This window comes from Juglans regia, chromosome 7, assembly GCF_001411555.2.
Source record: "Juglans regia cultivar Chandler chromosome 7, Walnut 2.0, whole genome shotgun sequence".
NCBI classification, from domain to species: Eukaryota; Viridiplantae; Streptophyta; class Magnoliopsida; order Fagales; family Juglandaceae; genus Juglans; species Juglans regia.
The window spans coordinates 18,316,321-18,388,409 of record NC_049907.1 but is presented as its reverse complement, the minus strand read 5'-3'; the positions used below and the strand labels follow the sequence as shown (position 1 = coordinate 18,388,409).

The following is a 72,089-nucleotide window of genomic DNA, read 5'->3' as shown; positions in this document are numbered from 1 at the left end:
ATCAAATGGCCACCCACTGATAATAATTTCATTTTCCAACCACTGATTTTGTTCCAGACTTTGTTAATCATCTCCTCTAGGTGCTCATGCTTAAGACGTCCCAATACAATCGGAACCCCAAGATATTTAAAAGGAAACAAGCCTTCGGAGAATCCTGTCAGCCTTTTAAGAGCTTTCTTTCTTACTAACGAAATTTTTGGAGAATAAAATATGGCCGTCTTTTCTTTACTAAGTTGCTGACCTGACCAATTTTCATACTTTTCAAACACCAACAACAGTTCCCTCACCGATTTCTTTCCTCCATTCAGAAAAATTACAATATCATCAGCGTACATAAGGTGAGAAATATGAGGAGTACCTCTTGCTTGGGAAAATTTTCCAATCTTTTTTTCAATAAAGCTTTGTTTCAAAAGTCTAGAAAGCACTTCTTGAAGGATAATAAAGAGGTAAGGCGAAAGGGGATCCCCTTGGCGCAAACCTCGCCTCCCTTGAAAGAAACCTTTCGTCGTTCCATTTAACATCACAGAATACCACACATTCGAAATACAAGCACGAATAAGTTCACAAAAAGAATAAGGAAAACCAAAACACCTCAATACCTCAATCAAAAAGTTCCACTCCACCCGATCATATGATTTAGCCATGTCAACTTTAATCATAATATTACCACCGTGTGTCTTTCTCTTCAGTGAATGAACCATTTCCTGAGTAAGACTAATATTCTCAAAAATACTTCGCCCAGGTATAAACGCTCCTTGCTCTAGAGAAATCATTTTGGGAAGAAGACCTGTCATATGATTCACAATAATTTTCGAACAAATTTTATAGAAGACTGAACAAAGGCTTATTGAACTAAATTTATCAAACCCCGAAGGCACATCTACCTTCGGGATAAGCACAATGAAAGAAGCCAAATAAAATCTCGAAAGACTTTTGGATAGAAAAAATTCTGAAATAGCTTCCAAGACCTCCAATTTAACCACCTCCCAGCAACTCATAAAAAAACCCGCGCCAAAACCATCTGGGCCCGGAGAACTATTAATAGGAATAGATGATAGGGCCTCTTTCACTTCAACCAACAAAGGGATCCCACAAAGCCGGACACAATCATCTTCATCAATAACCGAAGATATCAAGCTTGTTAAATCTAGCACCTCCCTTGCCGGGTTAGATCTATGAAGAAACTCAGAAAAATAATCAACGGCACCAAGATGAATTTCTTCCGGAGAATTAAACTCCATCCCATTAGAAGTTATCAGCTTATGAATTTTCCTACACCTTTTATTAGATAACCAAACATGAAAGAATTTTGAGTTCCTATCACCATCCATTCTCCACTTGATTTTAGCCATCTGAGCCAGTCTTATATCCTCCCTTCGCCTCCAAGAAGACAACTCATTAGAACACCGCACTAGCTCCCTTTCAATATCATTATCCCAATCTCTCTGCAACAAATGTTCAAGACTCTCAACCTTTTCTTCAAGAATAGCAATCTAATTATTAGTTCTCCCAAACACCCTCTTGTTCCATTCACGTAACGCCACCTTAAGCTTTTTAAGTTTGCTAGCTAATTTAAAAAGCCCCGAACCTGTAACAGATTCAGACCACACATTTTGAACAAAATTCATAAAATCAGGGTGCTCAACCCACATTGGCTGAAATCGAAATGGAGGGGGGCCATAAGTAAAAGGATCAATTAAAAATTCTATAAACATAGGACATTGACCCGACGTTATCCTTGGAAGATACAAACAATGAGCACTCGGGAATAAAGTCAGGAAATCTGCATCAACTAACACTCGGTCCAAATGGTATGCTGAAGATATAAAGAACATAATAAAAAACAAGGAGAATGTTCAACTTTAGTTATAAAGGATGAAACATATAGTTTCATTAATATTCTTGAAAAGATAAATTTTCAAAAATGGTATGCTGAAGTAACAATTTCAATTAATTAAGAATTTTCTTTTACCAAAATTGCCCTATTAGATACAGAAGCAGATTTAAATTGTATACAAGAGGGATTAATACCCTCTAAATATTTTGAAAAGACAAAAGAAACATTATCCCAACCTAATGGAACAAAATTAAATATAAATTACAAATTATCCAATGCACATATCTGTAATAATGGTATTTATTTTAAAACAACATTTATTTTAGTAAAAAATAGTAATACTAAAGTAATATTAGGAAATCTTTTTCTTACTCTACTTTATCCTTTCTTTAAAATGGAAGAATGAATTTTTACTAAAATACTTGGACAAGAAATTCAATTTAAATTCTTATTTTCTCCAGTATTAAAAGAAATTAACTCTTTAAAAGAAGTCTTATTAACCAAAGAAATTAATTTTTTAACAAAAAATAGAATTAGAACAAAAGAAAATCAGATAAGTTTTTTAAAACAAGAATTAAAATATAAAAGAATTCAAGAACAATTAAAAGACCCGTTATTAACCCAAAAAATTGAAAATTTTAAAACTATAATTGAAAATGAAGTATGCTCTAACATACCTAATGCTTTCTGGAACAAAAAATAGCATATAGTTGAATTATCCTATGGAAAAAAAAATTCTGAGAAAAATATTCCAACCAAAGTTAGACCTATCCAAATGAATAATTAATTATTAGAATACTGTAAAAAAGAAATTAATGATTTAAGAACAAAAGGATTAATAAGAAAAAGTAAATCACCATGCAGTTGTGCTGCCATTTATGTTAAAAAACAAGCAGAATTAGAAATAGGAGTTCATCGCCTAGTCATCAATTATAAACCTCTATATAAAGTATTACAATGGATTAGATACCCAATTCCTAATAAAAAATACTTATTATCTCGACTTTATAATGCTACAGTATTTTCAAAATTTGATATGGAAAGTAGATTTTGGCAAATTCAAATTGCTGAAAAAGACCATTATAAAACAGCATTTACAGTTCCTTTTAGACATTTTGAATGGAACGTTATGCCATTTGGATTAAAAAATGCTCCTAGTGAATTTCAAGATATTATGAATAAGATATTTATCCCTTTTACCTATTTTTCGATAATTTATATAGGTAATGTATTAATATTTTCTTCATCTATTAAACAACATTGGAAACATTTAAATACTTTCATTCAAATCATCAAACAAAATGGATTAGTAATTTCATCACCTAAAATAAAATTATTTCAAGATAAAATTAGATTCCTTGGACATGAGATTTATTAAGGAACTATTACACCAATTAGCAGAGCAATAGAATTTGCTAATAAATTTTCAGATGAAATAAAAAATAAGAATCAATTACAGAGATTTTTAGGAAGTCTCAATTATATTGCAGACTTTTATCAATCTCTCAGGCCATTATGTAAACCATTATTCAAAAGATTAAAAAAAGATCCACCTCCTTGGACAGACAAACATACTAATATTATAAAACAAATTAAGGCTCATGTTAAGAAATTACCATACTTAGGAATCTCATCTCCACATACTTTTAAAATCGTTACAACAGATGCCTCTGATCTTGGATATGGAGGAATAATGAAATAAAAATTATCAACTGATTTGGAACAGATTGTTCGATTCCATTCAGGATGTTGGAATCCTACCCAAAAGAATTATAGTACTATTAAAAAAGAAATTCTAGCTATCGTATTATGTATTTCTAAATTTCAAGATGATTTGTTGAATCAAAAGTTTTTACTTAGAATAGATTGTAAATCAGCCAAGGAAGTTTTGATTAAAGATGTTAAAAACCTGGCTGCTAAGCAAATATTTGCCAGATGGCAAGCTATATTAAGTATTTTTTATTTTGATGTTGAACATATTAAAGGAGAATCTAATTTTCTTCCTGATTTTCTATCCCGAGAATTCTTACAGGGAAAATCATGTCATCTTCAAACTCTAAAGTAAAGTCCAAATCCTCATACGCGCGGCCACCATCTCCTCCTTATCCTTCACCTTGTCACTCTGCAACTCCAAGACCATATACGGTATTGGGGTTATTACCGCAAAACATTAGACCCTTTTATAATTCATTTTCACCTTTTCACCATTAGCTTCTCCAAAATTACCAGCCTATTCCGAAGCTGTTTCTCCCTCTTCCTCTTCTCCTTCCCAAATTATTAATCCTCCATTATTATCTCAGTCTTCTTCATCTCCTATTATCATCAAATCTCATTGGCACCCAGTCTTTCCTATTGAATCTGAAATTCAACACATGTCTGACCCCAAGAAATTACTTGATGCCTTTCTTTTACCAGACTGGTATTATATTCCGCAAAATATTAAGAAAACTCAGAACTTTTATGAATTCATATTAGTAGATACTAACACAATTATTCTCTCTGAAATTCCTTGTTCTCTACAAACTCAACCTTCTCCACCTGCATCCTTATTGCTTTTCATGAAGTCACCATTAAACAGGTTCTCACTTTGGAACAATGGGCAAAAAATCCCTATTTCGCAAGAAAGTTCTCTCACCCTTATGATCCCTCTTATTATGATTACTATGATTACCAGCAAGCATGGACAAAGATGTTTTTAAAACAAAATAAAACTTTGCATCATTCATGGTTCCTTCATTTTGAAAAATTACAAGAAATCAACACACCCCCGAAATGGTTCTCACTATGGTTGGAATATTACGGACCCAAACCTCTTCTCCATCCTCTTCCCCTTAGGGAAAGTCTCCGAAATTTTATTTCACAAAATGACAATCCACCTGCATTAAACTATTGTTCACCACTTCTGCTCTTATTTCTCAAAACAAAATTAAATTGGATTATAAAATGGGAATACGTCATCAAACCTCATCCCTCTCTCAAAACCATTATGTTTCTAGCCCGCCAAGTTTCCGTCAAATGGTGGGAAAAATACAAATATGACCATGTATTAAAGATGTTTTCAAAAGTTACCAAAACTTCAGAAGTCCTAGTCCAACGAAGCAGATTTCAAGCACAATTAGCATCCATTACCAACAAGAAGGATTTGAAAAAATTAGCCTAAGCAATGTCACAAGTATCAGACAGTGACGATGAAGAAGAAGCACAACATCTAGCCAGATTATCTCCACTACAGCAACCCACATTATCACCAGCTCATCAGGCCTCTCCTTCTCAACAGGCCTCCCAGGGTAACCAAGCTGCCTCTCCCTCTCAAGATTACTCACCTTATCATTCAGTACATCTGATGGATTCTCAAGACCCGTTTGAACTTGAATTAGCAAATTATGATCCTCAGAATATGTGACTCCAAAAGATTATTACTTTCTCTATTAGTCAGTATGACAGACGGAAGTTGTCAGGAATATTATCTCCCCTGAAGATTATTATTCATGACAGATTATTGTCCAGAAAACAACAAATGTTTTTGTACATACAAGTTTACGTGTCCTGTAATGTGTTTGTTTTTAGCATCGGCTGATACTGTTCTTGTTTTTAGTGTCAGCTGGTACTGTTCATGTATTATTAGACTTATTGTTTGAGTGTCTATATAAAGGGGTTCACGAGGAAAGAAGGACATTCAGAATTCCTGATCTGAAATCCCTTCCTCTCTCGCTCAAACCTCTATGTTCCAGTCCTGTTCATCCTCCTCACTTTGTAAATCTCTCAATCTTCTTTTCCTAATGTCTTCAACCTTCAACCCCTTTGAAAATTAGTCTCCTTGTAAGTATTATGTTTTTAATGAAGAAGTTTATTTCATATCTCTTTCCTATATTATTTATTTCTTCATGCATATGGTCGGTTATACCGCCTGCTCTATCTGTTATCATGCATATGGTCAGTTTTACCGCCTATTATCATTTCTATTAACTATCACTATCTATTTATCTATTTATTACCTGGGATATACGCCTTTGGAACGTTATGCCCTTTGGATTAAAAAATACTCCTAGTGAATTTCAAAATATTATGAATGACATATTTATCCCTTTTACTCATTTTTCGATAGTTTATATTGATGATGTATTAATATTTTCTTCATCTGTTGAACAACATTGGAAACATTTAAATACTTTCATTCAAATCATCAAACCAAATGCATTAGTAGTTTCATCACCTAAAATAAAATTATTTCAAGATAAAATTAGATTCCTTGGACATGAGATTTATCAAGGAACTATTACACCAATTAGCAGAGCAATAGAATTTACTGATAAATTTCCAGATGAAATAAAAAATAATTATGATTACCAGCAAGCATGGACAAAGATGTTTCTAAAACAAAATAAAAATTTGTGTCATTCATGGTTCCTTCATTTTGACAAATTACAAGAAATCAACACACTCCCGAAATGGTTCTCACTATGGTGGGAATATTACGGACCCGAACCTCTTCTCCTTCCTCTTCCCCTTCAGGATAGTCTATTGAATTTTATTTCACAAAATGACAATCCACTAGCATTAAACCATTGTTCACCACTTCTGCTCTTCTTTCTCAAAACAAAATTAAATTGGATTATGAAATGGGAAAACGTCATCAAACCTCATCCCCCTCTCAAAACCATTATTCTCTCTGAAATTCTTTGTTCTCTGCAAACTTAACATTCTCCACTTGCATCCTCAATTATTGTTTTTCATAAAGTCACCATTAAACAGGTTCTCACTTTGGAACAATGGGGAAAAATTATATTATAATATTATATATATATATATACACTATGATAGTATAATAATATTTTAAATGAAAATTACTATAATATATATCTACTATTATAGTATAATAGAAATATATTATAATACTTTACTATTAAAGTATTATATATATTTTATATATATATATATGATAGTATATAATACTATATATATGAGTTTATACTTAACTAATATATATCATACTATATATTCCATTATACTTTACTATGCTATATATGATACTATATATATGATAGTATAGATTACTATATATATAAGAGTATAGATTACTAAAATATAGGATCTTACAAATTTCTCTATACTTTACCATACTATAATATATATGGTACTATATATATGAGAGTATAGATTACTAATATATATGATCTTACATTCTCCTTTATATTTTACTTTACTATGATAGTATATATTATTATATATATGATAGTATATATTACTAATATATATGATCTTACATTTTCCTTAATACTTTAGTATAATATAATATATATGATACTTTATAGTATACTATTATTTAATATGTATAATGTAAAAAATAAATATATATAAACGTTCAAACTATATGAAAGCTATATTTGTGTTTGAACGCATGAAAAAACCATTCTAACGGTTTATTGCAGTTATGGGAAAGTATTCCGCCAATTAATGACTTGTGGTTTATTGCAGTAAAAAGTTGAAAGTTTATGCATTGTTAAAAATGGAAGCTGACATTGCAGTATTATTGTGCAAATTGGAGAGTTTATACTCGCCTTCATTCTTTGATGTAATGGTTCATTTGGCTATGCACCTACGTCGTGAGGCTTTAGTTGCTGGCCCAATTCAGTATAGATAGATGTATCCTATTGATCGATTTTTAAAAAACTTAAGCGATCTGTGGGGAATAAAACTCAAATGGAAGATTTGATTGTAGAGTCATACATTGATAATGAGTGGTATACCTTTTGTTCAATGTATTTCCATGGAGTTGATACTAAACTTGTAAGATCCGATCGAAATTATGAAGGCAGACAAATGGGAGTCTCATCGATATTTTCCGTATGTTTCTGGACTGTACATCCCATAGGCGCACAAGGGGCTATGACCTATGTGGGCGAGAGTTTGAAAGAGCTCAATGGTATGTCTTGAATAATTGCACAGAGATTGACCATTACTTAATGTTAGTGATGATCCTTTAAATAAATAGTATCTAATTTAAGTTCATGTATAATAATATAGTATTACTTGTTACAAATTAATAGTTCACATGAACATGCACAGCGAACATATATAACTACTTCGCATGAATGGTGTAACTGACGTAGAAAAGACGCAAGAACATGAATTTGCCTCGTGGTTTGAACATACGGTATTACTGTAAAGCTCCATCTTTTAATATGAACTACATACCATTAAACTCTACAGATTTCTATCTAACATTGATATAACTATAATAATATTTATTGATGTAGGTTGTATTGAAATATGGTGAAAATTCAGAACAAATCTTGCCAGAACTGTATGCTTTGGCATGTGGTCCGTCTAGACGGGCCATCCAATACTCAGGATGTTTGGTGCGTAGATATAGATTTCACACAGCTGATAGAGAACGATGTAGGAAAACTCAAAATTGTGAGATCATAGTTGAAGGAAGCCATGGAGATGATAGCATTGACTTCTATGGAATTGTTGAAGATATCATAGCGTTAAAGTACTTGGGGGATATATGGTCTAATTGTTTAAATGTAATTGGTGAGATGTCTCAAATCATAGGTTGGGAGTGGATAACAATGAATATTTTGTTACTGTTAATACATCTCGCACATGGTATGAGAACAATCATTTCATTCTTGCTTGTCAAGCGAATCAAGTTTTTATTTAGTTTATCCGAAGTACAGGAACTCATGGCAGGTAGTGGAGAAGTTTGCACCAATAAATATATATGATTACATTCTAGAGGAAGACAAACCACATGAAGAAGTTAATAGTCCAGCAAATGAAAAAGCATATCAAGAAAATGAATCAGACATCAATTTATTTCTTGATCTAAGCCAATATGACATGGTCCCATTGCATAGAGAAGATGTTCAACCTAAAGTAATTGAGGTACAAAGGTTGATGTCATGCATACTATAACAAGTTCAGTACTACAACAAAGGCGCGCCAAAATCCATTCCAAGCAATGCCACCAAAAGAATGGGAAAATGTTTGTGATATGTTTGAAGATCATACTTATCAAGTAATTTCACTGCTATTTTTTTTAATAGTATATGATAGATGTATTAAACATATAAATATAATTTTTTTAGTAACGGAGTACTATGAACCAAACAAATAGATCAAAATTAACGATACACCATCATGCAAGTTCTTGATCTTTTCATCATTTATCTAAAACAATGATAAGTTATTCTCATCCCCGTTAAATATTAATATATAATACACTTTTCTAATTTAAGTTCTAATATAGATTTTCCTTTTACAAGAAGAAGAATGTCCTACTAATTATGATCTGACCCAATTGTATGCTAAAGCACATAATCGAGATAGTGTTTGAATCAATCCTGAAGCAGAGACAAATTATGTAAGTTAATTTTTTTAATTCCATTGTCTAATAATATTTTTGTTATTTATACTAACTTTAATGTTTTTGTTTTTGTAGGACAAGACAAAATCTCTTAATGAAACTGCTGCGGGTCCTTCTGATGAATCATCTGTCAACAATACTCAGATCATTTCTCAAGTTCTTGGATTACGTTCTGTATATTTGAGGGGCCTAGGACGTTGTGTGAAACCATCATCAACATCATCATCCTCTTCTCAAGCCAGATCGAATGACGACAAGACTAAGGAATTGGAGGAAGTAACACTTGAGATAAAACGATTGAGGTCTAGGGAAAAATAGTTGCTGACCCGGTTAGATCAAGCAGTGGATTTAGAGGCAAGATTAGAATAGAACATGCAGAAGAGACTAGGGATGGAGGTACAAAAAGCTGTGTTTCAACAGTTGCAGTCAATGATGTCCTAAAACTTTATGCCACTACCACAATCTTAAAATTTATTTTTTCTTTAGTTGCCTTTATATTATGATGTTCCAAAACATTTGAATAATTGATGTTTGAATTACAATTTATGTAATATTGGTATGGTATTATTAATTAAATTATGTACTGTATGATTAATATCGTTTGAACAGTAAATAACTAGTTTGAATGGTAAATTACCATTTATAAATCTATTCGAACAAAAACAGACTCATTCGAACAAAAACTAAACCGTTCGAACCACAACCGAGAAATACAGTCCGTAGGGCCATTCGAATAATAAAATATTGGTTTGAACAATATTAATATGAAAAACCCCGCTCAATGGGAAAGAATTTCAAAAATAAACAGTCTGTTCAAACGGACATAATTTATGTTCGAACACAAGTCATTTAAGGAATGTATTGGTTTAAATGCTTAAAATTCGTTCAAGTAGGATCAAATATGATCATTCGTTCAAATGAAGATTTCTTATAGTTTGAACAGTAAGTGTCGATTCGAACTTATATTATGCCATTCGAACATATTTTTGAGATGAAAAGTTTTCGTCTCAATAGAACTTACCCTTTCGTACAGTTTCGACTGGTTCCACCCAATTTTGTCACTAAAAGTAATTTTTTGAGAAAAAAATCTAAAAACCTTTTGAGACGGTCTTTCAGAGACAAAATAGAGACTTTTTGTCTCCAAAAATATTTTGGGATGAAATTTGGGTTTTTGGAGACAATTTTTTTTGTCTTAAAAAACCCAATCTCTTGTATTGCTAGTAGCTCCAGTTATGCTAAAACTTCCATGGATGTGAACAAGCATTGCAGTAGAAACTGCAATATATGGAAGACAAAATGAAGGCATGATTATTTCAACAATCATTGGGCATTGGTTTCATTTTTAACAGTTATCTCACTACCTACACTTGCAATTACATAGACTATACTTTCCATTATTCATGTTTAGATTTTCATGCAGTGCCTTAATCTTGTTATTGTCATAGTTAATGTAATTTTATGTCGAATAATAAGATTTTAGAATTAAATGACTTATATGGCTCCTTACCAGATCTTTTTAAACCCGGCCCGGGTCAAAACCGAGATGAAACTAGTTTTAAAAATCCAGAACTCAGGTTTTTGGGTTGTACCCTGTTTTTTTTTTTTAAACATTATAATTCACAATTTAGCTAAAAATAATTCAAAATCCTGATAAATTGATGTCATGTAAAATGATTAAAAAAAGTCAAATTGGGCTATGTGATAGGAGCCGAAAGAAAGTACTTCAAATGGCCCTAAATTATTAGTTCCTAAATCATTCAGTTCAAAACAAAGACCATCATCACTCATAATGGTTCAGGCACCACTCACCTTTCCAACACCATGCTAACTTTTCACACCAGATGGAGCTTTTTGATTGCTTAAAACACAGACGGTGAGGTTTTTGGTGTTGCTAGTATGTAAATAATTAATTTATATGATGAGAAGAACCTAATGAATATGTGGAAAATTGAACCTAAACTTGCATGTCCTTTTGGTCAAGTACTCCATGGCATTGTCATTATCAATTTGGTGCTTGTAGTACTGGACCTTCTCATGCAACTTTCCAAATAAAGTTGGCCATAGATAATATCATCGGTTTTGAAGAGTTGTAATGCTAAACCCACTGGAATTGTAATGACCCGAACTTGCCTAGGCATGGCCCATAGATTTTACTCTTAGTTGCCATGACATTTTGGGAGCTCTAGCTATTTTAGAAAGCCTTAGAGTCTTAGAATTAGCATCTTAAGCCCAAGAGAGGAGTAACCCTAGAATGCTTTGTAATTTTTGGCCCTATTTAGAAACCCTAGCCCAATGGCATTAGGCCTATGACCCAAATCTTAGTCATTAGTGCCATGTGTCATGAAAGTGTTACACTATGAATCTAAACTTGATAGTGGGTTAAGGAGTTGATAGAAGTGTAGGAAAGTACCAAAAGTGGCTTGCACGCCTACCCTAAAGGAATTGCCACTTGTCAGAATACTAGAAACCTCCTAGATGAATCAAGAGACAAAAGGAACCTAGGAAGACTCAGGGATTTTTAGCTAGCATATCTTCCCACATGCCTAGACCCTTGTCTTGGCCCAATTTCGAGTTCCAAGGTAGATATCTTGGGAAGGGAAGCCTAGGGAAGAGAATTAGAGCTTTTCTAAAAATCAGCATGGGAAACCGAACAGGGGCACAAAGGATTTCGAATTTTGGTCAGACTTTGCCAAGTGTCAATCATGCGCTAAGCTTCTAGAAGATTAGATGAAGGGACTCTTATATCAAAGGACAAGTATGCCTTAGGTTTTCGGCTAACACACTCCCAAGCACCCCATTCACTTGCCACTTGTCACTTAGACCATCCATAGACCAATGGCACAAGAAAAGTCACATAGGGAAGAAGCACTAGGAAGATGAAGCATCAACTAGGGAAATGGAGGAAGAAGTGGACGGCTAGGGCAATGGCTCACGCCCAATGCCACTTGTCACCCATGCCAAAAGTTGCTTGTTGGGAAAAGGAATATGCATGAGATATTTTACAATGGTACCCTTGAAGAGATATTCACTTGCTTAAGAAAAGAGAGGGCATAAAAGGAAAGAAGGAGGTTTCGGCGAAGGGAAGAGAAACCCTACATGCCACCTCAAGCTTCTTGTCTTCCCACTGAAATCCAATGATGGGAATTCTAAGAGTCATTCTCGGCCAAGGAGAAAGGGGAAGAAGAAACCTATGCCACTTGTCTTGCATGCAATGGACTTCAAACAACTAATGAGGAATTGAGGAATATTCTATAAAAGGGGAGAGGAGCCACACGCCCAAAGGCTTTCTTCTTTTGTCATTTTCGTATTTTACATGCTCTCACTCTCTCCACACAACTCTCTCGTGTTCACTTGAAGATTCTCACTCTTTCTTGTATTTTCTTTCCAACCAAACAAGAGGATTTCTTTTTCAAGGAAGCATTTAGGCACCGTCGAGACTAAGAAAGGTAAGAATCAGTTTTTCTCCTAGTGTCACTCACAAGTCACTTTCTCAACCAAAAAGTGAGATTCAAATCGCATAAGATTTCGAGAATGATAGAACACACACTTTTACCTGTTTTCTTGGAAAATGATTTAGGGTTTTTAAGAAAACCCTTGAAGCTGAATGGTGGGAGGAAGTTCATCCACTATATTTTCGGCCCCCCTCATGTAATTTCACTCTTGTTTGAGTTTAGTTAAAGACACAAGGAAGTTGAAGGGTTTCTTGGTTTAAAACCCTAGAAGCCGACTAGCTTCGCATTTCTTAAACATTAGTGATAACTCTAGAAACCCTCACACACTCAAGAATATGGCACACACTCAAGAATATGCATTAGGGTTTTGGAACCCTATTTCTAACAAGTTATATCTCGATTTACAGCTTGATATTTGTTTCATTTCGAGGATTTTGTAAGTATACACTCAACTTGCTCTTGGTTAATACTTGTATATATTTGTGTAAATCCTTTCATTGTCGTGTTTGGTTTATTTTTTATTTCTTAATTGTTTGTTTGAATATGCTTATATAATCTTAGATTATAAATATTACATGAATGGTATGATTCAGTTTAAGATGAAAATGATAAGAATGTTCTTAGCATGTTTCGGTTTTAAGGAGAATAATGTTGTCAATTTGTGATGCTTAGTGTTTCAGCTATATTATGTCATGGAAGTTTCAGACCTTAGCCAAAACCTATGATTTCATGCTTTGATTTCTATATTATATGCTTGAAGTTTGTAACATGTTTAAGTGATGATTCTTCATATTTTTGTGCCTATGTGTTTCTGCCTAAGCAAGTTCTCATGATTCTATGTATGTGTTTTGATGTTTCATGTGTTTCATGTTATCATGCCATGAATTGAACATATTATGCTTGATTATTTCATGCACGGCATTCCATATGTCACATGTCAAGCATAAGTAAGTAAGAATATCTCAAGTCTCATGTCACATGCATTTAGGGAAACATATTTTCAAGGAAAAGAAGTTTAAGAGTTTTATCACTACCCCAAGTGCTAGGACGGGGGATTGTCCTCGTGGAACTCATCTGTCCACTCTGGACTGCTTAAGAATGGAGTGATATCCCCTTGGTCGATGAATAATAGTCGACGAGCCTCAAATGGATTCTTTTTAAAGAATGTTAGAGCGAGGAAGCACCTAATGCTAGTGGGTGCCTAAGGCATGCAACCTGACGAAGTAAGGTCGAGTTAATATGGATCTTTGTTTATGATGTATTCATCACAGTGTATGAACCGTTGATGGTACGGTAACTAGCAAGAACACGTGGTGCAAAGGGGAATCGTGTTGTGTCTACCTTATGAACAAGAACAAGAGCTCATAAGATAAGGATCACTTGATGAAAATCTCGTGATATGATAAGGATCACTCGATGCAAATCTTGTGATATATTTTGATAAGAGAAGTTCTGATTAAGATCAACATGAAAGAAAAGAAAGTCAAAGAATTTTTTCAAAAAAAGTGTAAAAGTCTCTGTTACTACAAGTCTTTTGAAAATGGTCAAACACATAAGTCAAGTTTCTGGTCAAGTCATATGTCAAGTACATGTCCATGCACGCATTGCATGATATACCTCTCATTCTTTGGGACTTTTGCATAGCTATAAAACTGTTTCGGTTAAATCTCAGGTTCAGGTTCAACATCATTTCAGATGGAAGCCTCCTTCTATTGGGGTCCTAAAGCTCAATACTGATGGTGCTATATTTTTAGATTTTCAGAAAGCAGGGATTGGTGCCATTTTAAGAGATTCAGCTTGGCAAGTGGTTATGGCTTCTTAAAAGCTTGAAGAAGAAGTGGAGGCGCCAAAAACCGTGGAGTTACTTGCTGTTTTTAGAGGGATGCAACAGTGTGCTTCTATGGGGATCTCGCACATTGAGGTGGAGAGTGACTGCTTGTTGCTGGTCCAATCTTTGCAACAAAATAATATCTCGAATTCCATGCTTGGTAATTTATTTTCTGAAGTGCAAAGGTTGTGTAGGTGTTTTACAAGTTGCTCTTTTACTCATGTGTATAGAGAGGGTAATATGGTAGCTCATCAGCTTGCTAGAAATGCTTGGAGAGTTGAGAATATTGAGATATGGTGGGATTGTATTCTAGAATTTTTTTTCTCAAGCCTTATGGCTTGATAAATGTCTATAATTGTTTATCTCGAATGAAGATGATTGTTTCTATATAAAAAAAAGAAAAAAAAAACTATTGTATGTTGTGTGATTACTTACTTAGATTTCTCAAAATCTCATTGTGGTAGTTTCTACTACCATTCCCCAACTGGAATGGTAGAAATTGTTATAAGGGTAGAAGGTGACACCCATAACCAAGAGAAAGAGAATGACACCTCCTCCTCCAGAGAGGATTGTGCCTAAGAAGGTGACTAGTCGGCCTGAGCCCTCCATCCTAGAGCGACTCAAGGCCATCGGCCAGGAAATCTCTGAAATACTGGAATTTATAGTAGAATTCAGACGGCGTATCAATCGGGACAAAGATAGGTCTCTAGAAAAGCGCGTGAAGCCTGAGTCCTCATGAAGAGAATGGGAACCTAGTTATTTTGTGAAAGAACTTATGGTTTAGATCTCAGTTTTTGAGAAACAATATTTTGAGGAAGTCCCGTGTTTTGGGAGACTAAACTTTACTCTATAATGTTTTGGGATACTATATCTTATGTTACGGTTTTATGGTTATGGACAATGTGGGAAATGTTTCTTGGTACGATACTATGTACTTTGCAATTGCTTGTCGCGTTGCTTAGAATATCCGACTTTTATTATTTTTCTGCTGCTACGATATTGCATACTGCTAGTATACTTAGGTGCATAGCATATTACCTGTCATGTACGAGGGGTGTGTAGCCTTGTGTTACATGTCCCGGTGTCTCAGTCACTGTCCAATCCCAAGCGGGGGCTAGGGGCGCCACAAGAATATTGTTTTTGAGTTTCTATCGATTTAGTACTAGAAAGGGAAAAAAACCTGATACCCGAATCGGGTGTACCCGAATTTTTCTATGTGAGTACCGACATGGGTTTGTTCCAGGCTAGAATCCAGTAATCCGGATTCTAGACCGGGCCGAAAAAACATCCAGCCTGGATAAACATGCCTAAATAGATCCATGTAGTCCACTACATCTCTCACCATAACAAAAAGCATAAAAGCAAGAGTTAGGCAAAGCATTTAAAGCCAGAACAAAAACATCAGTGCTTGTAGTGGGCATGACATCCAGGGTCACACCAGTGCTTGTGGTTCTGTAGTTTAGTTGTTAGTTAGTAGTTGTTTAGTTGATAATGAGTTTTATTTGTAGTTTTTTGTTTATTTTAGGATTAAATAAAATAGAAATAGGCTATTGGATTTAGTATCCATAGTAGTGCCCCATGCTTTTCCTCCCTAGGAGGACAGAGGAGGTCTTCAAGTTCTGTTTTACAGAACGTTTTCTTTGTTAGTTGAGAAGTTAAGACAATGTCCGCCACAAAGAAATTTGTGTGTGGGGAAGTCCGCCACAAAGGTTGCTCCAGTGTTCGATGTAACAATACCTTCAAACACATCATGAATAATATTTTATGTATGTTGTTTATGTTATTATCTAATTGAGAAGGTTTTTTTTTATTATTTGTACAAATTTAGCTCCTTGTAAACCGATGCTCCTAAGAAAAAGAGTGAAAGAAAGAGTACAAAATCATTGATGTAGTTTTCGACCCCCTAGCAAAGTGTTCATGAAGTTCTTGCGTGCACTACCTGAAACACACAGCTTCAAACACTAGGAAAATCAAGTTAGTTCTCTTAAAAGCCTTTGAGAAAAGGCTGATAGTTTGCAGAAAGAATAATTAATCGACCCTTTTTGCATGGGGCATGGTGGTATTTATAGTAGATCCAAAGGATGTAGAGATCTAGGGAAATTATTCCTTGTATCAATTGACATTAAGTGGCCGCGTTATATCCTCATTTTCTTTGAAGGGGGCAACAACAATTTGCTCACCCTTAATTCAGAAAAGGGCGGTGCACAACTCATTTAATACTCATAATGCTTTATGTCATAGCTCATCATTTTTTTTTAAAGGAAACCACTTTTATTGATCAACTTCTTTGAATCAAGAAACAAATGCATGAAGGATATCCCTTCATGTTAACAATAAAGTCAGAAACAGGTAAGGCATTTTTTGCCAAAAAATGATCTACTACATTAGCATCTCTCCTCACATGTTGAGCTGTCCAATTACTATATATAGCCCAAAAGCTTCTCCATAATATCACCAATTATCATGCCAAAGCTGGTCCAAGATTCATTTGCTTTATTAATATCTTGGATGACACGTATGGAATCTCACTTTAGATTGATGATCCTCAGCCCCAATTCAAGCCCAAATAGTGTAGCTTGATATGCACCAACAGCTTTTGCAGGTAGAGCATCTAGAAACAGCGATCTATTCATCCTCATAGTTGCTATAATTCTACCTTCCCAATCTCTTGCTATGATTCCAATACCTATCTTCACTGTATTTTATCCACAGCCACATACCAATTAATTGCTCCTCATTAAATGAGCTATCAAGTGACTTCCATATTAATTGCTCCCATTTTAGCAGGTTCAATCTGTTAATCTCTATTTGTTAGAACTGTAAGAACACTCCACTCTATTCAACACACATAGCCATATGATAAAGTCTAAGGAAGACGATGAACGGAAATATTATAAATCTACTGGGTTATTCGAGGTAACCCAAACCTCCTTACAGACCACAATAACTTGCAGAATATTCTCGATACTTTTTCTTTCCTTTCCGCATTCCTCATATACGCACGTCCCTCTGCATTTCCTAACAAACTCTAGGAATTAACTAACGTGCCCTATAGCAACAAAATGTAAAGATGACAGTAATTAAAACGCCCCGTCTAATACAAGCCTCAACAACAGTAAACTCTATATAAAAATGACATGACAAATAAAGTATTGCAAAGCTACAATCAAAGAGTTAAACGACAAGATGCTCCTTCATAAAACGGTGCATTCCTCCCTGGTTAAACGCTGCGCTTCTTCCAGAGCCTCCACGACGTCGTCTCGAGTTCCCAGCTTCTAAGACCCCTTCACTTCAGTTCACATCTCAGTTCCTTCGATCTTCATCAGTTCCCTCTTCATTCCCAATTCTTCTTCCCTAGGGTTCCTGACACAATCGCAATTGAAACATTTGTAGGGCCCATTGTTAGGGTAAATACAAAATATACAGCAGAATATCTTCTAGCCTTCCTTTGAGAAAATTAAATTGACAATCTAGTAAACATAAACTCACAAACAAGCCACCAAGAATTTTTATTTAGAAAACTCTTCAATATGAAGGAAAAAACCACAAGATATAGTCCAGGTAAAACTTCCACTATCTCTATAATATTTTCAAATAATTTTGATGGTTCAACTTGAAATCAAGAGTAGGAAGCATGAGCAAGATTAGATGATCCTAAATGAATAAGTGTCAAATGGTACAAATATTTATTGGAGAGTTCTATTCAGTAGCTTTATTATTTTATGTTGATTTGAGTATTTTCAGACGTGGATGTTTTTTAGTCTTTATGGAGATTTTAGTTTGTTATGTTGAGATTTGAGTATTTTATGAAGAATGTGAATTGTATATGGGGGTTTTTTTTTTTTTTTTCTGTTCTTCGGTTTTTATATTTGTTGGGTTGGGTTGGTTTATTGTGTACGGGTGTATTGGTTGTTTATTTGAAGGTTTTTATCTGCCATAAGTGAGGGTCAATAAAATTTTGGAGTTGTTGCCCTTCATTTTATAAAATAGAATTAAAAAAATAGTTATTTTTGGTATTACCATTTCAATAGTTATTTTTAGTGAAATTTGTATGCAAATAATTGCAACAGATCTTGTACTATTTCGCTTTAATATATATGAGGTCGCCTGCAGCACTGATCTCCATTCGTTAAATAAAAAAATTAAAAAAAGGAGAGCGTTCCTAATAGGTTATACAAAATCCATGTTTTTATAAAATTTGTAGGAAATAGCTCAATATAGCCCATCCAATAGATTATGTATTTTATAACTAATATCCAGTTTGCTACAATACCATCTCTACATCTATGAAATACTATTCAAACATGTATAAATATTTAATTTATTTATCTCTCTACTTTTTACTCTTTATTCATTTATGTATCTATTTTCTACTTTTTACTTAATTTAAAATGAATAAAATATATTAAAAAGTATAATATTTAAATGATATAAAGAAAAAATAGATATAAGGATGTATAGTATATTGTAAAAATCAGTATGTAAAATAGAAAAAATAAATTTTGATGATGTATTTTAAAGAATAGACCAAAGAATCTATTGGGAGTGCTCTGCATTTTTATCATAAACTTGTTAGTATTAGTGGGATTTTGAATACTTTGGATTAGGAAGAGAGACTTGCAATTCTCTACAAAAATAAAATAATAGGTAGAGATGTATTCATCAACTCATCTATTATTTTCCTATATTCTGAAATATTCGTTTTTATTAATTGTTTTCATTCATTTTAAGTATTTCCTTTAACTTCTATTAAATTTATAATTTTTTTATTATCTTTCAATATTTCAATGACATACTTCTGTCATGGTATTAATGTGATTGCAATTTTTCTTCACTATCAAACTGAAAACAAAAATACCCCAAATACCAAAGAAAAGGAAAAAGAAAAATACTGTTCATCCTACTTCTTTGTGTACAATCTTCCTGTTTTACTAGGTTTTTATCACGAGTAATTTTTTATTTATTTCATATTGTAATAATAATAAAGCTTCTTAATGTTGTATAAATAAAATTGTAAATGTGGTAAAAATGAAGAAAGAGATGGAAAGAAAAAAAATAATAAAAAGTATTTATACAGAGAGTATTAGCGTTGGCTTAGCCGAATACTAGTATTAGCTAAAACTTAGCTATTATGATTGGAGGCATGATCATTTTCATATGAACAATTACTTTGTCAAATATCGACTTTGCATGCATCTAGGACTGTTCATCTGGATCAAATTCTTTTTCAGTCTGAATTTCGATTTCGAGTTCTGGCTCGGATTTGTTCTAGGCCAGAATCCGAATATACTCGGTTCTAATATCGGGTTCCTGGAATCTTTTTTTATTTAAATTTAAATATCTTTGAATACCAATATTGATGATTTTAAAATAAAATTCACTTACTCACAAAATTTGCTCAACTTTTATATTTATATCTGATCTAGACAGATGAAGGATCGAGTTTTTTGTCAACATGGCTGGAGGCATTGCGTACTTAGTTACCTGTAACACCCCGCTTCCCAAAAAGACATTTTAGAATTTTTGAAGAGTCAGTGTGCTACTACTAAACTTGAACTTAAAAACTTTTTCTTTTTAACAACGCGCCAGATGCAAAAGTTTCCATAAATAAAACAACTTTAATAAATACTAAAAATCTAAAATAGAGTCTACGAAATCACTTATTTTAAAAAAAAAATACGGAAGTCTCATGTGCTTATCAAAATAATTTATTTAAATTTTAAACCATAGAAATAATCATAGCATAATCTGTTTAGGCCTCTACCTCGCCTCCCGGGGTCAAGTCCTGTCCTGCAGTCTCATCCTGATAAATGTCATCACCTGGGGTAGTTTAAAAACATAAAAATAAACTAAAATGAGTCGAATACTCAATAAGTAACACATCATACAGTAAACATAATAAACATAAGGTTTCTTGAAAAACGTGCATACTCACAAATACATATGTAATTAAGATGAACATGAACATAGACTTATATTTCACTTATCATAGGCCGTTATCCACTGTTGACCCCCATGAGTTAGGGTTAGTAAATTAAGTAGATTCCAATTCAACCCGTGGCCGCGGGTTGTGGAATCCATACATAAGGAAGACATACTGGGTGCACTACCAGCATGCATGACCTGGCAATGCAATATGCACATAACATAGGTACCATCTTCATATCATAACATAGGCCGTTACATATTTTATCATAATCATACTTGCAAACTTGTCATTTCATAGAGTTCAAAAGAAATCACATACATCCTTGTCATATCGTATCATAGATTTTAAATGAAATCGCATTCTTTTATAAATATCGTGATACATGTTTCCTCACATAAATTCATGACTTTTCATAAATAATTTTATACATAACTTTCACATAAAATAATTTTATGCATAACTCTCACATAAAATCATGACTTTTCATGAATAGTTTTTATGCATAACTCTCACATAAAATCATGACTTTTCATAAATAATTTTATGAAATAATTTCTCACATAAAATCATGTATTTCATAAATAATTTTATGAAATAACTCTCACATAAAATCATGCATTTCGGTACGTAAAAATTGGCTTCCAATGAAAGGCATACATGCATAATATTTTTTTTTATAAAAAGACAAACAGTTTACCGTACATACGTGTAAGGGTATGATCATGCTACTTACCTTGCAACGCTAATCCACTATTTTCAATGCGTAGTCAATCGCCTAAAAATAAACACGAAATTTTTCATAAATTTCTAATTAAACCTATGACTTTATTAAAAACCTAAACTACTAAAATAGTCTATATTTCCTAAACCTAGATTCTTCCTAACACTAAAATATTCTCATCTTTTAATCCTAAATAGATATGGGTATTTTTGGAAAAACAACATATTGGGCATGGGCATTTTGGAAAAACAATATAAATGGGCATTTTTGTAATTGTATCAATAACCTACGTGTAACGCCCCGATCCCGAAGGTTCGGAGAGTTAGCTCTTAATACTTAATATCAACTTCAATAACACAACTATAAAATTCAGAAAACTCCATAAAATGTTAATCCATTTAATCCACCCAAATATCTATGTTCCTTCATGAGAACAACAAAGAAATTCTCAATAACATAAATTAAAAACTCTCCAAAATTCGAAATTATCCTTAGTTCATCCAATCAAAATACCCGAAAAATTAAATCAGTTTACTAACTACGACAATCAAATAAGCCCTTGTACCCTCAGGCACTTATTCCACTATGATCATTACACCTTGTTAAAACTTCCTACTCCTGTTCTCCAGCTGGACGATCAAAATTATCTGAAAAATATTTGGAGATAAGGGGTGAGTTATCAACAACTCAGTAAGCAGAGGACATATACTTGTAACACCCTGTATTTTAGTATATTTTTAATTGAAAGATTATTTGTTATTAATTTAAAATTTTATTCTCTTGTTTTAAAATCGGTTGAATTTTTTTAGTGGGTTTATTTTTATGATTTTAATTTTTGTGAAAATTATTCTGAAGTGCTTTCTTATAAATGATTATTGTAATACATTTAAATTGTTTTTCATATTAAATTAACTTATTGTTGGGTTTAATTATTTATTTTTATTTTAATCATTACGTTTGAATTATTTTATTTTACTTGCTATTTTAAAATCGTTTCCGTTGGATCATTTTTGTAACCCAAGATATGAGGATTGGACCTCATTTCTTTCCCTACATTTTCTCTTTCCTCTTTTCTTTTTCTTCTTTTTTTTCTTTTCCTTCTTTTTCTTTTCTTTTTCTCCTCTCCTCTCCCGCGCGCCGCACGACTCTCCCCCTCCCTCTCTCCGTCCGTTCCTTCATCCACCCAACCCCGCCGCCTCGTGACGTCGTGCGAGACACCGCCCGGCCCACCATCCTCCCCAGCCACCGGCGACCACCCCCCTGTAATCTCAGCCCCAACCGCGTCGCCGTTAGCTCCCACGTGCATCACCAAGCCGCGGCACTCCTTGCGCCGCTGTCGCGCCATCATCTTCGACCTCCTAGCAACCCAATGGACCCAACCCCACCTCCGATCTGTCACCTGTGAAGCCCCACCGTTAACATTTCCGTTTTGGGTATTTTAGCCTTCGACCGCCCTCTACGCCGCCACCCACGGCCAACCATCACCACCATTCGCTTCACCAACTTTCTTAAGCCCTACCCTATCAATCTCGGGTCTTCGTTTGTACCCGTTCAAAAGTGAATTTTTGAGACCCACGGCCACAGTGCATTTGGCACTATTTTGTTGCTGCGTTGCCGCTTCTAGCACCTCCGTGATCTTTCAAAAATTATATTATAGCATTATAAGTATTTTTCCCAAAAAATTTTTGAGATTTAAATGTATTTATGCGCTAATTCATATTTACTGTAAATTTGTTAGTTGTGCCAGACTGAGTCCGAGGAGTAAGGGGATCGGTTGGATTGGATGATGAAGTTGTTTGTGTAAGATTGGTTTATGCTATGAAATTTGTTGGCTGTTTCGGGTTTAAATATTGGTGTTTTGAGTTTGACGTTGGTCATGGTGAATATTGGTGATTTTTTTAGGAAGTGATGATATATTTTGGGATTACGAGGGTTTTAAGTTTTGAGATATTAAAATAGGTTAGTTTAGAAGTTTAGGATTAAATATCGAAATCCGTGATTGATTGAAAACTTACGAAAATTATGTTTTTTTTTTATAGGTGACGATTTATATTCGACTTGATATTTTTTAGGAAAATTCTGAAAAAGCTAAGTTGTTCAGGTAAGCGGGGTTCTTATACTAGGTTTTATACAAGTTAATAAGACTAAGTTGATTTTATGAAAACTTGCATATTTTGTGATATGATGGAAACTTGTGAAAACAAAGATCAGCCTCGGTCGCTTATCTGCATTATTCATCAAATCTGTGTGAAAAAGAAAAATATGTTCTGACATGCATTGTGTAGATATGAGCTAAATTCTATCATGTGTCTTTCTGAAATCTGAAAAGGAAGCGATATTGAGAATATGGAAAATTGTGCATTTATTTAGAAAGATGTTCTGGCTTTTGTTCTCAGTGTGTGTAAACTGTCTGATTCTGTTTTGGTACTCTGTATTATTTTGATATAACATCTGAAAACCTTTGGCATGGTGTACTGGTATTTGTATCTGACTCTGTCTCTGCTCTACTCTACTCTGCTCTGTTATGCTCTGCTCTGTTTGGGTTGATACCAACTTCTCTGACTCTGAGTGCACCCACTTTGGAAACAAAGTGGTTTTATTGTGGTTTTTCCTGTGTGCACACTCGGGGTTCCGAGAAGAATAAAGGAAAGATTTCACCTCTGTCTCTGCCTGGTTTGGCCACCGGGGTTAGCACAACCCTACCACGGGGGTGAAACATAGTCTCTGCTCTGTGTGATGCTCTCTTTTGATCTGATGACGATACTCAGTTTATGTTATGCCAAAGTATTATGGGTTTTACGTGTCTTAAAATCATCGCTCTGTTACTTTTAAAAATATGTTCTGCTCTGCATGATAACTCTGGAAAATGTTTTGTTCTGCATGCTATACTTGTAAATGCTCATGTTTGCACGCTAGCATATGTCCTCTGCTTACCGAGTTGTTGATAACTCACCCCTTATCTTCATAATATTTTTCAGATGATGTGGAGAGTCCAACTGAGGACCTAGCTTAGATTGGTCAGCATGATTAAGCTGGGAGAGGATGTTAGAAGAAGGAATTCTGATATCCTTTAGTTTTAATGTCTTTTAGATTTAATTATATCTTGGACTTGGGTTTAGTAAGACCTTTGAAGTTATTAGTTTGGTTTGTTATGACTACCGGGAGATTTTGGATTCCATAGTTTATTTTGCTGCAGTAATGACTTCGTAGAGTTTCATTGTGGTTATTTAGAGTACTTGAGATTGAGTTTTGCTAATAAAGTTTTGGAGTTTTATTTTAGTTGTGTTAGGAAACATGTTCTGAAGTGACAGGTAATAATTCTCCAGGCCAACCGGGTTTGGGGCGTTACAATACTAGTGTGTAAATATGAGCATTTACAAAGTTCAGAATGCAGAACAAAAATATTTTCTTTTAGAATGCAGAATCAGAATAATGTTTTCAAAATGCAGCGTCAGAACATGTTATCAAAAATATTAAAGCAAAAGTTCAAAAATATTCATAATCAAAATCCCTTTGGCATAGCATAAATTGAAACATCACATCTTATCTTATCATATCAGAACAAATACCATGTTTAACCCCCGTGGTAGGGTTGTGCAAACCCCGGTAGCTAACCGAGCATAAACAAAATGTGAATCTTCCAAAGTACTTTGACATAACATATCTGATTCATCATCATCATCATAGCAGAGCATCATATCAGAACAGAGGTCATGTTTAACTCCCGTGGTAGGGTTGTGCATTTGCGGATAACCAAGCAGATGCATATCAGAACTGAAACAAAATACCACTATTCTTTCTTGTGGCAGTGCCATATCATATCGGAACAGAAGCCATGTAAAACCCCCGTGGTAGGGTCTCTAACTAAACAGAGCAGAAATAGAATCAGATGCAGAACCAGATAGTCATGCCAAAGGTTTTTCAAAAGCCACATCTTATCAAAACAGAGTACTGAACAAAATCAGAACAAAACAAAATCAGATCCCAAAAACATAATTTATGCACAAAATTTCATATTCGCTCTCTTTTGCACAGTTCAGAAATAAAATGTCAAAAATAGGCTCATGTCTACACCAGTCATGATAGAAAATACTTTCTTCTTAAACAGAATCTCATGAGTAATGCAGAACAAATAATTGAGGTAGTTTAAATTTCTTTTCATAACCAAATATGTATATTTTTCAAAAATCAACCTCAGCTCATTTTATTTTAATGCAAAATCTAATATACGAACCCCGCTTACATGAACTTCTTAGCTTTTTCAGAATTTTCCTAAAAAATGTCGAACAATAATTAATCGCCACCTACAACATAATAACGTAATTTTTCATAAATTTTCAATCAATCACGTATTTCGATATTTAAGCCTAAGATGCTAAAATGACCTATTTTATTATTCCTCAAAACCTAAAATTTTCATAATTTCCAAAATACCATCATTTCCCAAACCATCAATATTCACTTAATCGAATTCGTATCGAATAAGAATTTAATCGAGCAAGTATTAAGATAATTATAGAACTCAATAAAAATTAATATTCAAAATATCTAAAATACTAACAACATTTATAAATAAGTAGAATACTTTGGCTACTAAAATTTCCATAAAATAAGTCATGAAAAACTCATCTCTTAAGAAAAATAAGTTTACTTCCTTTAATTTACAATATTATCAAAATACAATATAATATTTAATGAGACTTAAAGCAAAACCCATTTAAATATAAACCCAAAAATAAAAAAATACTTCTCACCCAAAAAACATTAGGTTAAAACTGAGAACCTTCCATATATATATATATATATATATATATTAGATTAAAACTAGTAAGTACACAACCTAGGTTAAAACTTTACATATATATATATATATATATATATACGTACATATATATATGTATATAAAAATACACCTTATGAAGCAAAACTAGCGATGAACATACACATGAATAATAGAAAAGCAACGGCGGCAGGGACTCGCCTAGAAGGTAACATGCGACGGCGTAGTGTGCGATGGGAGGTGGTGAAGTTGGCGGAGCACTAAGAGAGAGAGAGAGAGAGAGGTTACGGGATGAGCAAGCCGAGCGTGAGAGAGAAAACAGAGAGGGAGATTACCGTGCGGCGGAGGTGGCGTGAGGCAGACCTGGGGTGACGAAAAACTTCACCGACAGTTTCTGGGGCCGCAACATGAAGGAACTCTCAATGGATAGTTGTCCCAGTGGCTCAAGGTAGGAGGAACACATCCTCTGTTTCGAGAGTGAGGAACAGAGGTTTTTGCAAGATGGCTGATGGTGAATTTTGACGTGCGTGGGTGAGTCTCTCGTCATGTGAACCTTGGGCTCCGCGTCCCACGTGGTTCAACCCGTGGGTTGTGCACCGCATAAGCGCACAGTGGGGGCGGCTTAGTATGCTGTCGGTAGAAGAAACCCAGTGGTAGAAGCTGTAGGGGCTGCACGATGGTGATTTATATGATCGTTGCTGCATGTGGAATGGCCGAACAGCAGTGCATGGCAGCAGAAGGGGAAGACAGCAACAACGGGGTGGCTGAAGAGGGCAGCTCCGTGGAGATGCAGGACTGGGTAGGTGGTACTGCACGGTTGGAACAGTTTGGGAGGAACTGCGCGAAGCTGGGCAGCAGCTACTCTTGGGATCGAAAAGATACGGTTGTGCATTCTAACATGTGGTATAAATAGGCGATTGAAAGGCCAAATTAAAACCCTAGATATGGGAGAAAGCGGCGTGCGTGCATAGGGATAAAACCAACGTGAAGCTGTGTAGAACGTGGAGTCTGAAAATAAGGTAACACGGGCTTGGGCTTTATGGTCAAAAAAAATGTAATGAATAAATAAATAAATGGGCTCTTCCTTAAATTTTCTGGCCCATAAAAATAATATTCAAAAAATTTCTCCTGGCTTTTTCATATACTTATCCTGAAAATATATAAAAAAAACTTGGCGCTAGACTCGGGTGTTGCACTACAGAAACCTAAAATACAACTTATATTTGTAGAGAAACAGTATCGGGAGAGTGGAAGGGAGGCATGCATTTACAAGGGACGAACTCACCGAGGGGAGGATCTGTACGGCACGGTGGCTCAGGCGTCTGGGAGCCAAGGCGGCGCGACTGGGTTCCCTTGGGCAGGTTAGTGCGACGCCAAGAGAGAAAATGAGTGAGAGAAAACGAAGAGAAGGTTTACGCACCACGCAGTGTATGGGGGCTACGGGCGGTGGCGCTGGGCGTCACTGGGCAGTGGAGGCTTGATCTCCAGCTTCATCTATTGTTGTTGAAAGTGGCGTCGTGGCCAAACATTGGCAAAACATAGTTCTCGGTTTGGGCGAGGATGCTCTGTCTCGATGGCTTCAAAATAGAGCAGCTCCAGCTTCCGATTCCCACGGAAGATGATGATGGTGGCTACCGTGTTTGGGCTACTTTCGAGGGTGGAGAGGAAGAGCTATGGTTGTTGTGTGTGGAAAAGTTGGTGGTTCTTGGTGTACTGTCGTGTGTGTGGTTGTGCGGTGGTTGGTTGTGTGTTTGGAGGTGGATAAAATCGAGACTCTCTCGATGACAGACTCACGGGTTGTGTGGCTTCTCTGGTGCCGAGGTGAAAGGCAAAGGGAGGAACGGCTCACGATGGAGGAAGGCTATGTGCTCGTGGCTTACGGGATGCGGGCTGGGCAACGGCGTTAAGGAGATTAAAATGTATATACATATATACATATATATATATAGGTGCTAGAGAAAGGTGATAGAGAATGTTCAAAATAAAACCTAGGGAAAGAGACGTGCAATGAGTGAGATGACTAGACGTGCATGCAGAGGAAACGGATGCAATGAAGTCGTGCATGTAGTGGCTTGATGCGTGAAAGGAAGACTCATGTGGAGGACTAGGGGAGTGCGGCTTGCAGTTTTGGTGAGTGTACCATCTATATATATGATTGAAAAACTAAAAGAAAACCCTAGATAAAAAGAGACGTGAATGTGCATGTAAGTGGATTGTTTGAAATTCATAGAAGAAAAATCCGGTAGGGAGGAGTTTTATTATGAAAATGACTAATGAACTTGGAGAGAAAATAATAGTAATTAATGGAGCCTTAATTTTTAAAAAAAAAAATCTATCCGATAAATTTTCTAATGGGCTTTAACTTATTTATTGAGCTTAAAAAAATTATCTATAATTTATTCCTAATATATATATATATATATATATATATATATAAGATCGGGTCGTTACATTACCTATATTTTGGGCTGTCCAAAAATAGGAAAAATTGGCCCAACTGTTTTAGCATGTTGTAGGAGAAATATTCACAAAAGAAAGCAGAAAAGAAGAAAGACACTTAAGGTTGGGTTTGGATACACAATTCATATGAGATGAGATGAAATATTTTGAATAGTAGTTGAATAAAATATTGTTAGAATATATTTTCTAGTATTATTTTTATTTTGAGATTTGAAAAAATTAAATTATTTATTAAATTTATATACGAGAATTTTTAAAAAAATTGTAATGATTGAGATGAGATGAGATAAGGGTTTGTGTAAACAAATGAAGATTACCTTTTTTTTATTTAATTTGCTAACGAAACTAATTTTTCAATCTTAGGACGAGTAAAGTAGACACGTGTCTCCCAATAACATGTCACTCAACTTATTGAAGAAACATAATACAAAGTATTAATTAAATTAATAAATATTAATAAATTCGAAAATAAAACAATAAAAAAGAAACAGTAGGTCATAGGCAATAGCAGAGGCCCAAAGATCGATCTTTGGGGCCGGCTACAGGGAAAAAATATATATATATATATATATATGTATATAAATGTAATTGGAGACAAAAATAATAATCATCAACATATATATCAACCTAGAGATAAATAACAAACGAGATAAGGGGAGATGGAATTCATGAGTCAATGAACTGATGATGAAGGATTTTGAATTTTAAAAGGAAAAAAAAAAACTTGGCCGTAAAAGCATATATAGAAACAGACCACGTCGAAGGAATAAGAGTCCTGCTGCGGTCCCGATATGTGTAAACCATGATTAACACGTCGAAGGATATATAGAAGCATTTCTCAAGGAATAAATCAAGTAAAGAGAACATAGTACAAATACTCTAATAGGCTAAGAGCACTTGGGTTTTGTAAAACTCATTTTTATGTAAAATTGGAAAAAAAAAAATAGCTCAAAATTGCCTCCAACGGATATGTGTTTTTAAATCTATTTTTCATTTTGTTACAATGTTCAGCTAAATGTAGCGTGAACTGTACACAAATATAAAAAATATTTCATTTATTTTTTCTCTTTTCATGTACTTTGTCTCCCACAATAGTTTCTCTCTTTGTACTTTTTTTCCAACAAACTATTAAATAATATAACATTTAAATGATGTAAAAAAAAAATAGATAAAATGATATATGATATATTGTAAAAGCCAATATGTAAAATAAAAAAAAGTGAATTTGAGTGATGTACTTTAAAGTATGGTATATTGTAAGCACCGTGCATATATCCGCAAGTGGGTACATTATGCCGACTAAATCATACTATATGTAGAAATAATATATATGGTCTGAAAGCCAATTGGATTCCATCGACTCACTTATGTAGACAAGTAAACATATTTTGTCACATTATAAATCATCACGGATTAAGAAACTATAGAATAATATTATTGTTCGACACAGAGTGACATCTTGTATAGAAAAGTGGCTATATTTTGTAGCCTTAAACATTTGAGTATTTAAGTTACTATGAATATATGGTTCTGGCAAGTAATGAATCCTCACTTGTCATGTGGACAAGTGGGTATATTTTGTCACCTTAATCATGATCTAAGTTAATCAAGTAAGGAGTAAGTACTATATGTAGTACTCTTAAAAACCCAATTGGATTCCAAGGCAAGACTCGGTCATAATTTGAATTAATTAACTATATATGGAATAATATGATCATAAATGCAATTGCGCTCCACCATGTGATCAATTGTGCAGGCAAGGTCGATATATTCTAGAAAATGACAGATCGATCTCTCATCTTAACCATTTGAGTTAATTAACTAAACAATAATATTCGCTACAAGAAAAATAAATATCTACAATGATAATGATTATTTGCGATGAAAACATATTTATTTTAACAGGAAATAGTCATTTTCACAATAAATAATTGGTTACAAATAAATAGTTTTCTTATAGTGATTATCTAAAAACCAATTAGATTCGACCAATCGAGTGAATCGTGTAGACAAGCGAGTATATTTTGTCACCATGAATACATTCGAATGTAAAACATCCTTTTCAAAACCTAACTCTAAAATACATTGGAATCAAATAATTAGTTGGCTGTATGTTTGTGTGTATATATATGTGCGTCGTTCAAAGGCTTACAAAAGACATTTTAGGGGAGAGAAAAAGACAGAGCAAAAGACAAAAGTGAGATTTTTAGGTCTCCTCGGACGAGGGACCTCGTGCCGTCATGGCCATTGCCATGGCCCCACTTGGATGTCCTATGCCGGCAACGAGAAGGCCAGGTCCTTCGCTAACCTGGTACTGGCTGTCCCTCAGCCTTTGCTGGAAGTAACCTTCCGATGAGGCCCGCCAAAATCATAGATGGGCAAGTATGTTTTATGTTTTCAAAGGAAGAAATGGCAGCTTCAGCGGCACTTTTAAGGTATTCTTTGGTCTCCTCAGGCAAAGGCCTACACAAGATGCAATAAGATTGTTCATACATAATAGATGGGGGTTAGTGGGGACTGTGGTCGTTTCCTCTATGAGCAAAAGCAGAAACATTTTTGTATGTCTAACTTCGGAGGACGACTTCAACAAAGCTTTTTCACGTGAGGCAAGTGAGATAAATGGTGTGCCTTATAGAGCTTTCCATTGGACGCTGAGTTACATTGAAGAGGAGGAATCTTCGATAGTCCCGGTCTGGGTAATGCTTCTAGGATTACCACCAAACGTTTATAACGATTCTATCCTCAGGATAATGATGGCATCACTTGGGAATTTTATTCGGTCTGATAACTCTACACGATGTGCAACTAGAACAGATGGCGCACTAGTTTGCCCAGAAATGGATGCCTCTCAACAATAGATGGATTATTTTTGTATAGGAGCACCAGGGTTTGGTTTTAAACATGAGGTGGAGTTTAAGACTCTGCCAGCGCTCTGCCTATCCTGTAAAATGCAGGGCCACAACACACGGGCCTGTAGGAAAGGCAATAGCATCAGAGACCTAGAAAAGATAGGGAAACAGAGGGTGGTCAAGGAGTACCATGAAGAAAGAAGAGAGCCAAATGTCGCAAGAGGGAACGCTAACATGGAGGGTAGAAATGTGACAGGGACTGGGGTGGTGTAAGTCCTGGAACATTCTGCACAGGGTGGCAGGGAGAATGATACGCAAGTAGAGGGGCATCTGGTAGAAAAGGAAAAACAAGGTGCGCAAGGTGTAAATGACATGCAAGATGTACAAGAAAAAAATGATTTGCAGGATGAAAATCAAGTGCAGGCTGGGCAGGACCAGAGGTTCCTTATGGATAGCATGAACTCCCTTGTTTACAAGGGAGATTGTCTTATAGATACGCAGAAGATCATATTAGATAGCTTGAAACAAATGTTTGGCGATGAGCACAGAGGGGGGCCATGAAATACAAGCACAAGATGGAAGGGAGGAAAATGTGGTTTTAATTGAAGACGTGACTTTGGATGATTCAGGACAAGAGAAACAAGATGGTGAAATAATGGAGGAGTTCCAATCCTTGTCTGACCATGAATAGGGTGGACTAAAAGCAGTAGTAGGTAAAGAAAATGATTACTTGTCTGAGGAAGGAAATAGTGGAATAAAGAAAATAGAAGCTAAGGGAGAACTGAGCACATCTAGATGTACAAAGTGGGTAATTACCCGCCCTTCAAAACTTAATTTATGATAGGCTCATGTGTTGGAATATCAAAGGCTTGGGCACTTCAAGGGGAAGGTTGAAGAAGCTTGTTAAAAAATTTAATCCCAAAGTTGTAGCGCTAGCAGAGACTTTCGTTGACGAGAGGAAGATGGGCAATTTAATGAAGTACCTATGGCTAGAGAATGGTTGGTCTAACCAAACACAGGCAGGGAAACTTTGGTTGTTAGGGGATAAAAGTGTAAAAGTGAGCGTTGTGCGAATGAGCGATCATTCATTCCGGTCAAGATGTTGGAGGGAAGAACAGAATTCCTAATTACATTCGTATATGCTAAATGTAATTATGAGCTTTATAGATAGTTATTGAGGGACTTAGAAGAGGAGACGCAGACAAACTTACCTTGGATGGTTCTAGGGGACTTTAATGTCTTAAGAACTGATGATGAACGAAGGGGGGTGCTCCTTGTCCTCTGAAAGCGATGGAGGAATTTAACTCCTGGATCAATGGGTGCAAGTTACTTGAAATAATTTTCCAAGGAAAAAAAGCTAACTTGGTGCAATGGACAAGAAGGTTTAGCAAGGAGTTGGGCTAGGCTAGATCGAGGTTTTTTTAATACAAAGCTCTTAGACTTGCTCCCTCAAACATTGTTGACTTACTTGGGACGTAGCACCTCAGAACATTCGCCAATGATAGTCTCTTGAGACCAGAATTTTCAAAGGTATGGGCCATCTCCATTTTGTTTCCAACAAATGTGGGTGGACCACAAAGAATTTTTCCCATTTTTCAAGCAATGTTGGTAGGAGGAAGGGCGTGGTAGAAGATTGGAGTTTGGCCTTTAAATTGAAGCACATCAAATACGCTCTTAAAACATGGAACAAGGAAGTATTTGGCTATGTGGAAATAATGATCCGAGATATAGAGCAGAGGATTGAATTACTAGATACTTGCCTTCGAGGGATATGAAGAAACTGTGGAACAGGACCTATTAATTTCAAAAGTTGAGCTAGAAATTTGGAAGAATAGAGAGGAGTCTATGCTTGCGTAAAAAGCCAAAGTTAAATGGCTAAGAGAAGGTTTCAACAATACACGTATCTTCCACTCGGTGTTGAAGAGAAGGTAGCAAAATAAAAGTAAAACAAATGCTCAAAGTGAATGGAACTTCATACGAATCTCCAGAGGTGGTCCACGAGGGAGTTGTCCAATATTTCTAAGAATTATAGAGCCACAAATGCGAGGGGGTGCTACCAGAGTTGAGTCCGTTTATTGACGAAGTAATAACGGAAGAGAAGAATAAAGATATCACCAAGTGCCCAGTAGTAGAAGAAATTCGACAGGCCCTTGGCAAAAACTCTCTTATCGATTAGTCAATTAACCTCTGATTATCTTTGCAATTGTGAGTTTTATGGGGTTAGTTTTTTATTAAAGAAAGGGTAACCAACCGCACAATGTTGAACGGACGACGAAGGGGTAATTTATATGTCTTGTCCCCACCCTTTCAAGCACACTTCTCCACACGTACATGCATGCATTAATTACCATAACCAGCATTCACATGGTTTGCTTGTCAAATTAGCTGACTACCTACATTCCGGTCAATGTGCACGGGAAACACATTTTGTTGTTTTAATTTCTCATACATATATGTGTCGTCTAATTAGATGGAAGGAATGAGAATTGAGTTGAAATGATATTCGACAAACAGCCAAGTTTCCGATCTGATCATATCAACTAAGATTTTGGACATATTTCTATTCAATATTTAGCTGAACTTGGTGGAGTTTGACGTGAGTCATGTACTAAATTTATGAAATATCGTGTGCGTATATATATATATATATATATATATATATATATATATATATACATACTAGGGAACACTCCGGGTGCGTTAATCCCGGGGTGCACCTGACATAATAATTTAAATAAAAAAAAATCATTAATTTATTTGATTGAGAAAAGAAAATACATGATTAAATAAATACAAAAAATCAAGATTAAAAAAAAAATCTAAACTTCAGCAAAATATGAACATTGATTTGCATCCATATTAGATTATCTATTTACTCTCTATATAATAATAAAATATTATTAATTTAATAATTTTTTTAATTTTTATTTTTATCACATTTTATAGTTCTACTAATTAAAATATTAATAATAATTATATTCTAATCAAATAAATAATATTATATATTGAGTGTTTTAAGTATTTTATTAGTTAAATTTACTTAAAGTTAAATTTTACAATGAGAATGCTCTAAAGCCTTTTTGTTTTAAAGAGCAAAGTCATTTTAATTTTTTTATTTAAAAAAATTGAAACAAAAAGAAAGGAAAATGAGTACACTATCAGAACAAAAAGGACATGAAAAGAAGATGTCAATTCATGTACGCCACGGAGCTATTAAGGACCTTTTGGTATAATATGATTATTCATTAACCTCTACAAGAGAGCTACATGTGAAATGGTCAAAGATCTTAATGACTTTTTGGTAAAGCAAGATCCCTCTATAAATAACAATGTAGGAGCCTATCATAAAAACCCTTTTGATTAACCATAACTTTTCTCTATTTAAAACATAAATAATAAAACATTTGATTCCCAGAAAGGAATTCCCTTTGAAAAAATAAAAAAAACCAGAGTTCAATATTTTATCATTCGGGGCATTTCTATTTCTTTTTCTTAGCACTCCCATAACTAAAGGACCAAATTCAAAGCAATAAGAAGAAGGGGAAAAATAGAGAACCTCAAATGGGAACTTTTTTGGAAGGAAAACAATAATTTGAAATATACAATCCTTAGCATTATATAATACAATATCATTTGTGTATATGTAGTAGAAGGCAGAGCGGGTCTGACTCGAAAACATAGAACACCAAAAGAAAAATCCAAAACCTTTCATCTCATCTCATTAATATATCTGGAAACTAATGCACATCACAATATACATAAAAAAACGTGCAAAGAAATCAGGGTGTAGCACCTCCATAGGAAGCCCCACATCAAACCAGATCCTCCATGCACGACCAACAAACCACGCTATGTTCCTCACAACATACAAATTGAGAAGCAGCTACAGGCCACTCTAATTTACACCGTAGCACAACCATCACACTTCAACCACCAAACACCAAGACCCACTACCATCAGACAGCACTGCTCGAAGGGAAGCTTAGCCTCATCACGGCCTCAGCCACCCACGTGAGCCAATATCGCCACCGTAGCATCCACAAGCCCTTGTTCAGCCAACACATAAACAGAACACTCATCCTTTTCCATTGGGAAAACACCACTGTGAGCCTCACCTGGCCTTTCTTGTGTTCGATTCGCTACCATGTTCTGCAACCACCACCAGCAAGATCAGAAGATACCGAGCAGACAACCGTCGTGGTGCAGATTCGCCAACCTCTTTCTTTCCTTTGGTCTTTGGTGATTTCGCCTTCTCGGAGAGAGAGAGAGAGAGAGAGAGAGAGAGAGAGAGAGAGATGCACAAGGATAAAAACGTAAAACAAGGAGCAGATGGAAAGCCGAGAGACAAATGAGATATTTGAAAAATGGAGGGGCAAAATGGGAAGAAAATGTGAGACGAAAAAATATTGTTTCTGACACTTTTATATATATATATTTATATGATCACATCAATATGCATGCCCTCTCTACCATGGGTTAAAATAAAAGGGGGCTTTATGGGACTCATGGGATTTTTTTTTTTTTTTCAAATTTATAGAACAAAAAAAAAAAGTGAGTAATCAGTACTAAACCCGGCCCTATACAAATTTCCAAAAAAACAAAAAAAAAATCTCAAAAACCAATACAAACTCATTTACACCTTAAAGTACGCAACACCAGCCCATTCTAATCTCCAAAAAACTATAACCTCTTAAAGTAAAAAAGCTTCACAAAGAGAACGAGGAGCTCAGAAAGCCTAAATGAGTGCAGGACAAGGAAGTAGAGCCCAGCAATAGTGAACACATAGGGTCCCAAAACACAGGAACTAGGGCGGATAGGGAGGAACAGTGGCAGAACATGCAGGACGAGCTTTGCAATCTCAAAGAAAAGTATGAAGAGATTGCAAGGTAGGTGGGCACAACGTTATCGGTAGACCAATTGCTAACGTGCACCTGTCTACCCTACAAGGAGGAGGTGATGGATGTGCCCCTGCCACCAAAATTCAAGGTCCCAACCATGGAGATGTATGATGGAGGGAGAGACCCCCTTGAGCACCTAGAAATCTTCAGGGCTCACATGAAGTTGCATGACTTCCCATGCAAGTTGGCATGCAAGGCGTTCCCACTAACCCTGAAGGGGCCAACACAAGTGTAGTTCAGGTCTCTAGTGCCCGAATCCATAGACAGCTTTGGTGTGCTGGCTTGACTTTTTCTAACCCAGTTCATGTCATGTCGGAGAAGGCGGCGTCCAACAGCATACCTCCTCACTATCAAGCAGGGAGAGGAGGAGAGTCTAAAGTCCTACTGTCTCGATTCAACAAGGAGCGCATGACCACTAACGAGCAGGACAAGAAAATAACTTTGGTAGCGCTTCTGGGAGGCTGACGAAGGCTGACAAAGAGGGGGTCCTGCACCCCCATGACGATTCACTGGTGGTGACTATGTTGGTCGCCAACTTCACCACCCTGAGGATTCTTATTGACAACAAGAGCTCCGCGGACATCCTATTCTGGGAAGCCTTCACTAGGATGGTAATAGATGTTGTTTGGCTACATCTAACCCCCATGCCATATCTACTTTGAACTTTCGTGTTATAGACAACATGCCGACAAGACGATCAACAATTAACAAAATCCGCAACGACAAAATCATCCTCAAATCAATGCTCACATTCCTTGTGATATCAATAGGCAAAAGCAGGTCCAATCACAAACTGCCCGAACAACATACCTCCTACAAGATCAAGGGGAGAGTTAGGTCGAAGGCCGCACTATCCCTCCCGCGATATAGAGCAAGTCCTACCCCCAGTGGCCCAAATAACTTACCCCAACCCCCATCTTAGCGAAGAGTGGGCCAGCCCATCGTTGTCCAAACAAGTTACCTCCTTCGTGGGATACCAAAGGGAAAGGTAGGTCAAAAAGTTGCCTTATCCCTCCTGCGGCGAAGTGTGGGTCAGCCCTCGGCGGCCCGAATACAAAGACTTGCGTTTCTTGCGAGCGTCAACAGGCAGTTTAAGCTTGTCCAGTTTGAGCTGGTCCAATCTCAAACTGCTCAAACAACGTACCTCCCGCGGGGTCAAGCAGAGAGCTAGGCCGAAGGCCGCTCTACTCCTCCCACGATGGAAAACGAGTCCTGCCCCCCGGCAGCCTAAACAACTTACCCCGACCTGATCGAACACTTACCTTCCCTACAATATCAACGGGTGTGAGTGGGTCCAGTCTCAAACTGCCCGAACAATGTACATCCTACAAGACTGAATGGGAGAACTAGGCCGAAGGTTGTTCTACCCCTCCCGCGATGGAAAACGGTTCATGCTCCCTCAGCAACTCAAACAACTTACCTCAACCCCTATTGCGGCGAAGAGCGGACCAACTACATCGCTGTCAAAATTACTTCCCCCACGAGATATCAGAGGGAAATGTAGGCCAAAAGGTTTCCTTATCCCTCCCATGACGAAGTACAGGTCAGTCCTCAACTACCCGAAGACAAAAGACTTACATTCCTCTTAAGTGTCAATAGGCAGGAGCGGGTCCAGTCGCAAACTACCCGAAAACTTACCTCCCCGCAGGATTTAAAGCGATGAGTCAGGCCAAAGGCTGCTTTACACCTCAGGCAGAGGAGTGTAGATCCAACCCCTACGGTGGTCGGAATACTTACCTCAAGTTTCGCTGCAAACGAAGAGTGGATTCAGAGCCAGCCTGACCCAAATCTTACATTTCCTTGCGATATCAATGAGCAAGAGTGGGTTCAGTCTCAAATTGTCTGAATAAATTACCTCCCCGCAGGATAACAGGGAAGAGTTGACCCATAGGCCACTAGGACCCTCCCTCGGAGGAGAGGGTGTCTAGCTTTTAGGCTGCCCGAATACTTACCCCGACTCCCATGGCGGCGAAAGAGCGGACATGCTGCACAGTAGTCTGAAGAAGTTAACTCCTTGGAGAATCAAAGGGATGGGTTTGACTTAAGGCATCCCGACCTCTCCCTAATGAAGTGTGGGCCTAGTCTTTCAGCTACCCTACTTGAACGAAGTCTCCAAATAGGGAAAGTCAAAGTAAGAGGCTACACGATGTCAATGAGCGGGTGCACATTCAATCGTAAACTACACGAACAAATTACCTCTCCGCAGGGTAGCAGTGGTTAGTTAAGCCGAATGGCGCTCGGACCATCCCGAGATGGATAGCAGGTCATGCCTTACGGCTACCCGAACACTTACCCCAAATCCCATCACAATAAAAAACAAGCCAACCCACGACTGCCCAAAAAAATTACCTCCTCAGAGGTTAAAGGGGCAAATCAGCCTAAAGTGTCCTGGCCTCTCCCTGGTGGAGAGCAAACCAAGTCGCTCGACCACCCGAATACTGCACCGAAGAACATGGACATCAGCAATAAGCACATTGAGATATAGGCCAGAAGGTCCAGGTTTGCAAAATTAACTTCAGCCCTTAAGGATAAAGTTATGATAGCATCCTTCTTTTCTAACCAGGGATTAAATACAAAATGCTAACGGATGAGTGGATTCAGCTCCAAACTGTCGAACAGCTTACCTCCCCACAGACCAAGGAGATGGGCAGAGCCAGAGGCCGCTTTGTCTCCTGTGGTGGAGAGTGGGATCAGCACCATGGATACCCAAAGAATTTATCTCAACCATCATATCCAACTTCGCGGCCATTTCACTACTCGGGAGGGGCATAGAGGCGGGTTAGCGAATGCTACCTGGCCTCTCCCCAAAGGAGACAGCCAGACTTTACCTGGCATGGCTTAACTCTTAAGGGATTTTAATCCCCCCAAGTCGGCCGCAGCGGGCGAAGGCCAATGAACACTAACAATACCTCTATTCTTTTCTTCTAGTTACATGCCAAAGCAAAGCACATTAACATAAAATGGAAGAACAAAAGTACTAGGCGGAGTAAAGCACATTTAAAAGACGGATGGCGAAAAGAGGAAATTAGCGTAAGGAAAAGGCACAAAGGCATTGGCCTCATCAAACAAAGTCGCTATAAGTCTTAGAAGAACGACTACTTAACAAAGGCGAACGAAAACAGTGTGGGCAGGAGAACTGTCGACCTACAAGATCATCGAGAATAGGCAGGCACTAGCAGGATGGACGGTGAGGCCCTGTATGGTGACAACATCCCCCGCCTAACACTAAGCCCTTAATTTACTACGACAAAAGCCCCCAGACCAGCCATATAAAGAAGAGGAAGAAGGAAACAACAGAAAAAATACGCAAAGACAAATAGCCAGACACAACAAAATATAAGGTAATATTATTGATCATCGCAAGTTATAACATTAAGCCAAAGACGTACAAAGAGCAAGTTACAACATGAAGCCGATCAAGTACAAAGAGCAAGCTACAACATGAAGCCGATCAGGTACAAAGAGCAAGCTACAACATGAAGCCGCAGAGTTACAAAGAACGAGCTACAATATAAAGTGGCTAATTACAATGGCATACTGCAAAAGCCAACTAAGTACGATAAGTGGATGGCCAGCGGAGTAGTTAGGAATCCCATAATTTCCTGCGGCAAAATTCCCTTGGCCGGCCACTAAAAAGAAAAAATGAAGAAAAACACAAAAGAGAAACATCGTAAAGACAAGCAGCCCGACACAATAAAAAAATGTGAAACAATTTCAATAATTAAAGTTACATACAAGCCACAGGGCGACGATGCATAGGTATATACATTTACCAAAGAGAGAAGAAAGAGAAGAGCAAAATAAAATAGCAGCAGCGACACCAAGAAGCTAGAGCGTGGAGCTATTAGACCTTGACACCAAGAGCGCCAACCTCAGGAACTTTGGGAGCAGAATCACTAGGCTCAGAAGCAGCAGGCTCGAGACAGGACCCATGAAAGCATCAAGGATCTCTTTCCTTCCCAACTTACGGTTGAACGCAAAAGTTGCTTCATCGACAGTGATCTAGAGAACACATCATCGAAATTGCCATTTCTTTTTTCATTGACTCAGTATTTCAAGATTGGGATTTCAGTGGTACTTATTCAACCAAAATGATTAAACATCTACTTTGTCAGACGCATACAGCTATTACTCCTCCACTCACAAAAATGGTACATGAACATCTAAAGTTTGGAGACAAATTCAAGAACGCAGATTTTAAGCATCCACTTGATTTGATACATACAATATTCAGGCTTTCAATACTTGACATGGAACTACATCATGCCACAGAAAGTCAAGAGGTTGGAGTCAAATTCAAGAAGGGAGAGATATTGAAGCATTTGTTTGGCCTGATACAAAAGTTTGGATTCGAATCCAATATAGCAGAGAATTCTAAGCATCCAAATGATGATCTGAATATTTGGATTGAACGCTGCAACTCAATACCATATGGAATAGAGCTTCAAGAGGCTGGAGTCGAATTCAAGATAGCAGAGAAATTTAGGGATATATTCGAGGAGAATGAGAACTGGAAGTCAATACCTGACGATGTCATTGCATTTCAAGAGGCGAATTCGAGAATGCAATAAAATTTAGAGAGCTAGAGTCAATTCATCTTGGCACAAAGTTTATAGATGCTGGAGTCAAATTCAAGAAGGCAAAAAAATTTACAGATACAAAAAATATGATAAGGCCAATACCTAATGCAACAGAGCTTAAAGAATGTGGAGTCAAATTCAAGAAGGCAGAGCAACGTACCCTTTTTACCAAGTTTAGCAATGGGGTCTTGAAAATTTCACCTTTGAGAATAGAAGATGAAAGCGAAACTTTTTTTGCATTTGTGCAATATAGTCCACACTATGATCCGAGTTACATCACCAGGTAATGCCAAAGATAATTATTGAAACTGTAAAATCCATATTTCATTTCATTTTGAGAACTTTTCAAAATACTTCTATAACTGAGTTCTCAAATGTTCAACTTTTAGCCTGAAAAAAGATGAATATATACTTAACCATTTGAAAGGTAGAGATAATGTCATTCCATGTTGTTAATTACCTCTAATTTTGGACTAAAAGAAAGCAGAAAAAATGTTGTCTAACTTATTTAGTATTGATACAAGAGCAAAAACAAAAAAATCACAAAACATGAGAAGAAGAAAGGTATATGAATAACCTAATTAATAATGGAAAACACGGTCTGTATAACTGCAAGTACGAGCAATGAGATAGCCGCCAAAATTGAAAGCAAAGCCCACAGACTTTGGACATAATTGTGTCTCAAACTTGTCTTCCATTCATTCCAGCGTTTGGCACAGTGCTTGTTCAGATCAAGGGAAGTTTTAGCATAAATGGAGTTCTAGGTTGAAATGGTGAGATGGTGGCCAAGCTTGTTGACCATGGTGGAAGCAACTTCATCACCACCCAACCAATTTTCAATAATTCCTTTTCGACGGAGTAATTCAACATCCTTTGGAGAGTCAATGAGATCATCCATCAAGCACATATAGTCGGTGACGTAACTCGGATCATCATGTGGACTATATTGCTCAAATGCAATTAGATTTTGCAAAAAAGTTTCACTTTCATATTCTATTCTCGAAGACGAAATTTCCAATACCCCATTGCTAAACTCGATAAAGATGGTATGTTGCTCTGTCTTCTTGAATTTGACTCCACCCTCTTTAAGCTCTGTTGCATTAGGTATTGGCCTTATCATATTTTTTGTATCCGTAAATTTTTTTGCCTTCTTGAATTCAACTCCGGCATCTTTAAACTCTGTGCTGTGAGAAATTGAGTTCCAATTTTCAATCTTATTCAAAAATGGTAGGCACATAAATTTCTCTATCATCTCGAATTTCACTCCACAAAGTTTTGACTTGTCGTCTTCATTCGGCCTTTCTTGATAAACTAGCTCTCTAAATTTAACTACCTTCTCGAATTCAACTCCAGCCTTTTGAAATGCAATGACACCATCCGGTATTGACTTTCAGTTCTCATTCTACTCAAATTTATCCCTAAATTTCTCTATCATCTTGAATTCGACTCTAGCCTCTTGAAGCTCTATTCCATATGGTATTGAGTTGCAGTGTTCAATTCAAATATTCAGATTATCATTTAGATGCTTAGAATTTTCTGCCATATTGGATTCGAATCCAAACTTTTGTATCAGGCCAAACAAATGCTTCAATATCTCTCCCTTCTTGAATTTGACTCCAACCTCTTGACTTTCTGTGGCATGTTGTAGTTCCATATCAAGTATTGAAAGCCTGATTATTGTATGTATCAAATAAAGTATATGCTTAAAATCTGCGTTCTTGAATTTGTCTCCAAACTTTAGATGTTCATGTACCATTTTTGCGAGTGGAGGAGTAATAGTTGTATGCGTCTGACAAAGTAGATGTTTAATCATTTCAGTTGAACAAGTACCAATGAAATCCCAACCTTGAAATATTGAGTCAATGAAAAAAAAAATAGCAATATCGATGATGTGTTCTCCAGAATGTATGGATAGGCTAGGAAGTGGTGTCTGGTCATTGGCACTCATCTCGAACAATTTAGCAAGAACAAAGCATTGAAGTTGATTTTCAAATAACAGTAGATTGCGAGCTATTTCGCTACGCATCCACCTCATTTGGAAGATTGGATCATGCTTCTCCCTTAGATTGCTATTCCAACACTTTTGAAAAAGCTCAATGATGAAACACCCATCAAGTAGCATCACACTGCTTTCACTTCTCCTTTGAAGCATTTGCTTCAGATATCATAGTTTATGCTCTTCCATAAGTCCCTAGCCAACTTTGCCATGGTTGTTGCAAGGACAGATCGCAAGCAGCACAGGTTTGTAAGCCTTCTCAATTACCTTGAATTACTGCTTATGCACTTTAAATATATAATGCTCTTGAGCATTAATTGGAGTCAAGCCCGCTAGCTTTTTGCCAATAGCCTTAATACGAGTTGGGAGAGCATTTCTACCCATGATTTTGTGTGCAACTCTCTGATCCTAATACAAAGCATAAAAATTCTTATTTTTTTTCCCAAATACACCCACACTAACAAATATTTTTGTAGAATTTTCATTCAAATAGATATCCCTGGACAGCCACTTTTCTTAGCAAAATTAATAAAAAAGAACGGCCATGCAAATCTCATAAACATTAATGTATATATAGTTTCTCTAGCAAAGACGATGACTACTCCAATTCATAAACTTAAAAAGCTTTTGATATTTAACAAGAAAAATAAATGCATGAGGTTGAAACTTGTAATAGATATTCACAATTAAATATAGAAACGTGATTAGAGGACTAGTTGCTTCACCAAAGATAATGAATTAGCTTGATGGAAACATGAAGCTTTAAAAAATGTAAGCCAATGTAGATCTTCCCACCTAAACAGAATTGCCAGGTCAACGAACCAGAACATAACAATGGGAATGGACCACAAGCTGAAGGCTACAACTTCTAAAGTCTGAAACTAGATTGAACCTAGCAACTCTCTAAAGTCTTTGCTTTTCCTAAAAAAAAATTGGAACCCAAAGGCTCCAATTTTTTTTCCAAACTCCATCTAGAAACACAACTAATTTTTAAAAAATAATCTAGAAAAATCAAAGATACAACATCCTAAAAACCATTTCTTCCAAATCATAACAAATCTTCATTATATATATATGTTTTCAGATATAACAGATCTAAACAAATCTAAACAGATATAAACAAATCTTCCAAATAATAATAACCCACGGCTCTAGCATTTTGCAACTCAACAAATCTAAACAGATACTCCTCAAACATTCAAACAAATCTAACCCATAAAAATACTCCTCAAACATTCTCATAAAAAAAAAAACCCCAAAATCAACAAAGAGAGAACAAAACAGAGGGAAGAAAGAAAACATACCCAAACGGAAATACATTCTAACCTCTTGGATCTCAAGCTCAAGCACTTCCACCGTTTGGCATCAGAGATAGCAGAGAGAGAGATAGAGCAGATGAGAGAGTGATTTCGAGAAGGGCTAAGGTATCGCAGACGCAGAGCACAGAGAGAGAGAGAGAGAGCAGATGATAGACATAGTATAATATATATGTCTTAACACGACACGAACACGACTCGTTAATACGATTTGACATCCCTAGAATTGAACAATCTTAATTTCTCACTAAAATTAACAAATTTATGATAAAAATGTAGAAGATCAGTTTATATTCTAGAGACATAGTACAAATCCGTTTCAAGTATTTGCATACAAATTTCACTAATCTTATAAAAGCTCCCATTAAAAAAATGACATGGATCTAAGACAAACCTTTCCACTAATATATATATAAATATAATCAAGGTGCTTCTTTTCTATTTATTTTGCCTAGACAATACAATTGGCTAAGTGATATTTCTAGTAGTGCGGCTTAGGTTCCATTTTTCATGGTGGGAATTATTATTTATCTTTATTCCGGCTTTAGAAATGGAAAAATCACCTGAACTTACTGGAAATACTAAACAATGCTTGGGCTAGTGGAAAAACAGCTAGATAATTAGGTGGGAATTATTATTTATCTATTTTTTTTTCTTTCATTCGGCTTTGCAGAACAGAAAAAACTGGCCAACTGTTTCAGTATGTTAAAAGGAAAAAAATCACAAAGGAAAGCAGAAAAGACAGGTTAATTAAAATGGACTTCCTGTCTTAATTACTGTGTTTTAATAAGCGAACTTACTTGCTTAATAATTTGATCCGGGTAAATCGCCTGCTGCAGATTCTTCTACTGCTTTAAAAGAAATTCTATTTGCAGTTCTCATTTGAAAATTGTATGTACAGACCCTTAATTAAATGAGAAAAAAAATCATTTTAGAAATGATATTTTTATAATTTTAAAAAATTTTAAAAATAAAATTACTCACACTTACTTACATTATAATCTCCATTTTAAAATTATACCTAGCATTGCTCAACAGTTTTGATGTTTAGTTTGACTAAGGTTGCGTTTGGATGTTGAATTGAGTTGAATTGAGTTGGGTTGAGTTGAGATGAGATGATAAAATATTGTTAGAATATTATTTTTTAATATTATTATTATTTTGAAATTTGAAATACTTGAATTGTTTATTATATTTTATATTAAAATTTGAAAAAATTATAATGATGAGTTGAGATAAATTGAGAGGAGTTTAGTAACGTATCCTAAAATGCGGGCCGAAAATAATGGTGCAGAGTGAGTACAAACACAGCCATCATGATGAAAACATTATGTCTAAGAAGTGCTGGGGAGCGGTCGGGCTGTTTAAATTAGAAGAGCAACCCTCAAATAAGATGGTGACACAAAAATGCAACCTTACCACACAGAATCACCGCAAGTGCTTCCTCATTCCCGTGTCTTCTCTTCCTCATTTCAAACAAGCCAAACTCTTTTACGTTGTAGACATCGTCGCAGGCTATTTGCACCACTACCTGGGTGATTCCAGAACAATTGAAAATTAAACTAATTTCTCAAACAAGGTTACAATGAATAAATCTAATATATACTTAAAACAAAAACAAGCCAATAGACCTTCAGAAATAATACAATCATGGGTTCACTGGATCAGGAAAAAAGGATGGACTTTCAAAACCAATTAACTATGATTTTTATGGAATAATACCAATGCATTACTCTTAAATGTAGCCGCAAAATACGCCCACAGTTTTAGCTTACTTAAGCAAAACTATAATTTTCCCAATACATTCAAAATAAACATGAAAGCATTCCAAACATAAAAGCTTATCAGTTGTAAAAGATTCCATTCTATATAAGAACTCATATTTTTTAATTATGTTTTCATGAAAAGCTAACAGAAAAATCTCCCAAACATAAATCGATATCAGTCATGAACTGCCGAATCGAGCTCCGTCCACACCAAAGTTCAAATATCTCAAATCATCAGGAACTGCCGAATCGACATCGTCACCATCAGGGTTGAGTGTGGGGTGGGATTTCATTTGGATTGGGATCTCATGAAAGACGAAGGAGTGAGGATTTCGTTTGGGTTTGGTTTGGGTTGTTGATCAGTTATATGCTAGTGCAGAGTAAACATTATTAATTTTCTACGTATCACTACATTATTGGAGGGCTGCTCTTCTAATATTAACAGCCCGACCGCTGCCTAGCTTTTCTCTGAAAAAAAATGCGTCCTTGAAATCCTGTAGGAGCGAAGTGATACATGCCGATCGAGGGCATGCAAGTGCATAGAAACTTAGACGGCAAAAGCCAGACAGCAGGCCGATTGGCATAAATTTGCAAATAACATATTACTAATCTGTAATTCTATTGCCTCCAGGCTCCAACAATCAACACAATGGCTATATATGACAAAAACATTAATCCAAAAAAAAAGGTAGAAAGAAATAATCAAGACAATGCTTTTAGCAACAAATATATTTTGCACCAACACCTAAAAACAAACCGAAAGAGGAAAAAAAGACCAGGTATGCATGAAATCTCAGAGTTGTTCAGAAAAACAAGAACTAAGTAACTGGAATACTTTTCGTTTTCTTTCTTTCTTTCTTTCTTTCTTTTTTTTTTTTTTTTTTTTGACGATGAGAAACTAAGCAACGGGAGATGAATCTGGAACGATGGAGTCTACCAACGCAATGTGCAGAAAAAAGGAGCTGTTGGATTATATTGTTTCACCTATATGAATCTGGACGCTTTGGCTTGCTTTGAACAACAGCCTCAATCCTTTCCATCACGACTGGAGTCAGCAGTGGGATGACATCAATGGCTTTCATGTTCTCTTGAATCTACAGAGGGAAAACAGCTGTCATCTATATATGCATTTTCAGTAAAGCTTTTAATACATAATATTTTAAAGTAAACTAGTGCCACCTCTTTGGAAGGGACTTCTAAGTTTTAAGACATAAATCTATCGATAGATTGAAATGAGAGTTGTAAGGAACCATGTATGAAAGGAAAGAAAAGTAAAATACCACATAAATAAACAGCAAAAGTACAGTGGAAAATTCAAGATTACAGGGGTGTTTGGACATAGAGATAAGACATGAAATTCTCAAAACTTATTGTAATTTTTTTTTTTTTTTTAATGTCGGGAAACCTCTCCAAGGCAGGGCCCTTCGGACCCACCCCTGCAGAAAACTTATCATAATTTCATTTCCAAACATCACTCAAACACAAAATTTTCAATTTCAAATCTGCAACTTTTTCATCTAATCATTACTTAATCATTATCCAAACATAAAAACCAATACAACTTTTACAAACTTCAAAACAAAACAAAAAAATCAATAAAACTTTTACAAACTTCAAAACAAAAATAATATTAAAATTCATATTGTTTTTTAACTTTGTAATATTTTTATTTAACTTTTTTCTCTCCTTTCTCAAAGCGCACTCAAACCATTTCACTATTACTCACAGAATTCTGAGAGTATTTAAACGAGCCCTAAACCGAGGAGAGAAATTTTGGAGGCAAACCACAGTGGAAAGTCTTCCACAGAAGACACACAAAGCCCTTTTCAAAATGCAGTGAGTAACATAAAAGCAAAGGCATTGCCCAATTAGAGGGCTATGGCAACATGCATCAAGCATGAAAACAAATTGGACACCTTGGAGCACAAATATAGTAACATCATGATTTACCAATCTTCTTTAATAAATTTGAATGACAAGCATTGATTTCAGATCTATGGGTAATACCATAGAGGGTGATGAATAGGTCAAAATGACCAATTATACCAATTTAGAACTATTATGATGTTGCTTTTGATATAACTCTTACTGTTCCATCTATCAAACATATGGATATATTGTGTGCGAACAAAAGTGACAACTTTGGTAATCATCTCAATCATATATCAATACACACAGAATATGATGATCAGCTATATATGAAGCAATCACACACAAAATACAAAGCTTTGGCCAATGAGAAAACCCAAAATGGGGGAAATGCCTTGGGTACTTTATCTAGTCAAAATGGAATTCACTACTAAAAAAAATAAGTATAAAAATGTGTAATGCTATATACAGTCTTAAGGTGTGCAAGCTCAATAGACTCCCTTTGAAAAAAGTGGTGCACACCATGAAAAGTAGATTTCTTCATATGGGTCCCAAGTTCGCCTATTTTTTCAAAAAGAGTGCACGAGGCTTGTATATCCTAAGATGTACAAATCATTTCCCTATGAAATTTACAGAACATGTAAACCGTCACACCATAATCTTAATGTTGTACCATTCACCTAGCACAAAGTTCGATGCAACCATGGTCCATGAATATTGCTTCCCTTTTGACAATACCATGGTCCAAATCCAAGGTGTGCTTCATCAACACGTTCACAACATTTTAAATTATAATATTTGTACTTCCACTCTCAAGTGAAAGAATTACAAATGTTTTTAGTGTATTATATTTACGAAAGCTTTCATACCAGATGTAGTTCAAAGTAAAAGAAAAGAGTATTTAACAATAGTGATACTCTGTTCTCTCAGGATTTTCAAGGTGGACGACGTATGAAGAACCTCCCAGCTGATCACCAAAGCAAGAGTAGTCAAGATAATCAAAGACTAACTCAAGAAACTTTAGAAGAGATGAAGAGTGTGCCATACACGAGAGAGAGAGATTCTTCAAATAAATTCATGAAAGCGACGTCGCTTTGCCGGAACATTTAATTTCAAGTATATGGTGAGGGATTTAAACATTTTTTTTTTTTTTTTGATAAGTATCAGGGATTTAAACAATTGAATCCTCTCCAGGGCCTATGATCCTGATCCTTTGCCCGACACCATTTAAGTTTAAATTACAACTTAAATATCAGTTCCTCTTGTTTATGTTTCATGAACAGAGATGTCATACAAGCCATTCTGTCAGTATGCCTTTCATGACAAGATGCACCATATGAGTAACCTTACATTGAGATGTTTTGATAGAACTTTGCTGATGATTCAGCTATAAAAAAAAGATACCACAGAATCATTTAACTAAATTCAACCCACATCGAATGTTCTTCAATAAGACAGACAATACATACCAAATAAAAATCACCAGTAGAAAAAGACTGTTGCTGATGATAATAATAAAACCCAAACATCAAGTTTTCCCCCAATAACAGATGATAATCATCGGTTCATCAAACCTAGCCTAGCAGCAAAAACACCCACTACGTTCGTCGTTCTCTCCCTTCATCCCGCAACAAACCCAAACACATCCCCAGCCCCACCACTCCCTCTTCAAACCAAGGGCCTGCTCAAGAGCAGAAAATTTACATCTTACCTCAAGAGGGGAGAGAGAGAGAGAGAGAGAGAGAGAACGCACCTCTACGATGACAGAAGACGGTGATGGCGAACGGCAACAGCGAATATCGATGGAGAACGGCGACAGTAGCAAGGGTTGCAGTGGGGAGATGAATGTATAATGACAAGAGTTTTCGTTTTCGAGTCTTTGACAGAGTGTTCGGTTTCGACGGATTGTTTGTATAAAACCCAGTATTAATTTTTTATCCGATGAACCTGTGTTTTTTCGGGTTTGACAATTCGGGTCTATCGGATGGATCGGGCCAAGGCCCTTTATACACAGGCCTAACACAGACTGTGTTTTCCATTATTAATTAGGTTTTCATGTAGTCATGTCTTAGTTAATGTAATATAATGTTGAGTTTAATAGGATTTCAGAAATTAAATGAGCCATGTGGGTCCTCACCAAATCTATTGTTTGAGCTTCAAATCACCTTTTATTGAATAATAATCTGGAGGACACATCTACTAGACGTGCTTGATTCTTCGTATTGCATGAGAATTATTAGCACTTTGGCTTGTCATGGACTTTTATAAGATAGAATAATAATCTGGAGGTCAACCCTAAATATCAAAACAACCAGTAATTGAATGTATAATGATAAACTTTCTTTTAAATAGTAGCTAGCTAGTAGAATTCTCCCTTATATGAATATTGCATGACTTTTATAATATAGACTTACCGAGGTGGCCGGCTGCCTGATTTGACCATCCTGATCTGATCTATTCGAAATAGGTTTTTTATGTACCTTTCTTCTTATCATGTTTTGTGATTTTTTTTTTTTTTTTCTCCTCCTATACTAATACTAAAGCAGTTAGTAAACTTTTTTTCTGCTTTCTTTCCGTCCAAAATATAGGTAATTAACAACATGGAATGGCATTATCTCTACCTTTCAAATGGTTCAGTATATATTCGTCTTTTTTTAGGCTAAATGCTGAACATTTGAGAACTCAGCTATAGAAGTATTTTGAAAAGTTCTAAAAATGAAACGAAATATAGATTTTACAGTTTCAATAATTATCTTTGGCATTACCCATTCAATGGTACTTACATAATGAGGTCCTTAATTCTTTTTAGTTCATTGTATTCTTCTGATTGATTATTAGATTGAAATCATTTATTTAAAAATTATGACCCGAAAGAATTAATACACAATCTAATAATACTGATCCCAATATAAATCAAGATTAATACAAAAGTAGAATTTTCACTATTTTTTAAGCAGAGTAAAAAGTTCGAGTCAGTTTTACTACTTTTCCCTACAAAAGGAATGGCCTAATATTATTTAGTTAAGTTGTTCTTCTATAGCTAGAAGAGAAAGATAAAAAATCATTCCCACTCTATAAAATGAAAATTAGTTAGCCACATTAAAATACTACCGGCCCGCCAATTGTCTAAGCAAAATAAATGGCAAGATATTAACCGATAGATGTATTTTGCTTAAGATATTACTTCAACTATTGAATTGACATTTATAACTAGTGGAGTTACATTAATCTCATTAAAAAAGCATCTGCTCTACGGTTCAACATAATCCTCTAAGCTAATTTAGTTCTTGTAATAGATCCATAGTTTATATATATATATATATAGAGAGAGAGAGAGAGAGAGAGAGAGATCATCATAAATTTTTTAATACTACTTAAAGTAGTACTATTCATCCAAGTTCCGGCCTGGGAACCCGAGTTTCAAAATCGAGGCAGAAATTGAATTGAAATCGGTCTTTAAAACCCTTTTTTTTTCTAAAAAAAAAACCCAAAGCCTACATGTTATGAATATTTTTTCATATGTATGTAGCATTCAAACTCTATTTATTTAATTTTTTAAATTAAAACCTACATATTCCTTGATCACCAATAAAAAGTCATATGGAAAAGAAAGTAAAAAAAAAATTATAAAATGGATTATTAATTGGACATAATATGCATTTTTGTTTTGAGTTTCTATCCATTTAGTTGCTAGACTGGGTACTAGGTTTAAAACCCAGTATCCAGACCGGGGTATACCCTGGTTTTTCTATGCGGGTACTGATCCCCATTTTTTCCGGGCTAAAACCCATAATCAAAACACAGTTATCTGAGTTTCAGATTGGGCTGAGAAAAAAGCTGGCCTGGATGAACAGGCCTAAGTTAGAATGTGATTGGAACAGAGATTTGTACCATTTCTCTTGAATATGAGGCCGACTCTCTCTATTCCTATTGACAAAAATCTCACTGGCTTGACTTCAATTGCTCTCGACTACTGTATATTCGAATTACATTGCGAGTTACACTACATAAATGAAAAGTCTTACATACCCGTGCTAGTTGGTATAAGTCCTTATTGTGAGGGGAATAATCCCCAGGGCCGGGCCCAGGGAGTAGGGCCGGGTCCAAGGATAAAGCCTGGGCTGGGCCAAGTCGGCCCAAAAAGAGAAGTAACCGAGTAGAGTACACTAACAAGAGGATGAAAAGTAGGACAACCTGACACCATTACTAGCTGACAATCAAGGACATCCCTTGACCTTGAATCCCGATGGCCAAACTGGTCAAAGAGGTGGACGTGTCTGATCGAGACCACACCGCATTAATGGGACAGAGGAGACCACGCCAGGGAGGGGAGCCACACCGCATTTAATGCATCTCGAGGCTTGGCACACCACGATGTGCCTCTTGGGGTGTTAGAGACAGCCGTAATTAGGTCTGACTGGTTTGCAGCATGGTAGGTAAGGGGCAGGGACACCCGACCCCATACAGAACTATACACCCATTACCCCCACCACGATGGCCAACCCAGCCAGATATAAATACCCCCTCCCACGGCCAGGGAAGGGGTTCACACTCTTTAATACTTCTACTATCATCTTCCTTGATTGATTGTCTCTCTCTTCCTCTCCTGCACTGAAACAAACTTAAGTATTGGAGGTACCACGACCCCCGAGCCTCCCATTCTTCATCTCCACAAGAACCAGGTCCGACCCCAACGACGTGGAGTTGCCTAGGCTGCGAAACACGACATCAATAGTAGCATTGTCTGTAGGATTTTATTTCCTATAGTAGCGTGTCCTTCGAATGCTTGCAACAACGTGCTCCCAAGCCTCACATCGTAAAGAAAAACAACCTGAAGCGATGGAAGCAAGAACCAACAAACAATATGAAATGATATGAAAATTGATGGAGGAAATGACGGCTCTCCGCTAGGAAAATGTCTCCCTACAAAGGGCCAGCAGGGAAATGGAGGGAGGCGAGCAGAACCACTACTCTGAGTCCCGTCAAGCCCCTTAAGTAGCTACAACCAAAGAAGATTGAGGCAGGATGTGCCTCAAGCCCCGAGAGCTCGGGGACAAATACGCTGAGATGATCAAGCGGATAGGCACGACGTCCATGATGGACCAACTGCTCACTAGTGCATAGCTGCCATATAGCATTAAAGTTATTGTAGTCCCTCTCCCCCCAAGATTTAAAGTCCCGTGGATTGACGCTTATGATGGGTCGAAGGATCCCCTAGAGCATCTGGAGACATTCAAGGCCCACATGACCCTACACGGGTTCCCTCTCACTCTCTAAGGGACAACATGAGCATGGTTCGGATCCCTGCCACCCAGAACCGTTGACAACTTAGCAGAATTGGCCCGACTTTTTCTGACGCAATTCATGGCAAGCCGGAAAAGGAGGCGGCCTGCAGCCTACCTCTTGATCGTGAAGCAACGAGAGAAAGAAAGTCTGAAGTCGTACATCTCTCGATTCAACAGGCAACACATGACAACAGACGACCAAGATGAAAAAAATCACCCAAGCTGCTGTTAGGGGGGATCTGGCCCCTTAACCCCTTCATGACCGAGATCGAGTGGAAGACTCCAACATCATTGAGGGAATTCATGGACCGAAGATATACTTCGGGCACTAATGGCCCCCCAGAAGTTTGAGTTGGAAAGGGCAGACAAGAAAGCTGCCGGCTAGAGAAGCAAGGCGAGCCGGGAAGGTAACAAAAAGAAGACGCGCGAGGTCAAACGCACGGAGGAGTGGCCCCCTCGTGGGCGGGTCGGACCTCACACCCACTCCAGCTTGGTCGTGGAGGCCGAAAGAGAACCGAGCCTGCAAGGCGAGCAGCGACAAGGATTGGTTGGCTCCAAGTACTGAACTATCACAAAACTGACAGCCACCGAACGGGGGCTTGCGTCACCAGAAAATGGAAGATGGAGGAGTTGGAAGCTCTACTAGACCAGCAGGGTGACGAGAGGCACGACCACGAAGAAGTGAAAGTCCAACAAGGAGAAGGGTTGGAGGGTGGCTCAGAGTGAGCTCGTGCCTGAGAAGCCCGGCTAGAAGAGATGACCTAATGGGCGAAATTCGCACAATAGCAGGAAGATACGCCGAAGGAGGGACCACCTCCTAGGCAAGGAGGGCTCACGCAAGAAGTGCCAAATACGAGGAAGTGTTCACCGCTAGGAGGGCAGTCCAGAGCACCAGGAGCCACTCGGGGGAGACTATCATAACCTTCAACGAGAATGATGAGGAAGGCATTCTGCACCCTTTGATGATGCCTTAGTAGTGACCGTGTAGATCGCCAACTACTTGACAATGAGGGTCATGATCGACAACAGTAATTCTGCTGATATCCTATTCTGGGAAGCCTTCATCCAGATGGGAATTACTCACAATCGCTTGCACTCGACCCTGATGCCTCTCAAGGGCTTCACCGGAGACGTAATCCAGCCGATTGGAGCTATCATTTTGTCCATCTTGGAGGGGAAGGCCCCAAGAACGGTAGCTACCATGGCAGACTTTCTCGTGGTAAAGGCCCCCTCCTCCTAGATTGGCCACGATGTGTTGGCTAAGGACCATAGACTCCCAAGTACTGCCCCACCAACAGCTAGTCGGACACAAGTCTCTGGACTTGTCGACGTTTGTGCTACAAGCTCTATCTCTGGACTGGCTGTGATGCATTGGCTAAGGGCCCGAGCCTACCGAGCTCTGCCTCGTCCACAGCCAGTCGAACACAAGTCCAAAGAGCAATGAACGCAAGAGTAAAAGAGTAAGTCGGCAAGAGTAAAAGAGTAAACCAACAAGAGTAGAGGAATAAGGTAACAAGACTAAAGGAAACACGATCACAACAAAATCACGAAGTATATATACATATATCTATTGTCCGATTACATCAATGGTCCGATCGGGAATGAAAGGTGCAAAACAAAACAAAATAACAAAGTCAAGACGGAGGAGGAGCATCACGAAAGTAGTGGCATCTGCTTGTTTCCAGAGTTTTGACGAACTTGTAGGCTCGGCGATCGAGTGCAAGAGAAGAAATCTGGAGAGTGTGGAGGTCGGCTGAGGGGTTCCCCATTAGATAATCCTTTAGGCACTCAAGGCCTTGTATCCGTATCCCCAGGCCTCGTCTCAAATTGTTGGCGCATTTAGAATTTGGGACCCCAAAGCCTTTTCAGCAGTCTGCAGGGTCGAGATTGTGAGGTCCCAAGCAGAGATTGTGTCCAACACTCGAACCAGATTGTCCTCAATGGAGTGGATTCGGTTCTAGCATCGCTGTGCGGAATTCCTCAAGCTATGAACATACCGTGTCAGCGAGAAGTAACAAAGGAGTACTCGTGTGCATTGCTTGGCATTCGACGCCCTCGCACTCCTAGATTGCCAAAGCTCCTATGAGCCAACTGCAATCTATCCTCCAACCATAGAATCTTCCCTCCTACCTTCTCTTTCTCCACTCCCAGGCATTCGAGCTCCCCTATAAGCTGCAAAATCTCTTGGTCATTTCTTCTTGCGAAACTCATTCTTCTCCCTGCGGAGCTTCTTGTTGTCTGAGTACAGAAGTTGATTGGACTTCGCCAACGTGTCTTGGTCTTCGACCGGGCCATCGTGCTCCAAAGACAGCTCAGTTAACTGCTGTTTCGCCTTGTAGACCTCTATACAAGCAAGAAGGCACAGGGAGAGGAGTGCCCGGTTTTGCTCCTAGTGGGCTTCCCGTTCGCCCAAGATCATATCCGCCAGCCGATCAGCAGCCTAGAACGAAATGAGTTAGAGAAAAACGGCAAAGAGAAAAAGCTAAAATGCGTAAATCATTGATACTCGAGCAAAATGGGGCCTAAGCTTCTGAGCCTCGTGCTCGATCGCTTCAACCCGATCCCACACGAAGCCTAGGCTAGTCTCTTGGGTACTCCTTCACGTTGCACGAGAGGACTGCCTGACACCAACTAGCATTGGGAGAGCTGAAAGCTCTCGAGGAATGACCTCAAAAAACAGGCTTTGTTGAGCCCTACTAGCGGGGACGAGTCCCTCCGAATCTAAGCCACGAGAAGAAAAAGGCTCCCCCATTTGGTGATCGGACCCTTGAGACTCTGGCTCCACTCTGGTGGATGTCCCTAACGAGACATTGTTCGGCGTCGCAGCCTCCTCACGAACGGCGGAGGGCAAGGAGGAAGACAACTCCACCACCATGGGTGTTTCCTCGACTGCAAAAGTGACCACTCCAACCTGGGGGGACGTCGGAGCTGGGGAGGTGGGTTGTTGCATCTAGTCATCCGAGACCAAGAAAAACTTGACGCCGATCTTGGGTAGGGGTGATAAATGGTCGATCCGAACCAACTGGACCAAGATTGAGACTGGTCGGTCTTGGTCCATGTTTTATAGGACCGAAAAGTTTCGGTCCAGTCTACAGTTTAGAGTTTTTCCACCTCGAACCAGACCAAATGAAAAAAAAAAAATTATATATGTTATTTATATAATAATTGTACAATTTATTATGTAATTTTCATCTAACCAATCACTATTAACAATATTCTATCAATTAACTAATATATAATATCAATTAGTTAATTATATAGTAATTATAGAAATTAATAATGTAATTTTCATCTAATTTATTATCATTGATCATATAAAATATTTTTTTACTGAGTTAGTTACATAATTTATATTAATAAGTCACTTAATTTTAATTTAATATTTTAAATAATTTTTTTTATTAATTGATTTAAAAAAAAAAAAGAATGTTGAATTACTTCGTCGAAGCGGAATAATTAATAATTGGATGGGCGATGATGAAGTTGTTTCCAACAGGTTCAACAAATTTTGTAGCTACACCCATTTCAGCAGGGACTTCTATTATGCTGGCATTATCAAGGAAGTGAACAAGCATTGTGACAGACGCTGAAATGTATGGAAGGCAAAATTAAGACATGATTATTTCAACAGCCCTTGGGCATTTGCTTCTACTAGCAATAGGGAGAAAAAATAAACCAACTTCGACGAATTAAAAAAAAATGGAGTCCTTGAAATCCCGTAGGAGCGAAGTGATACATGCCGATCGAGGGCATGCAAGTGCATAGAAACTTAGACGGCGAGGGCCAGACAGCAGGCCGATTGGCATAAATTTGCAAATAACATATTACTAATCTGTAATTCTATTGCCTTCAGGCTCCAACAATCAACACAGTGGCTATATATGACAAAAACATTAATCCAAAAAAAACAAACGTAGAAAGAAATAATCAAGACAGTGCTTTTAGCAACAAATATATTTTGCACCCAACACCTAAAAACAAACCGAAAGAGGAAAAAAAACAAGGTATGCATGAAATCTCAGAGTTGTTCAGAAAAACAAGAACTAAGTAACTGGAGTACTTTTCCTTTTTTTTTTTCTTTTTTTTTTTTTTTTTTTTTTGACGATGAGAAACTAAGCAACGGGGGATGAATCTGGAACGATGGAGTCTACCAACGCAATGTGCAGAAAAAAGGAGCTGTTGGATTATATTGTTTCACCTATATGAATCTGGACGCTTTGGCTTGCTTTGAACAACAGCCTCAATCCTTTCCATCACGGCTGGAGTCAGCAGTGGGATGACATCAATGGCTTTCATGTTCTCTTGAATCTACAGAGGGAAAACAGCTCTCATTAATTTGCTATGAAAACTCAGTCCAACATTTTTTTTATGCTTTCTGGACTTTTCTTTTTAGAACCGAAGCTATACATGCATTTTCAGTAAAGCTTTTAATACATAATATTTTAAAGCAACCCAGTGCCACCTCTTTGGAAGGGACTTCTTTGTAACACATAAATCTATCGATAGATTGAAATGAGAGTTGTAAGGAACCATGTATGAAAGGAAAGAAAAGTAAAATACCACATAAATAAACAGCAAAAGTACAGTGGAAAATAAAATATTACAGGGGTGGTTGGACATAGAGATAAGACATGAAGTTCTCAAAATTCTCAAAGCTTATCATAATTTCATTTCCAAACATCCCTCAAATACAAAACACTTTTCAATTTTAACTTTTCAACTTTTTCATCTAATCATTACTTAATCATTATCTAAACATAAAAAACCAATACAACTTTCACAAATTTCAAAACAAAACAAAAAAAATCAATAGAACTTTTACAAACTTCAAAACAAAAATAATATTAAAAATCATATTGTTTTTTAACTTTGTAATATTTTTATTCAACTTTTTTCTCTCTCCTTTCCCAAAGCGCACTCAAACAATTTTACTATCATTCACAAAATTCTGAGATTCTCTAAGTGTCCAAACGAGCCCTAAACCGAGAAGAGAAATTTTGGAGGCAAACCACAGTGGAAGGTCTTCCACGGAAGGCACACAAAGCCCTTTTCAAAATGCAGTGAGAGTAATATAAAAGCAAAGGCATTCCCCAATTAAAGAGCTATGGCAACATGCATCAAGCATGAAAACAAATTGGACACCTTGGAGCACAAATTTAGTAACATCATGATTTGCCAGTCTTCTTTAATAAATTTGAAATGATAAGCGTTGATTTCGGATCTATGGGTAATACAATAGAGGGTAGGGGTGATAAACGGTCCGGTAGGACCGACTGGACCGAGACTTAGACCGATCCGGTCCGGTCCATATTTTAGAGGACCGAAAACATTCGGTCCGGTCCACGGTCCATGGTTTTTTCGGACCGGACCGGACCGAATGAAAAAAAAAAAAAAATTATATATATTTTATATATAATAATTGTACAATTAACAATATAAATTTTTAAATATATTATTAATACTTGTTAATATTTTATAAATTAATAATATTTTATATATATCTTCATCTAACCTATCACTATTAACAATATAAAATTTTAAATATGCTATTAACACTTGTTAATATTCTATGAATTAATAAATATATAATATCAATTAGTTAATTATATAGTAATTATATAAATTAATAATATAATTTTCATCTAATTTATTATCATTGACTATATAAAATATTTTTTTATTGAGTTTGTTACATAATCCACATTAATAAGTCACTTAATTTAATTTAGTATTTTAAATAAACTTTTTTATTAATTATTTAAAAAAAAAAAAAAAAGGCGGACCGACTAGACCGGACCGATAGCTATCGGTCCGGTCCGGTCCGGTCCCTTTGGGTGTTCGGTCCGGTCCGGTCCGGAAAAATGATGGACCGAAAATTTTCGGTCCATCGCCGGACCGGACCGTTTGCAGCCCTAATAGAGGGTGATGAATAGGTCAAAATGACCAATTATACCAATTTAAGACTATTATGATGTTGCTTTTGATATAACTCTTACTGTTCCATCCATCAAACATATGGATATATTGTGTGCGAACAAAAGTGACAACTTTGGTAATCATCTCAATCATATATCAATATATACAGAATATGATGATCAGCTATATATGAAACAATCACACACAAAATACAAAGCTTTTGCTAACGAGAAAAACCCAAAATGAGGGAAATGCCTTGGGTACTTTATCATCTAGTCATAATGGAATTCACTATGAAGAAAAATAAGTATAAAAATGAATAATGCTATATACAGTCATAAGGTGTGCAAGCCCCTTATACTCCCTTTGAAAAAAGTGGTGCACACCATGAAAAGTTGATTTCTTCATATGGCTCTCAAGTTTGCATATTTTTCAAAAAGAGTGTGCGAGACTTGTATATCCTAAGATGTACAAATCATTTCCCTATAAAAATTACAGAACATGTAAACCGCCACACCATAATCTTAATGTTGTACCATTCACCTTGCACAAAGTTCGATACAACCATGGTCCATGAATATTGCTTCCCTTTCGATAATACCATGCTCCAAATCCAAGGTGTGCTTCATCACCACGTTCACAACATTTTAAATTACAATATTTGTACTTCCACTCTCAATTGAAAGAATTACACACGGTGAGGATTGTATGTCTGATATGATTCAAGCACAAACCCTTCAGATCAGGTGATGAACCTAATCCTTGAGCTCCAATAACGGTGTTTTATCATTCTGATGCAATTCTCTCTGATCTTCTCACAAACAAAACACTATAGCATTCTCTCTGAAAAGCCCATTCTGTTCTTATTTCTCCAGAAAATAATATTTTTGATAAGAAACAGAATTTCTCCAGAAAATAATTATGAGACTATAAAAGTTGTCTCTATAAGATGTATTTATATAGACAGTGTAATCCCTAAAAATCACAATTAGGTTGAAAGTGCCGTTCATGAAATATGCCAACACTACATATTACAATATGCAAACCAAACAAAAAGCAAACAAAACCCATATGAAAGTAAATGTAACTTCATCCAACAATAAATACGTTTCAAACAAGTGAACACTTCAGATCTCACCTGAGATTCCTTTGTTGCTCCAGTAATAACAGAAGAAACATTCGGATTCACAGCACACCATGCAATTGCAAGCTGAGATAATGGAACTCCAAGTTCATCAGCAATTGGCTTCAGACCTTCAACTTTTTTCAGCACGTCATCAACCAATGACCTATTAGCCAGATTCTACAAGGAAAAAGCAACAGCTTTACATTCTACCCTTCTTTCTTTTCTCCCAAGAAAAGGGTGATATTTTAGTTTAACTATGCAGAACACTGATGAAAAGTAAATATCACTCATCCTAAAAGAAGCCATAATTTCTTTTAGCATACATCTCCTTGTCATAGCATACATCTCCTTCATCCCACCCCTCAGACATTCCTCCAATACTCTAATAAGCCAGTGTACCACTGCTTTCCCTAGACATATCTCCTTCAATACATCTCCTTGTCGTAGCATACATCTCCTTCATCCCACCCCTCAGACATTCCTCCAATACTCTAATAAGCCAGTGTACCACTGCTTTCCCTAGACGTATCTCCTTCAATACCTTTCAACTCCTCTCTCTAATGATCAAGGAGCCTCCCTCCCTAATCAAAACGAAGTCTTATGATTCAATAACTAACTTTTTTGGGACTCCCATTATACTCGAACTCACCTAAACTCACTATACACACGTAAAAATCATCGGAGGGAAAAGTTGTATGGACTCCCATCATACAAGTACCTGCACCCTACTGCGCTTGGCAGCTTTGTACAGTATAGGAACAAAAGCTGGGAAGCTTCACAAAATTAAAATATTTGTAACTAAACCAGCATAACCCCCCTCCCCAAAGGGCGAAAAAACAACTCTTGGTCAATTAGCAGCACATATTATACATACATGCCGATGGTGAAGTTCATTTGTTTCTTGCATAAACGTAGATATCATAGAGGCACAGCTCTCTAAATCAATATTGATCCACCACACATGCTACATGAATATACATTCTATGAAGGGGATTACATCATATTTATTTTTGGAAGGTCAGCCAACAAGAAACGGTAAGAAACTGAATCCACAACCCAAATCAGCATTCAACAATGAGGTAAAAAAAGATATGAAAGCAGAGTGGTAATACTGCTAGAAGTGAACAAACATGTTGTTGGGAACATAGAAAACCAAGTCATGAAAGAGAGAACAGAACAATACAATCCAGAAGAAACTTACCTTGTAATTTTCCAATGCAAACCGGCTATCGGGGGGTACAACTTTCTTGTTGTATTTTCCAGTGAGCACTCCAGAAGCAAGTGGGCTCCATGTGGTAAGACCCAGGCCGTAGTTGGCGTACAGAGGAACGTACTCAGACTCAACCTGCAGCAATTCAGAATGAAATCATAAACAAAGCTCAGTTATTTATAGATAAATGCATGTGGCATAAACTTAGGATGCTTAGTTGTTGTTCTCGTATATATGTCCCGTGTACTTCCACTATGCCTAAGTCCTTGTCAATAAAATTCCTATTTCACTGATAAAAAGTACATGTAGCTTTATGTACATATTGCTGCAACTGCTCCATAATCCATTGCTTATGACTTAAAGCAGAAACTGTTCGATAAAGGAAACACCATACAAGAAAAGGCCAATACTTGAGGGTAAAAATTTTCCACCTTAGGGGTAAAACCTAGGAACTAAAACGATGGCGAGCCGCCGTTCCTCTGCGGTAAGTAAAGAATTAATGCTGTCCCTTTATTGAAGCTACAGGATCCGACAAAACTTTAACCAAGCCCAGTGATTGCAGTAAAGAATATTGACTGAAGTCAATAAAAATAATAATAAAATAATAAATAATAATTGAGTATTACGAAAATGCTCTACCACCCAAACTAGCATGATAAATTTGAAGGGAGAAAAACGCAATCTCCATAAAAAGAAATTCCGGCCCCAGAACGATCTCCATAAAACGAAATTCCGGCCTCAGAACTACTATAAATTAAACGATCCCCATCCGGAAATCAAATCCACAAACACCGAGCATCAGTTAAATAAAAAATATCACATCTGGGTTCTATTCCCCCGAAAACAACAACGCATTTCATACAAAAAGGAAAACCAATATATTGCTGTCCGAACTCCGAAAAGCAACAATTCAGCAAAAAAATAACATGAAAAGTCCCGAATAGAAAATGAAAGAGGGAAAAATGACAGACCTTGTGACGGGACAATAAATTATACTCAGGCTGCTCGACGATCGGCCCCACTAAATCCAACCTCTCGGCGATCCCCCAAGCCTCTGTGATCTGCTGGGCGGACCACTCGCTAGTCCCCCAGTAGAATGCCCAGCCCTTATCGATCACGTAGTTCATTGCCCTCACGGTCTCCTCAATCGGCGTGGATGAGTCTGGGCGGTGGCAATAAACGACATCGATATAGTCCATGTCGAGGCGCTTGAGGGAGGCCTTGGTCCCCTCGACGACGTGCTTCCTGGAGAGACCCTTGTCGTTGGGGCCCGAACCGCCCCAGAAGATCTTGGTGGAAACGACGATATCGGAGCGCTTCCACCCGAGCTCCCGAATGGCTTGGCCCATAATCTCCTCGGCGCGGCCATTGGCGTAGACCTCGGCATTATCGAAGAAGTTGACGCCGTGGTCGCGGCAGCACTGGAGCAGCGTCTTCGCCTCCTTGACGTCGAGCTGGTTCCCGAAGCTCACCCACGCTCCGTACGAGAGCTGGCTCACCTTCAGCCCCGATCTCCCCAAGTTGTTGTACTGCATTTTCGCTTTGCTATTTTACTTTAGTTCACAGAGAATGTGAGAGACAGCTAGAACAAACGTGCTTGCGTGTGCTCCTCATATGTAGAGGAGGGAGAGGGTGGAGCGATCTGACGCGGTGATAAGTTCCGTGTTACGGTGCAAACTACATACGACGCGTGGCTAAAAATAGTGAAATTACTATTTTGTTGTTTTGAAAATCGGAGTAATCTTTAGATGCGGGCGGCAGCACTGGTGTCGATCTGAGTGTGACTGATTTTTTTCTATTTTTGTTTTTTAAATGCTAATTTGCCTTCTGTGTTTGACGGTTATTACATTTTATTTATTTTTAAATATTTTTAAAAAATTACTAAATTTGTATGTTTTTCTAAAATATTTAAAAGAAAAGATAGTATAAACTAGCAGTACAATGGCATCATCTTTTTTTTTAAGAATTTATTCTGCATCATTTATTATTCATTTTTATATCTACATTCATAATTTTTTTTATAAAATATGAGAATATTTTTTATTGAATATGAATGCATTTTTATAAGATGTGAGGTAATGCATTTTTCCCGGGGGGGGGGGGGGGGGACGAGGTGCGTAATGCAGCATTTATCCTAATTAACTACTTAATTGTAATTAATTAAGTAGGTAGAAGTAGAACTCCCACATGAAATTACTGACACGAGCATGTGGTAATAATTAATCTATTATTTATTATATAATATATGAATGGAGCCGCTAGTAATCAAGACAGAGGAGGGAGGAGGTACGTATGAAATTAGAAATCATTTAAAAGGAAGCATATATACGCCAATATATAATTAGTTACAACTGATCTTCGAATGATTTGAATACTTGCATAAGACTGGTTATCCAGCCGGTTACCCGTTTCGATCTAGATTTATCGAGATAGAAACCCGCATCACCCATAACCGACCCAACCCGGACTGGACCATGGGATTGCATATATAATAGAGATCGAAGAGCATTAAGTAAAGTGTAAATGATGATAGATATGAGTTTAGAACATGCAAAGTGTGAAAAATACTATATATATATATATATATATATAAAAGTTTAGGCGGACGTTCTTTCAAATTGTACAATTAATAAAATTGCATGCCCTAAACCAGTCCAAATTATTTTTTATATATAAATTATTGTTTCACGTATTCGAATCCAACTGCTTAATTTGGCTTGCTTTGAACAACTGTCTCAATCCTTTCCATCACGGCTGGAGTCAACAGTGGGATGACGTCAATAGCTTTCATGTTCTCTTCAATCTACGCACAAAGAAAACTTCCTTTTAATTTCGCTTAAGTACGAAAATAAAAAATATTTTTAGACACAGAGTATAACATAAATATAAATTTATAAAAAATTATATTAAAGTAAATTCACGAAATAATATATATATATATATATGTATATATAACTTGACGTGGACTATAAAAATCTCTTACATTAATATTCTCTTATATTGTTTCTCTTATATAGACACAGACATGTCATGTAACAACAGATATAACAGATATGTTTAGAACTCACTTGGAATTTCTTTGTTGCTCCAGTAATAACAGAAGAGACATTAGGATTCGAAGCACACCATGCAATTGCAAGTTGAGATAATGGCACTCCAAGTTCTTCTGCAATTGGCTTTAGACCTTCTACTTTTCTCAGCAACTCATCATCCAATGACTGATTAGATAGATACTGCGCGCGCAAATTATGAAAAAGTAAAAAACTTAGTAAGTAGTACACTCTGCCCAGCCTTGCCCTTTTTTCCCAAAAGGAAAAAGAAAATATAATTATATCCAAAGCAGAACACCGCAGAAAATAAAACATCATTAATCCTAAAATAACTATTAAATAAAAAAACACTCACATATCGTACAGGGAGGAATCTGCATTCTACGTATTGAACTTATAGGCATGGTTCGGTATTATTGTATATATAAGTTTTATATAAAATATTATATATATATATATATTAATATATATATATATTAATATATATAAGTTTTATATATTATATATAATTATAAATTTTTATGTGAAATTTTTATATATAATATATATAATTATATATATTTATACATGAATTAATTTTTTATTATAATTTATAAATTATTACATAAAATGTTAATACTAAATCACAAAAAGTTTATAACTAATATTAATATATAACTTATAATTATACAAATAGTCTAATATTAATACTAGTATATAGTCTAATATATTAATAAAAATATAAAATAGTTTTTTTTTTATAAATAAATTTTTCATGACAAATTGTAAAATTTACATTATAAAAAAATTAAAAAATCAGATCAGATTCGAAACCGGTAAAATCGAAAGTACCGATTTAAGAAAGTAACCGATTCGTAATCGATTTTAAAATATATAAAACCGATACATACCAATTCGATCTTAAATTTTATCTAAAATTAAATCGGACCGAATTGATTACACCCTAATGAATACTGAGTTGAGAGCTAAATTGAACAAGTGAGTCGTGACGGGATGCATCATGCGCCTTGGTTATGGGATAGTAGTGAGTGGTGCTAGGGATGGTGAGTGGTGCCACGCAATTCATGAATATTATTATATTTTTCTTTTTAAATTTAATAAAAAATATATATTTTTTATAAATTTAAAATTTCTCTATTCTTAATTTATTAAATTAATTATTAGATTTATCAAAATAATAATATAATATTATTTTTTAATAATATTATTTTTAATTTATTATTTATATTTTATAATTACATTAATTATATGTTAATTAATAATTTAATTTGATATTTAAATTATAACTTTTTAACTTAAATATATTATGGTTCAAAATTAAAAAATAATAATTTAAATAAATAAAATAATAATTGTAGAATGTGAATAATAAATTTAAATTTAAAATATACTGTAGTTCAAAGTTCCCAAATTTAATATTTAGTGAATTTAATACAGTAATTTTAAACGTAAATTAATTAAATATTGAAATTGAGCTCATTTCATCAATTCAATTATGGTAAAAAATGCTCACTGACAACATTCGGCGCGTCAACCAGTTAAAACCCCTGTTGCCTAGTTTAGGAGAGCTAGCTGCTAGCGACAGAGAGGAGATCTCCTCTCCCACTGTTTCTTTAATTTATTTGTAATGTTTTGTTTATTTATATATTTATGAGTGAGATAAAATGATAATTTTGTGAATAATAATAAAATAGTTTAAATAAAATATTTTTATATTTTGAAAAAGGAGAGATAAAATATTGAATAAAAAAAGTATAAAATTAAATTATTGTAAAAATATAGTTTAATAATATTATTTTTGTTTAGAGATTTGAAAAAATTAAAATTATTTTTTATTTAAAAATTTAAAAAAATTATAATGATTAGTTTGAAAAGACTGTAATGATTAGTTAAAAATTTTATATTTGAATTATGTTTAAAAATAAGATTAAAAAATATGAAATAAAATTAGATAAAAATCTTGTATCTCATCTTATAGCTCAAACCTGCCATAATTGTAACTAAAACTCTCAGTTATAAGAGAACTATGTACGTAATTAATTCAATTCATAGATTATAGGGTTTTTCTTTTGTCGTCAGAAGTTAATTAGTCAACACGAAACAGCGCAAAAAATGATTCGATTACTCAAATCAGCATTCAATAATAATGAAGTACTAATTAAAATAAACTGAAAGTAGATCAGAAGTAATAGCATATATATATATATATTTATATATAGAATTAATTGATGAAAACATAAAATAAACCAAAACACGACCACGTACCTACACGATCGAGAAATTAAAAAAGACTTAACTTTGAAATTTTCCAATGCAAACCGGCTATCGGGCGGTATAACTTTCTTGTTGTATTTTCCGGTGAGCACCCCAGAAGCAAGTGGGCTCCATGTGGTAAGACCAAGGCCGTAGTTGGTGTACAGAGGAAGGTACTCCGACTCAACCTGCATCCATTAATACTTCGTAATTAAGCTAGGATATATAATATATATATATATATATATATATTATATGATCCTTATACATGCATGGATATATATAAATGCATGTGTGATCGATCGATGCATGTTTGTGGTTTGTATATAGCTTTACGTATGTACGTAGTGCTGCAACTGCTCCAATATTTGCTCATGATGGTCTATATATAATATAGAGCAGCAAAAGGGCATGCAGTTGAAGGAACAAACTCTCCAGGGAACAAATATATATAGAAGCTACTGAGTCGTCTCAGAAAATAAAAGAAGAAAATTGCTTTCAACCTTTGTTCGGGACAACAAATTATACTCAGGCTGCTCGACTATCGGCCCCACCAAATCCAACCTCTCGGCGATTCTCCAAGCCTCGGTGATCTGTTCGGCGGACCACTCGCTTGTCCCCCAGTAGAAGGCCCAGCCATTATCGATCACGTAGTTCATTGCCCTCACGGTCTCCTCTATTGGCGTGGTTGTGTCCGGACGGTGGCAGTAAATGACATCGACGTAGTCCATTTCGAGGCGCTTGAGGGAAGCCTTGGTCCCCTCGACGACGTGCTTCCTGGAGAGACCCTTCTCGTTGGGTCCCGACCCGCCCCAGAATATCTTGGTGGAGACGACGACGTCGGATCGCTTCCACCCGAGCTCCCGGATGGCCTGGCCCATGATCTCCTCGGCGAGGCCACTGGCGTAGGCCTCGGCGTTGTCGAAGAAGTTGACGCCGTGGTCGCGGCAACACTGGAGCAGCGACTTCGCCTCCTTGACGTCGAGCTGAGTGCCGAAGCTCACCCACGCTCCGTATGAGAGCTGGCTAACCTTTAGCCCCGACCGTCCCAAGTTCTTGTACTCCATTTTCGCTCCTTTTTTTATGTTAGAATCTGAGACACATTTTGAACACTCATGCGCTGCATATGTATATATATAAACTCACGTATTTTTTGAAAATGATATTATTTTTATAAGATATTGTATAATTTTTTTTTTATTTTTAAATATTATATGTAAAGTATTGAAAGAAGGGAGGTTTGTTTATCATTTTTTATAGAGTTTTGTTAGGTATAAGCGAGTTTATGCACCATATCGAGAATCGATAATTTTTTTTATTTAAAAAAAATATTTTGAGAGAAGAAGAAAATTTTCTATATCATGAAAATTATTTTTATCTTTAATTCATATCATTTCGTTAAATATATATATTATATATTAATATTGATGTACGAATTGGTGCACAAACATACTTGCAAGTAAATTTTTTCTTTTTTATATATTAATTACGGTGGCTAATAATTAGGTACCTGCTACCTAGGCTGCTACTCACGTCGTCCATCCGTTGTGTTAATGAGGAACGTGGCTTAGAAAAATGATTGATTTTTATTTATTGATGGTTAAGAAAGTATTTTTTAATAAATTTATATATTTTTTAAAAATGTTTAAATGAGTTTAAAAATTATTTAGAAAAAAGTACAATTTACTCTAAGAAAATGTTAGAGCTTCAGAATATTTTATTACGTGTATTTTTTAATTTTTTTAATATAAAATTTTTAAATAATTTTAAAAAATAAAAAAATTATAATATTATTAAATAATATGTTCTTAATCAAGAAGTAAAATAAAAAATATTTTTATATAATTTTTTATTTTATTTCATGATTAAGGAATTATTTTTTAATAATTTTTTTTTTACTTTTTTATTAAGAAATTGTTTTTAATAATATTTTAAATTTATTTTATTTTTTAAAAATATTAAAAGAATCTACATAAAAAATAACTTAAAAAAATATATATAAATACATGCTACAGCTCCAACAAGAGCCCCCAACGGGAGCTGTAACATCATCCTTTACTCTATAATTACATGCAGGGGTCACTGTGTCCCTTAGCGGCTAGCATTGTCCTAATGAGAAAGTTACTATATCCCATAATTTATAACTCACTGTTCTCTTAATATGGCATAGTGCTACTTGATTTATTAAAAGAAATTAAAATATAAACCTAAAAAAATAGAGAGAATATATGATTTTAGTCTCTTTTTTTTTTTAGCATTATTTTATTTTAAATATATAATTTTTAAATTTTTTTAATAAACTATGTGTGGCACACGTCAAGAGGACAGAATGAATAATATAAATTAGGAGCATAGTTGTATTACTCCATATTAAAATGATCTATATAAAAAATTAAAGAAAATCTGATCACACGACTTTTGTCCTGTGCTCTCCGAAATGGCATATATTGATCTGATTTATTTAGAAATAGATCGGTCAACTTTGTTATCTATTAATATTACGGAAAACACGGGGTCTAATCACAAATTGTTACATATTATCTATAATTTTATATAAAAAATAAATTATCTTTTAATAAACAATTAATTTTACATCAAATTCTTAATACCATAAGTTTTCTTTTAGTAGTGTTCTCACATTTCCACTTGTATGTTATATCACTTAAAATGCAGTACTTTTATCGTTCTTAAGTTATATTTTATATTTTTAAAATAAAAATTCAAAGAGTAATGAATAATGTTATCTTGTAATAGGATATGAATGTGTGGAATTTATTTTTATACTGGACAAAATCCATAATTAGAGAGATAATGATACACCTACAATTGCTATTGTTAGAATATTATTATTTATTATTATTATTATTATTTTAAAATTTAAAAAAATTAAATTATTTATTATATTTTATGTTGAAATTTAAAAAAATTATAATGATGAGTTAAGATAAGTTTAAGTTCCAATCGAAGAGTTTACAATTGATCATTTTAAATCAACCTTAAAGATTATTTTTTAATTGCACGGGAAATGCAGCATCCAGTGCAGTGTGTTGGATCGGCATTTTGTACTTGTCATCATTTATTGTATCAAAAGTCCTTCTATTCATTATTCTTGTGCCGCATGCTTGTTAAGGAAAAAAATAAAAATGTGTGGGAAGTAACGATGATGAATAGAATATTTTATTATTTATCAAATTTTGTTTGGATAGTATATAAGCAGCCTGCCAATCAAATCTCTTAATCTATAACTTATTTCATTTAAATAATGCACATCAAATTCACGAATTTGATCAATTTTATTAAATCTATAAATGTCACATATTGAGTCTGTGTCATGTCAAACTAAATAAAACGGGTCTAGGGGGTGAGCACCGACTTTGACTTTGTCAAAGTTCAAATCCGAACTCTGACTCTGACTTCGATCGAATTGTGTAGGCTTTAATTCGACTCCGACTTGTTGAAACTGGAGTCGGAGCGGAGCCGAATTTAGACTTTCAATTTTGAGCTTTTTTTTAGTTTCATATTTAACCCATTTTAATAAAATAATTTTGTGACCTTTCAAATTTCAATTTTTCCAAAAGCTTTAAAATTAAAACTAAAACTAAATTATTCACTGCTAATTTACTTCTATATTAATATCTAACTTATTTTTATACTAGATTTATACTATAATGTCTAATTATATGTTATCATAATATAGTATTACATATTATTTTTAGTTTCTAATTACATGTTATTATACAATAGCATTACATGTTATTATATTTTAGTAAATTAGTATATGTGTTACTAATTTATTATACTATACTTATTTAAATACTAGTATCTAATCTATTTTTATACTTGGTTATGCTTAGTAGTAATACTATGATGTTTAAATATATTAAACTATCATTAGTTTATTTATATTTATAGTATAAATATATTATACTATAATAATTAGCACATATTAATTTATTATTAAATTTAACTATATAAGTTCTAGTTAAATAATTATATAACTATACTAGTATATATGATAAATATATAGATAAATAAATATTTTTATAACATAGGTACAATATCAGAGTCGGATTCAAAGTCAGAGTTTGAAGGCAAAGTTGGAGTCAGAGTATAAAGTCGGAGTCGGAGTCGGTCTAGCGACACCTCCGACTCCGACTAAAAAATTTATAAAAAAAAAAAAAATCTAACTTAGATTTTGTTTGTCGGAGTTAGAGCAAAGACAGATTCGGATTTGGCGCATAAAAAATGTATTGGCTCTGAATCCTCAATCTATGCAAAACATTTCTCATGCTTCTTTCCTTTAGAGTTGGTGCAATCTGAATGCAACCGATTGGTGAGATCGGCCTTGGTCTAACATATCTCATAAAATCACGTCTATTTATAAATTTACTTTTTGTTTAATTTTTTTGTATTTAAAATAGTTCTGGTTAAATAAATCAACCCTCTTGATTTTTTCTAATGATTACTATTATTATTGTTATTTTCTTTTGTTGTCTTTTTGTTTTTGTGTATTTTGTAAAATCGAATATTCATTGTTTATTTTCAGGAATGGACAAAAATTCATTATTATCTTAAATATTCCGTACGGTCAAGAAAATTAAGAAAGGATAAACTAGGCGGAACATATTTTAAAATTAGCAATTATAGGAGTTAAGGAAAACGACGGCGTACGTTGTTAAATCTATTATTTAATAAAATAATTGATACTTATTCTAAAGAGACATCCACACAAATGACAACAAATTAACAAAACAAGATGAAGATGTCATATCCACATCACTCCCAAACATCCATTATTTCTCTTCTCTAAAAAAAAAAAAAAAAGTCAGAGCGAAGGATAAGTGAGTCTTTTCCATTCTTAAAAATAACTATTTTTTTGTTTGAGATTAAAAAAAGAGTGGCACTACAGCCACGGCTGGGAGCTACCGTAAGTGGTTTTGAGATTTTTTTTTTTATATTTTTTTACATGTATTTTTTAACATATTTAAATATTTTAAAAAAAATTTACAATATTATTAAAAAGTACTTACTTAATCATTAAGTAAAAATAATAATAAAAATAAAATAAAAAAATCCCAACGGTAGAGCCATTGGTAAGAGTAGTATTACTCTTAAAAAAACTGGGTTCTTGTTCCTTACTTCTTGTTTTAGAGAGGAAGATTCTGTGCTGGAGATTTAATGGAAAAGATACAAAAGAGACAAAGGCAAAGGCATCAATCTATGATCTAATTGAAATTGATTGAGTTTGAGTGTTTGTTTTAATTCAATAATAAAGAGAAGAATTTTTTTGGAGTAAAGAAGAGTCAAGACAAAGAAGTAAGTCGCCATTTTTTCAGAAGGCTTGTACTTTCTTGTTCTGAACTTATATGTCCTAAGCTTGCACAATTCATTTCTTGTTTGAGAATTAGGAAGAAAAGAATATATCTAACAGTTATAAGGGAAGGTAGAGTTGAAGTGCAAGTAAGGTGAACTTAAAGTCTTACAAAGCTTTCCAAACTTAGATGTGACAAACAAAACTAGACTGTAGATTCCAATGCTTCAAGTTTTCCACCAAGTTCATACTTTTGGTATCAGAATCGTTGATCTCAAAAGAAGG

At 35.7% G+C, this 72,089-nt stretch overlaps 2 protein-coding genes and 2 long non-coding RNA genes across 5 annotated transcripts; all 4 read right to left on the bottom strand.

Moving 5' to 3' along the window:
* Positions 1–34,925: 34,925 nt before the first annotated feature.
* LOC109007683 lies at positions 34,926–49,541 on the bottom strand. Of its 2 annotated transcripts, XR_001998831.2 has the most exons (4): positions 49,407–49,541; positions 46,769–46,878; positions 45,438–45,549; positions 34,926–35,477 (listed from the first exon to the last, which is right to left on the bottom strand). It is a non-coding gene; the product is annotated as an uncharacterized LOC109007683 (long non-coding RNA). The 2 variants fall into 2 exon arrangements; XR_004801964.1 differs by lacking the exon at positions 34,926–35,477 and having other exon boundaries at positions 45,240–45,549.
* Positions 39,798–44,799, bottom strand: LOC118349010. The gene is made up of 2 exons (XR_004801965.1): positions 44,007–44,799; positions 39,798–43,110 (listed from the first exon to the last, which is right to left on the bottom strand). It is a non-coding gene; the product is annotated as an uncharacterized LOC118349010 (long non-coding RNA).
* Positions 49,542–56,745: 7,204 nt separating the features above from the next.
* On the bottom strand, positions 56,746–62,784 carry LOC109005678 (probable voltage-gated potassium channel subunit beta). Its single transcript, XM_018984710.2, has 4 exons — positions 62,162–62,784; positions 61,182–61,325; positions 59,993–60,157; positions 56,746–57,246 (listed from the first exon to the last, which is right to left on the bottom strand). The coding sequence occupies exons 1-4, from the start codon at positions 62,723–62,725 to the stop codon at positions 57,133–57,135; spliced, it is 987 nt and encodes a 328-aa protein (XP_018840255.1). The 5' UTR covers positions 62,726–62,784; the 3' UTR covers positions 56,746–57,132.
* Positions 62,785–63,897: 1,113 nt separating this feature from the next.
* On the bottom strand, positions 63,898–67,569 carry LOC109005653 (probable voltage-gated potassium channel subunit beta). The gene is made up of 4 exons (XM_018984663.1): positions 66,997–67,569; positions 66,538–66,681; positions 64,259–64,423; positions 63,898–63,993 (listed from the first exon to the last, which is right to left on the bottom strand). The coding sequence occupies exons 1-4, from the start codon at positions 67,558–67,560 to the stop codon at positions 63,898–63,900; spliced, it is 969 nt and encodes a 322-aa protein (XP_018840208.1). The 5' UTR covers positions 67,561–67,569.
* Between the last annotated feature and the right edge of the window lie 4,520 nt (positions 67,570–72,089).

Excerpts from the sequence above, each read along its gene's own strand:
- LOC109005678 (XM_018984710.2), bottom strand. The coding sequence starts at position 62,725 with ATGCAGTACAACAACTTGGGGAGATCGGGGCTGAAGGTGAGCCAGCTC. Across the intron at positions 60,158-61,181 it reads TTGCATTGGAAAATTACAAG|AATCTGGCTAATAGGTCATT; the intron begins GTAAGTTTCTTC and ends TTTTCCTTGTAG. Across the intron at positions 57,247-59,992 it reads GAGCAACAAAGGAATCTCAG|ATTCAAGAGAACATGAAAGC; the intron begins GTGAGATCTGAA and ends TTCCCTCTGTAG.
- LOC109005653 (XM_018984663.1), bottom strand. The coding sequence starts at position 67,560 with ATGGAGTACAAGAACTTGGGACGGTCGGGGCTAAAGGTTAGCCAGCTC. Across the intron at positions 64,424-66,537 it reads TTGCATTGGAAAATTTCAAA|TATCTATCTAATCAGTCATT; the intron begins GTTAAGTCTTTT and ends TTGCGCGCGCAG. Across the intron at positions 63,994-64,258 it reads GAGCAACAAAGAAATTCCAA|ATTGAAGAGAACATGAAAGC; the intron begins GTGAGTTCTAAA and ends CTTTGTGCGTAG.